Below are 72,089 nucleotides of genomic sequence, written 5' to 3'. Positions count from 1 at the left end.
GTTGGAGCGCAGTAGCATGGGTGACTCGAGGTCCTAAAAAGACCTGTTTCAGAGTGCTCAAAAACCGAGGAGCACTCTGCACCACATGATCATCGCGCTCCCACAGCGGTGTAGCCCACTCCAACGCCCTGTCCGACAGAAGAGAAATTATGAATCCCACCTTTGCCCACTCTGTGGGAAAACGTGCAGCCAGGAGCTCGAGGTGTATACCGCACTGGCTCACGAAACCACTACAGGTTTTACTGTCACCAGAGTATTTCTCTGGCAGCGGGAGGTGGGATAAGGTCGGAACAGAGGTGACAGTGGGTAAAGCTGCTGCAGCCACACTAGCAGCCTGAACAGCTATTGCGGTAAAATCCACAGCTGAGGTTGCACGCTCGAGAGCCGCCATCCTGCCCTCCAGTTGCTGGATGTGCCACTGCAGTCGCTGTTCATTCACCATTACTTAGCCAGATCCTGGAGCTAGTATACTGTTAGGGCTAGCGGAACGCACCGAGTATATATAGGTAGCTACAAGGTGCGTTCGCAGCCCGGGGTCCACCGTGCAGGAACACCTGCTGAAAAGTAATGGTGGATAGACTATAAGATCATACGTGGGTTAAGCTTCACCCCCTGTGAACTGGAAGCGATCTCTGTTACCTCACAGAGTCGCGCCGTAAACAAACTATTACCCTAACTAGGGTTGTGCTTGCTCTGAGACCAGATGCAAAGCCAACGGCTAATTGCTCCCACTGACGCTAGCTACCTGCCAGAGTGTACAGCCCCAGAACTAAACAGACTCACACCATATATGACTGAGTGGTAGAGTATCCACTGGCATTAGCCAAACACATATGATACTAGCGCATAGCCGTGCGGCCATGCAAACCTTTTATAGTTGCAGCTCTTCAGGACCTTCCTGGTGGACCAATAGGAGCTCCTACAGGACCTGAGCATGTGACCCCCGACCTCCAATTAGAGGTCCTCCCGCGGGCATGCTCAGTGTGTGAAAAGCAGGGTTTAGTCCCAGAAAAGCCTGCTCGCCGTTGACCTGTGCTGGTTAGAGAAGCAGAGCCTGGAAAGGCAGCAGTAACCATCGGCACAATATCAGGTCGAGCCAGATGCTGGGACCGACATCTCCGCTGAGAAGGTTCCACTGCAGCTGGAGGAGAATGGGAGACCGCAGCAGACATGGTTCGATATTCCCCCTGTGCAGTGGTGGGAACTCGACACCTAACACACCTATCCTCAAAAAGCCATCCCTTGACCCAAGCACTATGTCCAGCTATCGCCCCATATCTTTGCTCCCATTTGCTTCTAAATTCCTTGAGCATTACGTCCATGCTGAACTTTCCCATCACTTTGCATCTAACTCTCTCTTTGACAACCTACAATATGGCTTCCGTCCCCACTAGTGTTGAGCATTCCGATACCGCAAGTATCGGATATCGGCCGATACTTGCGGTATCGGAATTCCGATACCGAGATCTGATACTTTTGTGGTATCGGGAATCGGAATCGGAAGTTCTCAGTGTATGGTTCCCATTGTCTGAAGGAGAGGAAACTCTCCTTCAGGCCCTGGGATCCATATCCATGTAAAAAATAAAGTATTAAAATAAAAAATAGGGATATACTCACCCTCTGACGCGCCCTGGTAGTAACCGGCAGCCTGCTTTGCTTAAAATGAGCGCGTTCAGCACCTTCCATGACGTCACACCTTCTGATTGGTCGCGTGCCGCTCATGTGACCGCCACGCGACCAATCACAAGCCGTGACGTCATTCTCAGGTCCTAAATTCCTAGAATTAGGAATTTAGGACCTGAGAATGATGTCACGGCTTGTGATTGGTCGCGTGGCGGTCACATGAGCGGCACGCGACTAATCAGAAGCCGTGACGTCATGGAAGGTGCTGAACGCGCTCATTTTAAGCAACGGAAGCTGCTGGTTAACAGCGGTAAGGTGCAGGGGCCTCCGGACAGGTGAGTATATCAATATTTTTTATTTTAATTCTTTATTTTACACATTCATATGGATCCCTGGGCCTGAAGGAGAGTTTCCTCTCCTTCAGACCCTGGGAACCACCAGGATACCGTCCGATACTTGGTGTCCCATTGACTTGCATGGGTATCGGGAATCGGAATCGGCGAGATCCGATACTTTGCCGGTATCGGCCGATACTATCCGATACCGATACTTTCAAGTATCGGACTGTATCGCTCAACATTAGTCCCCACCATTCCACTGAGACTGCCCTAACCAAAATTACGAGCGACTTACTTACAGCAAAAGCTAACAGACAATTCTCTATACTCCTTCTAGACCTATCCTTTCCCTTCGACATAGTTGACCACTGCCTCCTACTACAGATCCTCTCTTCCTTTGGTGTCAAAGATTGCCCTATCTTGGATCTCTTCATACCTTACCATCTGCACATTTAGCGTTTCATCTCGCCCCTCTCTGTTGGTGTCCATCAAGGCTCTGTCCTAGGGCGCTTACTCTTCACAATCTATACACATGGCCTGGGACAAATCATAAGGTCCTATGGTTTCCAGTACCATCTATACACTGATGACACTCAGATCTACCTCTCTGGCCCAGATGTCACCTCTCTGCTCTCCAGAATCCCAGTCTATCAGCCATATCCTCCTTCCTCTTCTCTCGCTTCCTCAAGCTCAATGTGGCCAAATCTGAGCTAATTATCTTTCCTGCATCTCGCATATCTTCCCTACCTGATTTATCTATCAAAATAAATGAAATCACACTTTCCCCTGTCCCCAAAATCCGCTGCCTCGGAGGAACCCTTGACTCTGCCCTGTCCTTCAAACCGCACATCCAAGCTCTCGCTACCTCCTGTCGCCTCCAGCTCAAAAATATTTCCAGAATCCATCCTTTCCTCAACCTTCACTCTACCAAAATGCTTGTGAATGTCCTAATCATCTTCTGCCTCGACTACTGCAACACCCTCCTCTGTGGCCTACCTTCTAACACTCTCGCACCCCTCCAGTCCGTCCTTAACTCTGCTGCCTGACTAATTAATCTCTCTCCTCGCTACACTCCTGCTTCCCCTCTTTGCAAATCCCTTCACTGGCTCCCAATTTCCCAGCGTATCCAGTTTAAACTACTAACACTGACCTACAAAGCTATCCATAACCTTTCTTCTCCATATATTTCCAAACTAATCTCTCAATATCTTCCCTCACGTAATCTCCGGTTCTCCCAAGACCTCCTTCTCTCCTCTATGCTTATTCGCTCCTCACCCATTCGCCTCCAAGACTTCTCCCGAATATCCCCCATCCTCTGGAATTCTGTGCCCCATAACGTCCGGTTATCCACTACATTTGGATCCTTCAAAAGAAACCTGAAAACCCACCTCTTCAAAGAAGCTTACAGCCTGTAATGACTACACGGCCACCTCAACACCATCGGAGCTACGGCAACCCTCAACCTACTGTCTCCTTCCCCATAATTATGTGGAATGTAAGCCCGCAAGGGCAGGGTTCTCTTCCCTCTGTATCAGTCTGTCATTCTTAGTTTATTTACTGTAAGTGACATTTGTATTTTCTTGTACCCCCTTCTCATGTGCAGCACCATGGTATTAATGGTGCTATATAAATAAATAATAATAATAATAATATTTCCTATATTTTTACTACGAGAGATCTTCTTTAAAGTGATCCAAGCCAGCCATTTAAAGTGGGATCTACTTCCAAGTATAATGTGCATATGGGCAGCCCAACAGCCTAGAGTTGAGGACAGAATGTTTGGTCACATTGGAGGTCAACATGCTTCATCCCATTTTTCCCAAAATTAACATGCACACTAGGCCAGTCTGTTTCCATGATTATGCGTGCTCAGTGGAATAATTACTGACCGCTATATACCATCTAGGACTGGCTTAAACCTGTCCATGGAAGTAAAATTTCTACCTTCTTCATAGAGTTATTTTGACCTTTCTTGGCCTCCAATATTTTTCAAAGGGCTTCTTCACTTTGGACCATCATTGTTTTGCTAGATGGGATCCTTGATAAAAATAAAGCAGAATACATAGTTCACCCTTGCTGGAACCCTATCATCAACTATAATATTGGAGCAACGAGGCAGTAGCTATTCAGTTCTTCTGCAACACCACCACAAGGCAATGAAGCATTAGTCAATGCCTGTTATTTATCAATGGTTTGTCTACATATTTCAGAATAGGACAGTTCCTTCATTAAGGGAGATGTAATTTCAATCACTTTCTACTCTGACAAAGACAAGAGGATCCTAAAGAGAGAACCCTTATCTATTAACTGAAAATTGAAAGTGGATATAAGAATATGGGTTTTCCAAACTAGACAAAATAGAAATCTTCCTCCTTAATGTGAGTGACTATGATATATTGGAACATTCCTAGTAGACCCATTATTGACTTGTCATCTCCAGATGCCTCCAGTTCCCAGAAGTTTGAAGGAAACCAGTGAATGAAACCATGAATGATAAATGTAAGTTCTTCCTTGGAAACCTTTGAAAATGATTGACCTGAGAAAAATCCACCTTTTTATACAAGCCTCAGAACAACGGCAGACAATTATCCTTGAGTGACAGTCGCTCCGACCATCAATATAAGGTTCCTTGGCAACTGGTGTCAATATTTAACATGGGTTTTTTTTTCTTGGTCTTTTCATACGACCACTGAAAGTAGACATTGTGGGACATCATTCTAGTTGTCAGCATAAAACATGGTTTAACCGTAGCTGAAGGCTACCTATAGAAGAGTGATCTACAGGGTTTATAGTCCATGGCAGGGGCTTAGTACTTCTTATGTTGGATGACTGTTTTTTGGAATATAAAGCGCTAATTTCTAAATAAAATATAAGTCTATGGTAGATCCTTTTTTAAGGCAAGCCCGAAGTGTCATGCATCAATAAACTCGCCATAGATGTAACATAGCGTACAAGATCTATTGTTCTTCAGTTTAGAAATCCAATCTATTTTTTCTTCTTTATAAGTCAGTGGGATATGTAGCAGTCCCTATAAATTTTATATTGTTAAAAAATGCCAATAAATATCTAAGGCAGCTACACAAGAGTGCATTAAAGTTTGTTATAGACTTCCTCATCCCCGGTCTCTGGTCCGGCAGTTCCATTTCTAGTTTGTGCTCAACAAAGGAAAACACATTCTGTGTCGAAGAGTCACATTTTTCTCTTTCACTTTTATAGCCTATTTGTAGAATTATATTATTCCGGTTATTTACAGACATCACCAAGTGGTGCTCAGGATTTATTATTAAGTGGGTGCTCTGCTCAATTTTTTAATTTCACAGCGGCAAGCCATGGCTATCCACCCTGCAGCCAATCAGCGACTGCAGAGGGTTGAGTCCAAGGTTGGGTAAGCTTTTTTATTTATTTATTTTCACCAAAGTTTGCCACTGTCAAATTTAAAAACTGAGTGGAGAACTCCTCCGTATTCCACAAAAGTGGATAATCAAACAATATTGGAAGACACAGAATGCAAAAAAGGTTCAGCAGAAATGGGGAGAAAAATTTGCAATACATCCATCCACCAACTAGGCTAAAAATATATTGAAAAATACATTTGTTTATTTATTACATTTAAATGCAATTTTAAATTTATGCATAAGTAAAAAATAAATACATGAATGTATTAAATAAAAAACATAACATCATGAAAGAACAACTATATACAGGTGCTTCTCACAAAACTAGAATATCATCAAAAAGTTAATTTATTTCAGTTTTTCAATACAAAAAGTGAAACTCATATATTATATATAGTCATTACAGACAGAGTGATCTATTTCATGTGTTTATTTCTGTTAATGTTGATGATTATGGCTTACAGCCAATGAAATCCCAAAAAGTCATTATCTTCGTAAATTAGATTGATTAAAAAAAAACACCTGCAAAGGCTTCCTAAGTGTTTAAAAAGTTCTGTTAGTCTGTTTCTGTAGCTCCACAATCATGAGGAAGACTGCTGACTTGACAGATGTCCAGAAGGCATCATTGACACACTCCACAAGGAGGGTAAGCCACAAAAGGTAATTGCTAAAGTAGCCGGCTGTTCATAGAGTGCTGTATCCAAGCATATTAATGGAAAGTTGAGTGGAAGCAAAAAGTGTGGTAGAAAAAGGTGCCCAAGCAACCGGAATAACCGCAGCCTTGAAAGGATTGTTAAGAAAAGGCTATTCAAAAATTTGGGGGCGATTCACAAGGAGAGGACTGCTGCTGAAGTCATTGCTTCAAGAGCCACCACACAAAGATTTTCCAGGACATGGGCTACAAATGTTGCATTCCTTGCGTCAATCCACTCATGACCAATAGACAACGCCAGAAGCGTCTTACCTGGGCCCAGGAGAAAAAGAACTGGACTGTTGCTCAGTGGTCCAAGGTGTCGTTTTCAGATGAAAGTAAATTTTGCATTTCATTTGGAAATCAAGGTCCCAGAGTCTGGAGGAAGAGTGGAGAGGCCACAATCCAAGCTGCGTGAGGTCTAGTGTGAAGTTTCCACAATCAGTGATGGTTTGGGGAGCCGTGACATCTGCTGGTGTAGGTCTACAGTGTTTTATCAAGACCAAAGTCATCGCAGCCGTTTACCAGGACATTTTAGAGCACTTCTAGCTTACTTCTGCCAACAAGCTTTTTGGAGATGGAAATTTCATTCTCCAGCAGGACTTGGTACCTGTCCACACTGCCAAAAGTGCCAATACCTGGTTTACAACCAACAGTATCACTGTGCTTGATTGGCCAGCAAACTCGCCTGACCTTATCCCCCCTAGAGAATCTATGGGGTATTGTAAAGAGGAAGTAGAGAGACACCAGACCCAAAAATGCAAACAAGCTGAAGGCTGCTGTTATGACCCCAATGGCAGAGGGTCTCAGGAATAAATACCAAGTCTGCAAACACAAATAAACAGCTCATAGGGCAGTGGTAACTGGGCTGACCATATATCTAATCCTAGCACCACAAATAGCAGTAGCCGGGGAACGTGCCTACGTTGGTTCTAGACGTCTCGCGCCAGCCGGAGAACTAACTAACCCTAGAAGGGAAAAGAAAGACCTTTCTTGCCTCCAGAGAAAAGACCCCAAAAGTTGGATACAAGCCCCCAACAAATAATAACGGTGAGGTAAGAGGAAAAGACAAACATAAGAATGAGCTAGGTATTTAGCAAAGAGAGGCCCACTAGCTAATAGCAGAATATAGTAAGATGACTTATATGGTCAGCAAAAACCCTATTAAAATATCCACGCTGGATATTCAAGAACCCCCGAACCGACTAACGGCCGGGGGGAGAACACCAGCCCCCTAGAGGTTCCAGCAAGGTCAGAACTCACATTTAGTACAAGCTGGACAAAAATAGAAGCAAAGCAAATAACCCAAAAAACAAAGAAGCAAGACTTAGCTTAATTTTGCAAGAACCAGGACCAGCAGACAGGAGCAACAGAAGGATCTGATTACAACGATGCCAGGCACTGGACTAAGGATCCAGGAAGTTTATATAGCGACACCCCTGGACTAACGACCCAGGTGAGTGCCAAACTGAAGAAAGACAATCCCAGAGTCATATCACTAGTGACCACAAGAGGGAGCCAAAAAGTCTAATTCACAACAGTACCCCCCCCTTAAGGAGGGGTCACCGAACCCTCACCAAGACCACCAGGACGATCAGGATGAGCAGCGTGAAAGGCACGAACTAAATCGGCCGCATGCACATCAGAGGCAACCACCCAGGAATTATCCTCCTGACCATAGCCCTTCCACTTGACCAGATACTGAAGCCTCCGCCTGGAGAGACGAGAATCCAAGATCTTCTCCACCACGTACTCCAACTCGCCCTCAACCAACACCGGAGCAGGAGGCTCAACAGAAGGAACCACAGGTACAACGTACCGCCACAACAAAGACCTATGGAACACGTTGTGAATGGCAAACGACACCGGAAGATCCAAGCGAAAGGACACAGGATTAAGGATTTCCAATATCTTGTAAGGACCGATGAAGCGAGGCTTAAATTTAGGAGAGGAGACGTTCATAGGAACAAATCGAGAAGACAGCCATACCAAATCCCCAACACGAAGTCGGGGACCCACACCGCGGCGGCGGTTGGCAAAACGCTGAGCCTTCTCTTGTGACAACTTTAAGTTGTCCACCACATGATTCCAGATCTGCTGCAACCTATCCACCACAGAATCTACCCCAGGACAGTCAGAAGGCTCCACATGTCCCGAGGAAAAACGAGGATGGAAACCAGAGTTGCAGAAAAATGGCGAAACCAATGTAGCGGAACTAGCCCGATTATTAAGGGCAAACTCAGCCAACGGCAAGAAGGTCACCCAATCATCCTGATCCGCAGAAACAAAACACCTCAAATAAGCCTCCAGAGTCTGATTAGTTCGCTCCGTTTGTCCATTAGTCTGAGGATGAAAGGCAGACGAAAACGACAAATCAATGCCCATCCTAGCACAAAAGGATCGCCAGAACCTGGAAACAAACTGGGATCCTCTGTCAGACACAATATTCTCAGGAATGCCGTGTAAACGAACCACATTCTGAAAGAACACAGGAACCAGATCGGAAGAGGAAGGCAGCTTAGGCAAAGGCACCAAATGGACCATCTTAGAAAAGCGATCACATACCACCCAGATGACAGACATGCCCTGAGACACCGGGAGATCTGAAATGAAATCCATGGAAATGTGTGTCCAAGGCCTCTTCGGGACAGGCAAGGGCAAGAGCAACCCGCTGGCACGAGAACAGCAAGGCTTAGCTCGAGCACAAGTCCCACAGGACTGCACAAACGACCGCATATCCCGTGACAAGGAAGGCCACCAAAAGGACCTAGCCACCAGATCTCTGGTGCCAAAAATTCCCGGATGCCCTGCCAACACCGAGGAATGAACGTCGGAAATGACTCTGCTGGTCCACTTATCAGGAACAAACAGTCTGTCAGGTGGACAAGAGTCAGGTCTACCAGCCTGAAATCTCTGCAACACACGTCGCAAATCCGGAGAAATGGCTGACAAGATAACTCCCTCTTTAAGAATACCAACCTGTTATGACCCCAATGGCAGAGGGTCTCAGAAATAATTACTAAGTCTGCAAGCACAAAAAACCAGCTCCTAGGGCAGTGGCAACTGAGCTGACCATATATCTAATCCTAGCACCACAAATAGCAGCAGCCGGGGAATGTGCCTACGTTGGTTCTAGACGTCTCGCGCCAGCCGGAGAACTAACTAACCCTAGAAGGGAAAAGAAAGACCTTTCTTGCCTCCAGAGAAAAGACCCCAAAAGTTGGATACAAGCCCCCAACAAATAATAACGGTGAGGTCAGAGGAAAAGACAAACGTAAGAATGAGCTAGGTATTTAGCAAAGAGAGGCCCACTAGCTAATAGCAGAATATAGTAAGATGACTTATATGGTCAGCAAAAACCCTATCAAAATATCCACGCTGGATATTCAAGAACCCCCGAACCGTCTAACGGCCCGGGGGGAGAACACCAGCCCCCTAGAGCTTCCAGCAAAGTCAGGAATCACATATAGTACAAGCTGGACAAAAATAAGAGCAAAGCAAATAACCAAAAAACAAAGAAGCAGGACTTAGCTTAATTTTGCACGAACCCGGACCAGCAGACAGGAGCAAACAGAAAGGATCTGATTACAATGATGCCAGGCACTGGACTAAGGATCCAGGAAGTTTATATAGCTACACCCCTGGACTAACGACCCAGGTGGGTGCCAAACTGAGGAAAGACAATCCCAGAGTCATATCACTAGTAACCACAAGAGGGAGCCAAAAAGTCTAATTCACAACAGTACCCCCCCCTTAAGGAGGGGCCACCGAACCCTCACCAAGACCACCAGGGCGATCAGGATGAGCAGCGTGAAAGGCACGAACTAAATCGGCCGCATGCACATCAGAAGCAACCACCCAGGAATTATCCTCCTGACCATAGCCCTTCCACTTGACCAGATACTGAAGCCTCCGTCTGGAGAGACGAGAATCCAAGATCTTCTCCACCACGTACTCCAACTCGCCCTCAACCAACACCGGAGCAGGAGGCTCAACAGAAGGAACCACAGGTACAACGTACCGCCGCAACAAAGACCTATGGAACACGTTGTGAATGGCAAACGACACCGGAAGATCCAAGCGAAAGGACACAGGATTAAGGATTTCCAATATCTTGTAAGGACCAATGAAGCGAGGCTTAAATTTAGGAGAGGAGACCTTCATAGGAACAAATCGAGAAGACAGCCATACCAAATCCCCAACACGAAGTCGGGGACCCACACCGCGGCGGCGGTTGGCAAAACGCTGAGCCTTCTCCTGTGACACCTTTAAGTTGTCCATCACATGATTCCAGATCTGCTGCAACCTATCCACCACAGAATCTACCCCAGGACAGTCAGAAGGCTCCACATGTCCCGAGGAAAAACGAGGATGGAAACCAGAGTTGCAGAAAAATGGTGAAACCAAAGTAGCGGAACTAGCCCGATTATTAAGGGCAAACTCAGCCAACGGCAAGAAGGTCACCCAATCATCCTGATCTGCCGAAACAAAACACCTCAAATAAGCCTCCAGAGTCTGATTAGTTCGCTCCGTTTGTCCATTAGTCTGAGGATGAAAGGCAGACGAAAACGACAAATCAATGCCCATCCTAGCACAAAAGGATCGCCAGAACCTGGAAACAAACTGGGATCCTCTGTCAGACACAATATTCTCAGGAATGCCGTGTAAACGAACCACATTCTGAAAGAACACAGGAACCAGATCGGAAGAGGAAGGCAGCTTAGGCAAAGGCACCAAATGGACCATCTTAGAAAAGCGATCACATACCACCCAGATGACAGACATGCCCTGAGACACCGGGAGATCTGAAATGAAATCCATGGAAATGTGTGTCCAAGGCCTCTTCGGGATAGGCAAGGGCAAGAGCAACCCGCTGGCACGAGAACAGCAAGGCTTAGCTCGAGCACAAGTCCCACAGGACTGCACAAATGACCGCACATCCCGTGACAAGGAAGGCCACCAAAAGGACCTAGCCACCAGATCTCTGGTGCCAAAAATTCCCGGATGCCCTGCCAACACCGAGGAATGAACCTCGGAAATGACTCTGCTGGTCCACTTATCAGGAACAAACAGTCTGTCAGGTGGACAAGAGTCAGGTCTACCAGCCTGAAATCTCTGCAACACACGTCGCAAATCAGGAGAAATGGCCAACAAGATAACTCCCTCTTTAAGAATACCAACTGGTTCTGCGACTCCAGGAGAGTCAGGCACAAAGCTCCTTGAAAGAGCATCAGCCTTCACATTCTTTGAACCTGGTAAACACGAGACCACAAAGTCAAATCGGGAGAAAAACAATGACCAGTGGGCCTGTCTAGGATTCAGGCGTTTAGCAGACTCGAGATACATCAAATTTTTGTGATCAGTCAAGACCACCACACGATGCTTAGCACCCTCGAGCCAATGACGCCACTCCTCAAATGCCCACTTCATGGCCAGCAACTCCCGATTGCCAACATCATAATTCCGCTCAGCAGGCGAAAACGTCCTAGAGAAGAAAGCACATGGTCTCATTACCGAGCAATCAGGGCCTCTCTGCGACAAAACGGCCCCTGCCCCAATCTCAGAAGCATCCACTTCGACCTGAAAGGGAAGTGAGACATCAGGCTGGCACAAAACAGGCGCCGAAGTAAACCGGCGCTTCAACTCTTGGAATGCCTCCACGGCTGCAGGAGCCCAGTTAGCAACATCAGAACATTTCTTGGTCATATCCGTCAAAGGTTTAACAACGCTAGAAAAATTAGTGATAAAACGACGGTAGAAGTTAGCAAAACCCAAGAACTTCTGAAGACTCTTAACTGACGTGGGTTGAGTCCAATCATGAATAGCTCGGACCTTGACTGGGTCCATCTCCACAGCAGAAGGGGAAAAAATAAACCCCAAAAAGGGAACCTTCTGTACTCCAAAGAGACACTTTGAGCCCTTAACAAACAAAGCATTCTCATGCAAAACCTGAAACACCATCCTGACCTGCTCCACATGTGAGTCCCAATCTTCAGAGAAAACCAGAATATCATCCAGATAAACAATCATAAATTTATCCAGATACTTCCGGAAAATATCATGCATAAAGGACTGAAACACTGAGGGAGCATTAGAGAGCCCAAAAGGCATCACCAAGTACTCAAAATGACCTTCGGGCGTATTAAATGCTGTCTTCCATTCATCTCCTTGCTTAATGCGCACAAGGTTGTACGCACCACGAAGATCTATCTTGGTGAACCACTTGGCACCTTTAATCCGGGCAAACAAGTCCGACAACAGAGGCAAAGGATACTGAAATTTAACAGTGATTTTATTCAGAAGCCGATAGTCAATACAAGGTCTCAAAGATCCGTCCTTCTTGGCCACAAAAAAGAATCCCGCACCAAGAGGGGAAGAGGATGGACGGATATGCCCCTTCTCCAGAGACTCCTTGATATACAAACGCATTGCGGCATGCTCAGGTACAGACAGATTAAATAGTCTTCCCTTAGGAAATTTACTACCTGGAATCAAATCTATGGCGCAGTCACAGTCCCTATGAGGAGGCAGAGCACTGGACCTGGACTCGCTGAATACATCCTGATAATCAGACAAATACTCAGGAACTTCCGAAGGAGTAGAGGAAGCAATAGACACCGGCGGGGAATCAGCATGAATTCCCTGACAGCCCCAACTTGACACAGACATAGCCTTCCAATCCAAGACTGGATTGTGGGTCTGTAACCATGGCAGACCCAAAACGACCAAATCATGCATTTTATGCAGAACAAGAAAACGAATCACCTCCCGATGTTCAGGAGTCATGCACATGGTTACCTGCGTCCAAAACTGCGGTTTATTTTCCGCCAATGGCGTAGCATCAATACCTCTAAGAGGAATGGGATTTACCAACGGTTCAAGAACAAAACCACAGCGCTTGGCAAATGACAGATCCATAAGACTCAGGGCAGCACCTGAATCCACAAACGCCATAACAGGGTAAGAAGACAATGAGCAAATTAAAGTCACAGACAAAATAAATTTAGGTTGCAAATTACCAATGGCGACAGGACTAACAACCCTTGTTAGGCGTTTAGAGCATGCTGATATAACATGTGTAGAATCACCACAGTAAAAACACAACCCATTCTGACGTCTTTGATTTTTCCACTCATTTCTAGTCTGAATTCTATCACATTGCATTAAATCAGGTGTTTGTTCAGACAACACCACCAGAGGATTAGCGGTTTTGCGCTCCCGCAAACGCCGGTCAATTTGAATAGCCAGCGCCATGGAATCATTCAGACTTGTAGGAATGGGGAAACCCACCATCACATTCTTAATGGCTTCAGAAAGGCCATTTCTGAAATTTGCGGCCAGAGCACACTCATTCCACTGAGTAAGCACGGACCATTTCCGAAATTTTTGGCAATACACTTCAGCTTCATCCTGGCCCTGAGAAATAGCCAGCAAGGCTTTTTCTGCCTGAACTTCAAGATTGGGTTCCTCGTAAAGCAATCCGAGCGCCAGAAAAAACGCATCAATATTTGCCAATGCCGGATCTCCTGGCGCTAGCGAGAAAGCCCAATCCTGAGGGTCGCCCCGTAAAAAAGAGATAACAATTTTAACTTGCTGAGCTGAATCTCCAGATGAACGGGGTCTCAGAGATAGAAACAATTTACAATTATTCCTGAAATTCCTAAACTTAAATCGGTCTCCAGAAAACAGTTCAGGAATAGGTATTTTAGGTTCAGACATTGGACTCCTGGTAACAAAATCTTGTATGCCCTGCACACGAGCAGCAAGCTGGTCTACACTTGTAATCAAGGTCTGGACATTCATGTCTGCAGCAAGCACAAGCCACTCAGAGGTAAAGGGGAGGAAGAGAGGAAAAAAAAAAACAAAAAAAACCTCAGAATTTCCTTTCTTATTATCCCACTTCTGCAATGCATTAAACATTCAATGTTGGCCTGGCATACTGTTATGACCCCAATGGCAGAGGGTCTCAGAAATAATTACTAAGTCTGCAAGCACAAAAAACCAGCTCCTAGGGCAGTGGCAACTGAGCTGACCATAAATCTAATCCTAGCACCACAAATAGCAGCAGCCGGGGAACGTGCCTACGTTGGTTCTAGACGTCTCGCGCCAGCCGGAGAACTAACTAACCCTAGAAGGGAAAAGAAAGACCTTTCTTGCCTCCAGAGAAAAGACCCCAAAAGTTGGATACAAGCCCCCAACAAATAATAACGGTGAGGTCAGAGGAAAAGACAAACGTAAGAATGAGCTAGGTATTTAGCAAAGAGAGGCCCACTAGCTAATAGCAGAATATAGTAAGATGACTTATATGGTCAGCAAAAACCCTATCAAAATATCCACGCTGGATATTCAAGAACCCCCGAACCGTCTAACAGCTCGGGGGGAGAACACCAGCCCCCTAGAGCTTCCAGCAAAGTCAGGAATCACATATAGTACAAGCTGGACAAAAATAAGAGCAAAGCAAATCACCAAAAAACAAAGAAGCAGGACTTAGCTTAATTTTGCACGAACCCGGACCAGCAGACAGGAGCAAACAGAAAGGATCTGATTACAACGATGCCAGGCACTGGACTAAGGATCCAGGAAGTTTATATAGCTACACCCCTGGACTAACGACCCAGGTGGGTGCCAAACTGAGGAAAGACAATCCCAGAGTCATATCACTAGTAACCACAAGAGGGAGCCAAAAAGTCTAATTCACAACACCAACCGGTTCTGCGACTCCCGGAGAGTCAGGCACAAAGCTCCTTGAAAGAGCATCAGCCTTCACATTCTTTGAACCTGGTAAATACGAGACCACAAAGTCAAAACGGGAGAAAAACAATGACCAGCGGGCCTGTCTAGGATTCAGGCGTTTAGCAGACTCGAGATACATCAAATTTTTGTGATCAGTCAAGACCACCAAACGATGCTTAGCACCCTCGAGCCAATGACGCCACTCCTCAAATGCCCACTTCATGGCCAATAACTCCCGATTGCCAACATCATAATTCCGCTCAGCAGGCGAAAACTTCCTCGAGAAAAAGGCACAAGGTCTCATCACAGAGCAACCAGGGCCTCTCTGCGACAAAACGGCCCCTGCCCCAATCTCAGAAGCATCCACTTCAACCTGAAAGGGAAGTGAGACATCAGGCTGGCACAAAACAGGCGCCGAAGTAAACCGGCGCTTCAACTCCTGGAAAGCCTCCACGGCTGCAGGAGCCCAGTTAGCAACATCAGAACCTTTCTTGGTAATATCCGTCAAAGGTTTAACAATGCTAGAAAAATTAGCAATAAAACGACGGTAGAAGTTAGCAAAACCCAAGAACTTCTGAAGACTCTTAACTGACGTGGGTTGAGTCCAATCATGAATAGCTCGGACCTTGACTGGGTCCATCTCCACCGCAGAAGGGGAAAAAATAAACCCCAAAAAGGGAACCTTCTGTACTCCAAAGAGACACTTTGAGCCCTTAACAAATAAAGCATTCTCACGCAAAACCTGAAACACCATCCTGACTTGCTCTACATGCGAGTCCCAGTCATCAGAAAAAAACAGAATATCATCCAGATAAACGATCATAAATTTATCCAGATACTTCCGGAAAATATCATGCATAAAGGACTGAAACACTGAAGGAGCATTAGAGAGCCCAAAAGGCATCACCAAGTACTCAAAATGACCTTCGGGCGTATTAAATGCGGTTTTCCATTCATCTCCTTGCTTAATGCGCACAAGGTTGTACGCACCACGAAGATCTATCTTGGTGAACCACTTGGCACCTTTAATTCGGGCAAACAAGTCTGACAACAGAGGCAAAGGATACTGAAATTTAACAGTGATTTTATTCAAAAGCCGATAGTCAATACAAGGTCTCAAAGGTCTGTCCTTCTTGGCCACAAAAAAGAATCCCGCACCAAGAGGGGAAGAGGAAGGATGGATATGCCCCTTCTCCAGAGATTCCTTGATATACGAACGCATTGCGGTATGCTCAGGTACAGACAGATTAAATAGTCTTCCCTTAGGAAATTTGCTACCTGAAATCAAATCTATGGCACAGTCACAGTCCCTATGAGGAGGCAGAGCACTGGACCTGGACTCGCTGAACACATCCTGATAATCAGACAAATACTCAGGAACTTCCGAAGGAGTAGAGGAAGCAATAGACACCGGCGGGGAATCACCATGAATACCCTGACAGCCCCAACTTGACACAGACATTGCCTTCCAATCCAAGACTGGATTATGAGTCTGTAACCATGGCAAACCCAAAAAGACCAAATCATGCATTTTATGCAGAACAAGAAAACGAATCACCTCCCGATGTTCAGGAGTCATGCACATGGTTACCTGTGTCCAAAACTGCGGTTTATTTTCCGCCAATGGCGTAGCATCAATACCCCTCAGAGGGATAGGATTAACCAACGGCTCAAGAACAAAACCACAGCGCTTGGCAAATGACAGATCCATAAGACTCAGGGCAGCACCTGAATCCACAAACGCCATAACAGGGTAAGAGGACAATGAGCAAATTAAAGTCACAGACAAAATAAATTTAGGTTGCAAATTACCAATGGCGACAGGACTAACAACCCTTGTTAGGCGTTTAGAGCATGCTGATATAACATGTGTAGAATCTCCACAGTAAAAACACAACCCATTCTGACGTCTATGATTTTTCCGCTCATTTCTGGTCTGAATTCTATCACATTGCATCAAATCAGGTGCTTGTTTAGACAACACTACCAGAGGATTAGCGGTTTTGCGCTCCCGCAAACACCGGTCAATTTGAATAGCCAGCGCCATGGAATCATTCAGACTTGTAGGAATGGAGAAACCCACCATCACATTCTTAATGGCTTCAGAAAGGCCATTTCTGAAATTTGCGGCCAGAGCACACTCATTCCACTGAGTAAGCACGGACCATTTCCGAAATTTTTGGCAATACACTTCAGCCTCATCCTGGCCCTGAGAAATAGCCAGCAAGGCTTTTTCTGCCTGAACCTCAAGATTGGGTTCCTCGTAAAGCAATCCGAGCGCCAGAAAAAACGCATCAATATTTGCCAATGCCGGATCTCCTGGCGCTAGCGAGAAAGCCCAATCCTGAGGGTCGCCCCGTAAAAAAGAGACAACAATTTTAACTTGCTGAGCTGAGTCTCCAGATGAACGGGGTCTCAGAGATAGAAACAATTTACAATTATCCCTGAAATTCCTAAACTTAAATCGGTCTCCAGAAAACAGTTCAGGAATAGGTATTTTAGGTTCAGACATAGAACTACTGGTAACAAAATCTTGTATGCTTTGCACACGAGCAGCAAGCTGGTCCACACTTGTAATCAAGGTCTGGACATTCATGTCTGCAGCAAGCTCAAGCCACTCAGAGGTAAAGGGGAGGAAGAGAGGGAAAAAAAAACAACTCAGAATTTCCTTTCTTATTATCCCACTTCTGCAATGCATTAAACATTCAATGTCGGCCTGGCATACTGTTATGACCCCAATGGCAGAGGGTCTCAGGAATAAATACCAAGTCTGCAAACACAAAAAACCAGCTCATAGGGCAGTGGTAACTGGGCTGACCATATATCTAATCCTAGCACCACAAATAGCAGTAGCCGGGGAACGTGCCTACGTTGGTTCTAGACGTCTCGCGCCAGCCGGAGAACTAACTAACCCTAGAAGGGAAAAGAAAGACCTTTCTTGCCTCCAGAGAAAAGACCCCAAAAGTTGGATACAAGCCCCCAACAAATAATAACGGTGAGGTAAGAGGAAAAGACAAACATAAGAATGAGCTAGGTATTTAGCAAAGAGAGGCCCACTAGCTAATAGCAGAATATAGTAAGATGACTTATATGGTCAGCAAAAACCCTATTAAAATATCCACGCTGGATATTCAAGAACCCCCGAACCGACTAACGGCCGGGGGGAGAACACCAGCCCCCTAGAGCTTCCAGCAAGGTCAGAACTCACATTTAGTACAAGCTGGACAAAAATAGAAGCAAAGCAAATAACCCAAAAAACAAAGAAGCAAGACTTAGCTTAATTTTGCAAGAACCAGGACCAGCAGACAGGAGCAACAGAAGGATCTGATTACAACGATGCCAGGCACTGGACTAAGGATCCAGGAAGTTTATATAGCGACACCCCTGGACTAACGACCCAGGTGAGTGCCAAACTGAAGAAAGACAATCCCAGAGTCATATCACTAGTGACCACAAGAGGGAGCCAAAAAGTCTAATTCACAACAGGCTGCTATCAAAGCAACCTGGGCTTCCATAACACCTCAGCAGTGCCACAGGCTGATCACCTCCATGCCATGCTGCATGAGGCAAGTGGGGTAATATTTGTCACCTTTGTATTGTCAGGTGAAATCAAGCCCAGCGGTTAGTAATGATGAGGTGTCTGTAATATGCCTCTCCATTACTAACCTCATAGTCCTTTATTTGAAATATAAATCCACACCCTGTTTCACAAATTTATTTAAAAATAACAAACAGTGTTATACTCACTCATTCCACTGAAGTCATTGTCTCCTGTAAAAAACAGAAAATTATAAGCAACCATGATGCTCAACTTATGCCCATTTCATTGAAACCCATGTCTCCTATAAAAAAAGAAAAATAATAAACAACCATATCCCTCACCTATCCGAACTGAAGCTAATCCAGAATGTCCCACGATGATTCGGATGATTTGGGGAGCAGTCACATCAGTGACCACTCTCCTCGTCATGCGGCTTACACTGACAGGAGTGATTTCACAATGGATGTTCAGACCCCCATTCATCTGAAGACCCATGCACGACCCATTTTTATTGCTCTTACTGAGGGAAGGAGGTTGTTGGGCAAAATCTCGCTATACATGACTCCATCCATCCTCCCTTCAATACAGTGCAGTCGTTCTGTCACCTGTGCAGAAAAGCACCCCCAAAGTATGATATTTCGCTCCCCAATCCTTCATGGTTGGATGGTGTTCTTGGACTTGTACTCATCCTTCTTCTTCCTCCAAACACAGTGAGTGGAGTTGATACCAAGAAGTTCTATTTAGTCTAATCTGACCACATAACCTTCTCCCATGTCTCCTTTGGATCATTCAGATGGTCATTGGCAAACGTCAAATGGGTCTGGACAAGTGCTGGCGTGAGCAGGGGGACCTTGCGTGCCCTGCAGGACGTTAATCCATGACAGCATAGTGTGGTACTAACGGTAATATTTGAGACTCTGGTCCCAGCTCTCTTCAGGTCATTGACTAGGTCCTCCTGTGTAATTCTTGGCTGATTCCCGACCTTTCTCAGAATCATCCTTACCCCACGAGGCGAGATCTTGCATGGAGCCTCAGATCGAGGAAGATTGACAGTAATCTTGTGTTTCTTCTATTTTCTAATAACTGTGCCAAGAGCTCACCAAAAAAGTTTGCCTTCTCACCAATCTTCTTGCCCATTCTCTTGAAGCCTATCCAAGCTTTGTGCAAGTCTACAATTTTATCCTTGGTATCCTTAGACAGCTCTTTGGTCTTGGTCATGGTGGAGAGGTTGGGTTGTGATTGAGTGTGTGGACAGGTGTCTTTTATATAGGTAGCAAGTACAAACAGGTGCAATTAATACAGGTAATGAGCTCAGAGTGGGAGGGCTTATACTTATTTCATGCAATAAAATGCAATTTAATTATGTAATAATCATAAAATGTGATTTTCTATTATTTTTAGATTCCGTCTCTTACAGGTGAAGTGTACCTATGATAAAAATTACAGACCTCTCCATTCTTTGTAGGTGGGAAAACTTGCAAAATCGGCCAACATAACATAGCATCTTTTTTTTCCAGTATATATAGAACAATATATTATTTTTTCTCTAAAATGATTTTCCTGGACAGCTCAGAATTCTTAAGTTCCTTTGAGACTGACAAACTTTACAGCTGTATTTGCTGTAGTGACCAGAGATTGGCCCAAGGGGACACAGAAAATACTGTGAAAGTTTAATTGTTGGTTACTGAACATCTTTACTGGAAATGTCTGGACAAATGTAATCTTCATTTCAGGTTCTTATATTACTGGTATTAGGAATCAGTAAGTTGTCACGTGGAGTCTCCGACACCATAATTAAGGCTCTCATTAGACTGGAGTAGGCCGAACCCACAGATATCGACCGGTTTGGCCGACAGTCTAATGTGTGTGGACACATTGTCAGGTGAGATAAGGATCCAATATGTCTGATTTCGGACTTCCGATCCTTTTATTTTCCCTGAGATAAGCCATTACTGGGGATGTCTGGCATTGGCTTTCTTGTAGAGAACACTTATTTTGGAGATTTAAGCCTCCATTATTAGAGTCCATGCAAAATGGCATTACGGCATACTTTGACCCTACATAACGGCATACTGTGTCTTTATGGGTCCACATTACAAACCCATAGACAATTCATGTTCTGCTATATGGTGCCTCTCTGGTCAGTGCTTTAAGAAAAACATACCTAGCTTGGGGCTCTTAGTTCAGGACAGTAGACCCGTCATTGGGAATTGCAGCCATAACATGACCATGAAATGATGGAGCTATATGATTATGCGAATGCACCCTAATAAGGAGCATGCCACAATTTTTTCCTAAATTCTCTGGTCAAGTGCCTTTAACACTCAAGCTATCCATAACCCAAGGCACATTGGGAAAAATGGAGACACTCGTCTAGAAAACCGACCATCGATGCGGTCTACCAGAAGAGGCCAAACATGCACTATATTTTCAAGCACTGCTCTGACGTTGGCCATGAAAAATTCAATGGTCTCTTAGATCTGGATCTGGCTCACTTCATGCAACTGCAATTCTCTGAAACGCAACGATGTTCCTGGTCTGAAATGTGGATCAAGAAGGAGCAAGCAGAAATCGGGAGGCAGGAAAGTGGTAAGCTCTTTTTGCGGCAAACCCTTAGCAGGCCAGCTTCATAAAAGTCATCCATGATATAGCTTTGTCTATGAGCTTCAATAAAGATGGTTAGTGCAACTTTTTTGGGGGGGGCAAAAATCATTTTTATTTTAGCCGTAATTGAAGAATAGACCCTAAGAGGATGTCGGTATATCCACATAGTAATTAACAACCTGTCATTGAAGCACCTGACACTGCACTTTGCTTGCATGGGGATGAGTTGCAATACCAAGAGCGGCCCATTGACATAAGTGGCGCGGTTTCTGAAAGGAAAACAGACTAGTGATGAGCTAGTGTACTCGTTGCTCGGGTTTTCCTGAGCTCGCTCGGGTGACCACCGAATATTTATGACTGCTCGGAGACTTAGTTTTCATCTCGGCAGCTGAATGATTTACAGCTACTAGCCAGCCTGAGTACATGTGGGGATTCCCTAGCAACCAGGCAACCCCCACATGTACTCAGCTTGACTAGTAGCTGTAAATCATTCAGCTGCCATGATGAAAACTAAATCTCCGAGCAGCCATAAATAGAGGTCGCCCAAGCGAAAACGAGTACACTTGCTCATCACTAAAACAGACCCTTTTGTCCCCATTTTACACAAGTTTACAAAAGAATATGATTAACGATTATTGCTCACAATGAGATGATTCATAAACCATATAAACAAGACAGCAATGACCACTCAAAGCGGAGGCAAATAAAACACAGCTTTAATAAATCATATAAAACCAGAGAACATTGGCACACAGGCGATCACATTATTTATGGAGGAGTAGTCTAATTCTGTGGGATTGTTTCTTTTTTTTTCCACTTGTTATATAAAAGTAATGGAAACCAGACCTTATAAAATTGAAACTTTCCTATTTCGGGATAAGACAATAAAATAACAGGATGTGATTATCATTACCATTTTATAGGCATAATAAATGCTCTTTAATGAGCAAACATTTAATGGATGGATACCGAATTTTCTCACTATCCGGTTGCTAAATTTAGGATGGAAGCTGTCAGCCATGGAATCACGGAATGTGACGTATCTGCACATAATATTGCAGGAAAGCATTAAAAGATATATAAAAAAACAAACTATGGCTACTTTCTTCCAAAAACAGTGCCACCTTTGTCTGCAGGTCATGTGAGGTATTGCAGCTCAGCTCTGATTAAGTGAGTAGGGAAGATGCTTTTTAAGGAAGAAAGTAGCCATGTATTTTTTATAATCCTGGACATTTTTCTATAGATAAAGTATAATAAAAAGTAGTCCAATAGTTCCAGTATTTACCATTCTCTTGGACTACCCTGCTACAAGTGAAGGGACCTACCTGCAACACCTTTAGGAGAGGTTGTGAGATTAAAGGGGTTTACCCAAGTTATATGAAACTTTGCAGAGAGGCAGGTGCAGTGCTAAAACTACTAAATAATACTGTCTCCGTTCCGGCGCTGCCTCCCCGCTGCATCTGCAGCCAATCATTGTCCTGGCGGTATATGGTCCAAGACAGCTAAGTTTAGTGATTGGCTGTAGGCGTCAGGTAGGGTGTACGGGCTATGATGTCCGCAACCAATGTATACAGGACACCGTCTGGGATGTATGTATTATTTAGTTCTTAGCAGTGCAGCTGCATCTATGCAGGGTTTTACCAAACTATGACAACTCCTTTAAGTATTTTCCAGTTCTGAAAAATTGATGCATGAGAGACTGTGAGAGTGGGCACAGGTCTATACCTGGACGGCCATCAAAGTGCTTGACTGGACTCGGGCATGGAGTAACTAAAGCCTTTGTAGTCATAGAGATTTTGAAAACAGAATGTGCACCCCAGAAAGAAGGTTGATGCAGTCCCAATAATTTGGTGTTGTCGGTATTTAAATATTGGTGTCCTATTTGTGGACAGGTCATCAATATGAGATCCAAGAAAATCGGACACCTGGAACCCTCACCGATCAGTTGTTACAGGATCAACTAAGGGGGTAGCAACTGTCGGACCCCTACAGATCTCCTATTGATAACCTTTTTATGGTCATAGAATCATAGAATGTTAGAGTTGTTATGGACCTCCAGGGTCATCGTGTCCAACCCTGTTATGATTTTCCCAATGGCAGGGAAATCAAAATAACAACGGACTAGCTCTCGGGTGATGGGAACTAAAGTGACCGTTACCTGAACCTGACACGACACTGGAAGTAGCCGGGGAGTGTTTCCTACGATGCCCTAGACACCACGCGCCAGCCGGAGATCTAACTACCCCTATCAGCGGAATATACAGGCCTGCCTTACCTCCAGAGATGAACCCCAAAAGGAGATAGCAGGCCCCCCCACAGATATTGACGGTGAGCTAAGAGGAAATGACATACGTAGGATGAACAGCAGATTTAGCACAGTGAGGTCCGCTTACTAGATAGCAGAAGTACAGGAAAGAGTCACTTCACGGTCAACTTCAAAACACTACTCAAAAACACCATCCTGAAATTACTTTAAAACTCCAGTGACAACTCATGCCACTGGAGTGGCAATTTCAGTCCACGAGAGCTTCCAGCTACAGAGAGTCACATTGCAAATAGCTGGACAAAAATAGCATTAACTAGAAACAAAATTCAACTTAGCTGAACAGGATCTTGAGGCAGGAGAATGCAACAGAATGCTACTGATACATTGTTGGCCGGCATCGGACCAGCAGCCAAGCAGCCTTAAATAGGAAACTCCCCTAATGGGTGTCAACAGGTGATCAAGGATAGAAGAAGGCAAATAAGTGGCAATACCATAAAACACCACCGGGGGAGCCCACAAACAGAATTCACAACACAACCCCCTGCCCAATGCAGGATTCACTAAACCATCTCCGACAGATGTCTGTCCAGCCTCTGTTTGAAGACTTCCATTGAAGGAGAACTCACCACCTCTCGTGGCCGCCTGTTCCACTCATTGATCACCCTCACTGTCACAAAGTTTTTTCTAATAAGTATCTAATCTGTATCTTCTCCCTTTCAGTTTCAGCCCATTGCTTTTCATTTTTCCATGTGCAAATGAGAATAATGATGATCCCTCTACACTGTGACAGCCCTTCAGATATTTGTAGACAGCTATTCAATATGGAAGTCCAAGGCAACAATCATAATGTCTAGCTTGCTTATGCTGTGGTACGGAAGAACCTCCTTTAGATTCATATTGGCCCATGGGTTCAGGTAAGAGCTACCAGTCACCTTGCTTGTCTACCAGGCCGTAACTATAGACTGTGAACAATTGCTAAAAATCAGGGGCAGACACACCACTGGTGCAACCCAAAAGGTAAGGGGACCCACTTATATCTCCAAGGAGCAAGGAGCTTGTATCACAGACACAAAGAGGGGCCCATTTAATGTTGCACAGGAACCCTCTTCTGTCTATGTCCTCTCTAAAGCTGCTCAGTCGTTCAAGAGACTGTGCCAAACAAATGTGAGAGCAACCACCAAGCTGTGTAACTCATCAAGTCTGCAACCCTCAGACTTGTGCTCCACTTAAAGTGACAGTAACTACCAAGATGACTGCTTTTGAGAAAAATGAATATTCTTCTTTGCTCAAAAGTGCGTGAATGTGTGCTTTCGGAAAATCCTTGTATAGCATACCGTTCTCAGGTTGTGTTTCATTGGAGAGTGCCCACTTTTTTTAAGCTATATTACAGCTTGTTGCACCTTGAAAACACTGAGTGAGCAGCTTGTAGGAGCAAGGACAGAAAGGCAGCAGAGCTCTTGATCTGAACCCGCAGTCCAAATCCTCTTATGAGGACGGCTAAGAAGAGAGCCAGAAATTACTCAACACTTGTCCAATATTGCTGGATTATCTGGATACAAAATATTCATCCACACTAGGTCTCTTTGACACAAGGTAATTCGTCTCCTCGGAGGATACCTTGCGTCCAGTTATGCGTCTATTATTTTCCCAACAACTTCAAAGCAAAAAGATTATTTTCTGCTGGTTCCTTTAGAAATCACCGTTAATCGCATTACACTCTGGAATTAGGTTGTCCATGATAAGGACATTTGATCTTGCAGGACAGCTGACACGTTGTAGACAGAGGCAAGGTCAGACTGTCCTAGATTCATACAGCTGTCATGCTGGTCGAGGGCGGGGGCGCTGTCATTGAAGGGAAATCATAATGCATTGATTATTTAAAAAAAAAAATGATGATAAATCCTCATGAGTGACTGCGGCTCCCACTGCTATGACCAGATGATAAAATTACCTTAAGTCAAGGCAATGAAGTTCTGCATATAGATACTATGAAATTACCATTGTCAAGGTGATGAAGTTCTGCATACAGATTGTTACGGCTAGCGGAACGCACAGAATAAATAGAGATGTTTTTATTGATATTGGTGCGTTCGCAGCCCGGGGTCCACCGTGCAGGAGTACCTGCTGCTTGCAACGGCGGCACGATATGGCGGTATGGACTAACTCAGTTACTTCACCGAGTAGTCGTGAAAGAAAAGCGCTGTGCCCTGTTAGGCTTCACAGAGGCACAGGCTAACTGCCCACACAGAGAGCAGTCAGTGGTCACGCATGCACACAAAACTCCTCGCCGGAGGTGCCAGCATTCTAGGGGCTTATTTCAGCCGGGTCCCTGAACATATTCAAACACAAACTCCTCGCCGGAAGTGCCAGCATTCTAGGGGCTTATTTCAGCCGGGTCCCTGAACATATTCAAACACAAACTCCTCGCCGGAGGTGCCAGCATTCTAGGGGCTTATTTCAGCCGGGTCCCTGAACACATACTCTCATGACCACACTGGCGCAAAGCACTTAACAAAGAACAATACTAGCGCATGGCCGTGCGGTCATGCGAACCTTAAATAGCTGCAGCACGTACAGGACCTTCCTAGAAGGACCAATGAGAAGCTACACCAGAGCGTGAGCACCTACAGGACCTTCCTGAAGGAGCCAATGACCTTAGCTGCAGTATCAGATCATGTGACCCTCGATCTCCACTGAGAAATCTTACTCTGGGCATGCTCAGAACGAGCAAAGCAGGACTTAGACCCAGAAGCGTCTGCTCGCCGCTGCCCAGCACCGACTTCAATGGCAGAAGCAGGAAAGGCAGCAGTAACTCTTAGCACCACGTCAGACTGAGCGAGACGCTGGGACCGACGTCTCCGCTGAGCAGGTTCCACTGCGGCAGGAGAAGAATGGGAGACGGCAGCGGAGATGGACCGAGATTCCCCCTGTGCAGAGGAGGGAACTCGACCCCTAACACAGATACTATGAAATTACTGTTGTCAAGGTGATGGAGTTCTACATGCAGATACTATAAAATTACTGTTGTCAAGGTTATGGAGTTCTGCATACAGATATTATAAAATTACTGTTGTCAAGGTTATGGAGTTCTGCATACAGATATTATAAAATTACTGTTGTCAAGGTGATGGAGTTCTGCATACAGATATTATGAAATTACAGTTGTCAAGGTGATGGTGTTCTGCATGCAGATATTATGAAATTACAGTTGTCAAGGTGATGGAGTTCTGCATACAGATATTATGAAATTACAGTTGTCAAGGTGATAGTGTTCTGCATACGCATACTATGAAATTACTGTTGTCAAGGTGATGAAGTTCTTCATACAGATACTATGAAATTACCGTTGTCAAGGCGATGGAGTTCTTCATACAGATACTATGAAATTATCGTTGTCAAGGTGATGAAGTTCTGCATGCAGATACTGTGAAATTACCTTTGTCATCAAGGTGATGGAGTTCTGCATGCAGATACTATGAAATTACCGTTGTCAAGGTGATGGAGTTCTGCATACAGATACTATGAAATTACCGTTGTCAAGGTGATGAAGTTCTGCATGCAGATACTATGAAATTACCGTTGTCAAGGCGATGGAGTTCTTCATACAGATACTATGAAATTATCGTTGTCAAGGTGATGAAGTTCTGCATGCAGATACTATGAAATTACCGTTGTCAAGGTGATAAAGTTCTGCTATCACTGAGGTTATTAATCGTCGTCTGAGGAATGTTCTGTTGTGCAGATAGCATTTGGGGATGCAAATCATTAAGATCCGCTGCTGGCAACTGTTGACCAATGATGTTCCAGATGTGCTCGATGGGAGACAAGTCCGGAGACGCTGCAGTCCATGGTTTTGGAGACACAGGCTGCTACTATTTTCACGAACAACATGATGTTGTCGTGATGAAAAACGTCCCCTGGGACACTTTGGAGAAATAGACAGACGGCTTGTTTCCCCACCAAATAAATGTAATGCCGAGTTGTTAGTGTATGTGGAATGAAACTACAGGGTCCGGAAATAATACCGGAAAATACCGCAAAATCTGGACACAAAATTTACTGCATATAAGACTAGTTCACATATCAAGCAAAAATGTGCAAAAAAAAGTCCAGCAAGGGTCGTTAAAATCCAGCTTTTACACATTTTTGCCTGCTTGACCCTTTGCCATATCAATGGATTAATCCAAGCATCGGTGATTCCTCTGTCATGTGGGGAGCTGATTGTTTCTTTCTATTTCACATTTCCTTACAATGTTTAGTAAGTATTACTCCATAGAGATAGATTAAAAGTTGTATTGTCCATTAGTCTTTAGAGTCAGTGCAGGGTGGATCACGGTCCGTGCTAATAGAGACTGTCAAGTTCAGGTCAGGAGAACTGTGGACAGTCCGTGTATATGGTCCATGCTCATAGAGGTTGTCAAGTTTGGGTCAAGAGACTCACAGAAAGTCTGTGCATCAGGAACCATGCTCATAGAGTGTGAGGCAGTGACAGGTGTTATATGCAAAGTTTGCTATGTGTCCTCCATGATGCGCACAGAAGCTTATTGAGGCTGCAGGAGTGCATTGCAGTCACAGGCATAGCTGTGATTGCAGTGCAAAATAAAAGTAAGTTTGATCTTGGACAAGCTATTTGCCCAAGGCACATTTTAGAAAACCCAGCATGGGCTTTTATTTTTGGAGCGGACTACAGGATGGTAGTGGGGCGGTCCGCCTCCTCCAGGCCAGGTCTTACAAGTGGCCCATGGCCACAGATTTCATTTAAAAACCCTGCAGCAAAGGGTTGGGTGGGTCAGTCTTGGTTTGCAAATTGCAGAGCAGGTGGATCTGCAAGCTTCAGCCAGTAAGTAGTAATGTAAGGAGTTAAAAGCACCAGAAGAGTCTGGGGGCGGTTACCTTCTCGGCTCTGTGCCCGGAACCTTTGAGCTGTGCCGCAGGTTCCCTAGGAGAGAGACTTGTAGACTGGGACAGGAGGGAAGCAGCCAGAGGGCGGGAAAGAGACGCATGCAGGAGAGAGAGCAGCTTGCAGAGCAGCGTGCAGAGCCGGGTGCAGCTGCGCTCCAGAAGAGAGAGAGAAAGAGACTGCCCAGAAAGACTGCATCTTGTAGAGACTGCCCAGAAAGACTGCATCCAGTGAGTACTTAAAGCGGACTCTGCTGTGACTTTAGGGGGGCGCTTTGAGACCCATTGAGAGACTACTACACCCAGAGCCCCTGTTTTCCTGGTACAGAGACTTAACAGTGCAGAGCCCCTGTTTTCCTGGTGCAGAGACTTAACAGTGCAGAGCCCCTTGTTTTCCTGGTACAGAGACAACCGTGCGGAGCCCTGATTTTCTGGCTGTGCTATAAAAGTTAAAGACTCAGAGCCTGTTCCGTGGTAACATACTCAGTACCTGCACGTTATTACAGTAACACAGAGCCAAAAGGCCTAGCACCCCTCAGCGTAGCACGGTGGTGCAGTCGTCCATGGCAACAGGTCTTGGATATGGACTGTCTTGATTCCCAGCTGCAATCCGGAGGATTCCATTTATTTTCCATTTCAAGTACATTGGACAATAAAGAGACTTTGTTTTGAACTTTCCTGCAGTCACTGCCTGTTTGTCACAATGCACCAACCCTACGGCACTACAAGGGGTTGTCAAGTTTGGGTCAGAAAAACTCCGGTCAGTCTGTGGGTCCATGCTGATAAAGGTTGTCAAGTTTGGGTCAAAAGACCCACAGAAAGTCCGTGCATCACGATCCATGCTCATAGAGGTTGTCAAGTTCAGGTTAAGTGACCCACGGAAAGCCAGTGCATCACGATCCGTGTTCGGACTTTAACACTTGGATGTGTGAGTACGGCATTACTCTTTTTTGCATGACCACATTCAGATGCTTCAATCAAGCCTTTAATTTACCAGATCCTGTGTCCGAGCAACTGATTATTGAAACTACTATATTTATATGTGCAAAAGTGCTAGACTGCTGCATATGCAAATAAATACTTGATTTGTCCTCAACCTCCTGATTTGGTCCAGTGAATCAGTGATATCCGACCAACTTTGTCAGATGTTGCTCAGTGTCTACATTTGAGGCATCCACCTCCATTGGTGGCAACTAGAGGACCACTATCCAGGTAGGCCTCTTGTCACTAAATTCCCTATTGTACACATGCATAAACAATAGTGCCAATTTCCACATAGGGCAAAGAATCCATAAAAACAAGCAAATATGAAGCAGATGAGCATGCCTGGCTCTAATCCAACACACAGGGATCTCACTCATGTGATGTACACCTGCATGCAGACTGTTACACTAGGACTTGACGAAGTCCCAAGACTTTGTTCAGCATGATTGCTCAGGGTGAGGTGTGGAGGATTGTTTAGAATGTTAACCAGAGGTCATTTAGGTTCGCTTAGGTCTGTGTGCTTTATTGTTAATTACAGTTTTGCACAAACATTTGGGTCCTAAAAGAGAGTTTTCTCAGTTGAGATTTATAGGAGTCTTCTCCTTGCACTAGATGTGTTTCATATACATGAACAATGAACAATGGTTCGGCTGATCATTCGGCCTGCAGCTAGCTTGGTCGTCTCTTCTGAACAAAGGAGGTCTCGCTCTGCCGAGCGCTCATGTGCTCTCTATAGGAGACTCTCTGCCAGATATCTCGGTTGGCAGGTTATCACAGAGACAAGTCCAAAATCGACCATGCTTGATCCTCAACTCCCCTGACAATCATTTGTTCTGGGCCCCCATACATATTAGATCAACATCCATCAAACCCATCAATATTGGTGTTTTCAGCCAACGCTAGTCTAGTATGTATGGAGTGGGTGGTGGCTTTACACATACAGACCCTGACAAAGTGACAGACCCATTGAGCTACAATGAGGTATGTCAGGTGTCTGTCTTGGTTTTATTTTATTATTATATCAAGCACATATAATTAGTAGATATAGACATAAAGTACATTCTTCCATCTGTGTGTGCGTATGGAGAGTTGTGCATTCCAATATTGGCTTGACCAATGACTATTTTACTGAATTGTTGATACGCTAATGTTATTAGGTTTTCAATAGTTTTGAGACTACTTGTACATAACTGTAAAATATGCTGTTGAAACTTGCCATTACTGTTTCTTCTTATTCCATATAGATGCCTTTTACCAAGAAATACAGGTTCTGGTTTTAGACTTATCATTACGATGTAGACTTAGAGACGGGAGAATTGACTCTAGTCTTTTCGGCAGGTCAGTAATTTGTGTCAGGAGATCAGCGAATCTCCTTACCTACCGGCTTTCTTGGCTCTTCTTTTTCTTATCCAGGCTGGCGTAACTTCATCATTGTGGCGTGAGTCACGCCGCGTGACCCACACATGACATAGCTTATCAAAATGAGAACTGAGTTAAGGAGATTCACTGGCCTCTAATCTAGCGGTCACAGACTACTGACCTGGCCAATGGACTTGAGTCCTGCAAATCGATTCTCCCATCACTACCTGTGGTTGAATCCATGAATCCCGTGTAGCCTTTCGGTATGTTCACATTAGGCTGGCAGATGAGTTTTCCCATGATTTTCCCATCGTATTAAAGTAGCAGTAAGGTTTTTTGAGTTTTTACCAAATCAAACTTACATGATATGGGAAAAAAATCAAAGCAAAATTAATGTGGAAGTTAACCTGTGGTGCAAATCTGCAGCATCTCAATTTGTGTTACAGATTTAGCCTATTTCACCCCTTTTAAAGAATTTGGTGAGATAAGAGAAAATCTGCATGTAATAGATGCTACGGATTTTTGCTTATTTCGTTGTACCCTTACTTTGGAATGACAATGGCCTTCTCAACTGTATCTCTGATGCCCACAAGTCTACAAGCAAAATCTGGGTGGAGATACTTGACTACTAATAATAGACTCACCAGAGTATTCTTCACATAATTGATCCCAAAGCCCACCAGAAGGCCGCTTCATTGACATTGAGGTCTTGTTTAAATAACCTTTAAACCTACGAAGTGAACATATTAGATGAAAGCTGCCAATTTCAGCAGGACCCTTCAACCATCTGATGATTTCTCCAGATAGATAATGTCAGAGGACAAATGGATAAGACAGTTTTAAGTTTAAAACCTGATTTATTTTTTTTTCAGGCAGATGAGCCATTGCCAGTTGTGTTTGCCAGCGTCTTTTTCCTTTCTTCCCACTGAAAACATATGAACACTCAGCCGAGACAACTATCTCATGTATATAGCCAATTTTTGACCTTATTAAGGATATGTCTTGTATGTGCAATGATAACAAGATTGCTATAAAGTTAGGATGGGAATCTAACATGTTCTGTATAGTTTGAGGTAGGGCCTCAGAATAATTCAGCCGGTGTGTCTAAGACACTTCAGCCTGGCGTAGATGACTGGAAGCAGTGGTACAAGGGTGTTACATAAATTATATATGCCTATTAGCATTCCAGACAATAATTTCCCTTCTGGAGTAAATCATTCAACAATCATCATGACTTTTTCTAGGCTCGTAAACTGGTAACTTTATTGGCATTTTCTCCTTATTATGTATAAAAGTTTTATTTGCTGACTTTGTTTCCAATAGGCTATTCCTTCCAATGTGGTATTTGCAAAGTCAATCCAAACCCAATACTTGATATATGTCAGCAGTATCGAACTGGTGTACCAAGGGCCTACAGGTTACCATCTCTAGGGCCCCACTTTTAAGCTACATGCAAATGTGACATTATCCTCAATTACAAATTTAAATAACAATGAATTGGGTAGATTGGTAAATGAATAAGATGCGGATGTTGTCTGTTTATAGTGATTCAAGTATATTGTGCCAAGTACTGTTCATATAAGAGCGTGGTGGCCCACCGGAGGATTTTCCTGCTCTCCTTTATTGGATTACGCATTCCAGGGACGAACCTCACCTTCTTTATAGGTATCATACCTGAAGAAGGTGATAGATCATCCCTGAAACAAGTTGTCTAATAAAGTTCCTAAGCCTTCTGTAATCCTGTGCCAATTCATCCACAGAAGTGCCTGAATGATGCAGCATCTTTTCTTCTCCTGGCTCAAATACAGGGAGATGCTTATCCATCATGAAATACCATCAGGGAGGTGTCTGATTGGCTTCAAAATGATTCTGCAGAAGAACAACAAACCCAAACATACAGCCAATGTCAGTAAGAACTATCTTCAACAAAAGGAGAGTAACGAGTCCTGGAAGGGATGATATGGACACACAGTGGCGTGATCTCAGCATCATGGAATCACATGAAGAGACAGAAGGATTTATACAAGCGACATCTATAGAAGATCTGTGGTCAGTTCTCCAAGGTGTTTGTAACAACTTCTCTTCTGAGTTCCTTCAAAAACTGGGTGCAAGTACAAGTACCTAGGACTGTTGAAAGCAAAGGGCGGTTACACCAAATATCGATCTGATTTATAATTCTCTTTGCATTTTGCTCATTTAAAAAAAAAAAAAATACTGACCAAATAATGAACACGTGAACTTGGCTTAACGCCTACGATATATGATCAGATGCCTCTACAAGCTATAATGGAACATTAAGTAACGAGAACCACTAATTGCAGTGATATTTACAGTGAGAATAATGGATTGAAGCTCTGCGATGGTGAGAGGATGATGTAAATTTTGTAATTTGCTGAATATTCTTTTCTTATTTTCAGCATTGTCTTTGATAGTCTAAACGCAGATGAGATTATTTTGAGTGCTTGCGGTCACTACTGGTCCAGGAAGAGTAGTCATTTCAAAACTAATACTTCGAAGTCAATTAAACCTACTTGCCATCATAAAATGCCCAAGAGTTTAATAGCTATTCCATCCAAAATAAACCAAAACAAATGGTTGGAATTTTCGTTTTACATTTGATATTGTTTTCATGAATAGGATCAACGGGTGGTTCGCAATATTGTTACTTCACAGTTGGTTTTATCTTCATTTTTCACATATCAGCACATTTTCCTGCAAACCTAAACACCAGACACACATACACAAGCAATACCAGGGCGTACAGCTAACATAACAATAAACCGTGAACGGATAGGTGCTACTAATCCTACCAAAGTTTGTTTGTCCAACATGGAGGTAGCAAGACAGAGGACAAAAGGCCAAGGCTTAAATAACAATAGGGGGGTTCAAATTGCATTTGTAATGGAGTGAGGTTTTCAGTTCATTTGGCAAACGAGTTTGGAAAATGCTATAAATGAATCAAGACACAGGTTATTCATGTATGTATTGAATACAGGAATGAAATACCCAGAGAAGATTTACTTAACAACTGTTCTCGCGCAGATATTTAACATGGGTTTCGAAGTGGATCATTGAGAAATCCATATTGGTTTTTATGCAGCGAGGATTTTCTGAGTTTAATTCTAACAAGGTTTTCAAAGTCTCTCCAGGGAACATAATGAAGTGAATCCACTTAAAACTTGACACTGTTAAGGCAAAAGACTGCAAAGTGCTGTAGGAAAAAAAATGCTTCAAAAATATCTTAAAAACTTGGAAAAAACCCCTCTTCAAACACCAAGATTTGAAAAGAACGGCAAAAAAACGCATTCATTTCTAAGTGGATTTTTCGTTAAAACCACATTAGATTTATTTCCCTAAAGAAACTCAGTGTGAACATTCAACTTCTATACTAAGAATTAGGCTACTTTCACACCAGGTTTTTGCCGTCAGGCTTTTTTTAGAAAAAAGCGGATCCAGCAAAAGTTACTGCCAGATCCGTTTTTTTCTCATAGACTTGTATTAGCGTCGGATTGTGATGGATGGCCGTTTTTCGCCGGATCCATCGAAAATGTCTTTCTTTTTGTCCAGCGAAAAAACGGACAGCGACGACTCCGCCGGTGTCCGTAATTTGCTATAATGAAATCCTATGGTGCTGGAACCATGGAATGATTAATCCGGCAACGGATTTCATTTTTTGCAATTGAGCATGGCCCATAGCCGCATTTTCCATTCTGGGGCTCTCTCTCTCTCCTCCCTGAACCAGCTAGTGCCCGGATATCAGCTAGTCGGATCCGTCGCATCAGTTTTGCACAATTTGTAACGGATCTGTTTTTTTCAAAAGTAGCTGGAATCAGCCTGATGTGTGAAAGTAGCCTTAACACACAAAAAAACATTGATGCTTTTGGTTACAATCTTTGTGAATATCGTGAACTGCAAGTTAAAGGAAACAAACAGCAATCCTTGACTAAAAACAAAGTAAAGTTAGGGACACACATTTTGTTTGTTCTGCCTGGGGCAGCTGTATGAAGCCCCAAAACACAGGATTCAGATGTGCCCCTGATGGAGCCATTCATTGCGAAACAAAATGGAGTTCAAATGGACACCCTTTGTTCTCCTTGGCGGCGGTGTTCGACTATGTTCTTGTGCGCCTCAGAAAAGATGGACACCATCTTGAAAGAACTCAAATACTTAAATTTTGTTTGTTTCAATTAATTTGCAAAGCTAGGATCTGAATCAGTGTATTGCTGCTAATGTACTTGTGAACTTCCTGAAACAACAGGAAGTGGGAGTCTAGAATCACCTCAGTGACATTATTATTTTTTTTTGCTCCCTAATGACCAGGGCAGAAAGGGCCTTAATGACCTGTCAATTTTTTTTCATTTTTCACTCACCTCTTTTCAACAGTCATAACTTTTTTCTTTTTTTCATTGGTATGGTTGTATAGGACTTTGCTTAATGTGAGACAAATTGTATCTTTTTTTTAGCAGTACATTAGGCTACATTTATATTATATAATTCTTTTGAGACACACATATAGAAAAAAATAATTTTGGGTTTAGTTTTATCTTTATATTTTTTACTGTTCATGTTTCACACAAAATACCCAATTTAATGAATTCTAGAGGTTTTCACAGTCGTGTGGCTCCCTGACAAGTGTAGCAAAATATTTTACATTAAAAAAAAAATTGATGTGAGGAGGACATTTTACTTTTTCTCATTCATTTTTGTTTGCAGATGTTTTATATGTGTATATTTTTTAACATAACATGTCTCCCAAGAAATCATCTCTGTGTAACATTTTTCTTCAATTTATTGATCATTTTTGTTCCACTTTAACTAGGGCATCCATAGGTGCCCCAGTTACAGAGGAAAACAGCTCATTAGAGTGATGCAAGACATTAGCAGAGCTGATCAGGGTCTGTTACCACCCAAAAGTTCTTTTATTCCACCAGAAACCTGGTGATCATGTAATCGCTATGTTCTTAAAAAACTGATACCTCTGTACACTACATAGCACTCATTGAAAAAGCAGTGATATAGAAGACAGAAGCGGTTAAAACACACTTCTGTCTTCTCGTCAGTAAATTTGGGTTTATTTTTTAGCCAGAACGCTCTGTACCATAAAAACATCCAGTTAAAACATGTATGTAAGGAAGCGGATCATATGGAGGACAAGGCTGTTTTGGGTTCAGGTCCAGAGAGTTTCGTGAAGACTTTTCTTACCATATTTTCTATTTCACGGCAGAGGTATTCTATTTTGAATGGTGCTGGATTACTTCTTTTTACTTGTTTTGACATTATCTGACAGTAAGGCACCGTACCTACTATTACTGAATTGCAGGAGCAGGAGACTTAAGTTAACCAAACTCATAAATTAACAACAGTGTGGGACTATTGCACAGAACCAGGCATCGTATATAATTACCACGCTTTGTCATTATCATTATAGGTTTAAAACAATGTGGAGAATGAAAAAAAAAAAAACATTTATATGCTTTTATATGAAAGGGTTTCCATGATCAAGTAAAATGGAGACGTACTCAGCCTTTCCATATTAGGGATTATATATATTCTCCATTGCGTCTCCTCCAGACTTTGTTGGCACAACGTCTTCATCTTCCCAATTGAGACAAGTCTTGCTAAGCAGTTGAGCGACGTCCATACCCTCGGGCAGATTATGGGTAGAAGTACTTAAAATCTCCCTTTGCATTACACTAGTTGGTCTATACCAGGAGCATTAATAGGATTTTACTCTATATTGATTGTGCCCCCTAATTGTAGCCCTATGTTTTTCCCGACCACGGGAGAATGTGAAATGTTAAAAATGAAGAACACGACTGGTAACAGCTGCATGACAGGTTGGTTCCAGTAACACAGTAGTAATCAAGATTTTATGCATAATTGCCATACAAACATGCTACGATACCAATTTGTAGGTTTTTTTTTATTAACTGCTGATTCTTTGCACATTCCTAAAATAACATACATTAACGAAATGTCAGACAGCCGGGACTCTTATAGTCTGTCTATTACATGAACTAATAAATTGCTGTCACTCCATAACACTGTATGTTAACAGTTGTCGCTCAGAATACAAGAAACTACCTTGCAAGTAGTAGTCAATGTCGTAATGAGCCTTGCAATATTACTTGCCTACAACCTGCTCTAGGGCATTTGCCCCTCATCAGTTTAGCGCACGGTCTGGCTGGCTCAGTGACATGCCTTTGAGGCTCCTTGGGGGAGGTACTGGTTCTTGAGCATGGAGATTTATTGGCTGTGTTCCATGGGAGAAAGTATGCAAATTAGTTCTTATCTATCCTTAGTGGTACTTGTGAGATAGTTTCTTTTGTTTAGTGAGAGCTGATTTATGTACTTTTCGCCCATGGATAATTGCCAATAAGACTCCATACTCAGTTGGTCTTTTCAAAGGGAGTCAGTCACCCCCAAGACTCATTTTTAATTACTTATACAGTCCTATAGGGGACTTACCTGCTATAGAATTCTTATATGTGGTATAGATTTTCCATCCCGGTCCGGTTCTGGTCCGATGGGCGTCGCGGTCCGGCCTGGTCCCTCCCATTTTCTTACGATGATGTCCTCTTCCTGTATTCACGCTGCGGCTCCGGTGCAGGCATACTTTGTCTGCCCTGTTGAGGGCAGAGCAAAGTACTGCAGTGCGCAGGCGCCGGGCCTCTCTGACCTTTCCCGACACCTGTGCACTGCAGTACTTTGCTCTGCCGTCAATAGGGCAGACAAAGTATGCTTGCGCCGGAGTCGCAGCATGAATACAAGAAGAGGACATCATCGTAAGAAGATGGGATGCCCCGGACCGGACTGCGATGCCCATCGGACCAGAACCGGACCGGGACCACCCTTGGGTGAGTATAATCTAACCTCTTTTTCTCATCTTTCAGGATACATCGAGGGCTTATCTACAGTATTACAGAATGCTGTAGATAAGCCCCTGATGCTGGTGGACTTAGCTCACCTTCGATTTTGGGGGTGACAGGTTCCCTTTAACTAGTTTTTACTGGGACAAACAGGAAAATGTATACAGCTACAGGTTTCAATTCATCTCTCATTGAGCATCATGGAGAAAATAACATGTATGTCTTTCAGGCGCTTTTTTGGCAGAACCAAAACATGTGGTCAACTATGGTGGCTCAAAATACCCAGCAATGTGACACAAACCAGACAAAACCTAGTCAAATGACTATGTATTGCCCATTTTAGTCCATGAAATATGCTTTTACAGTGGCGGAAATAATTATTTGATCCCTTGCTGATATTGTAAGTTTGCCCACTGAAAAAGACATGAACAGTCTATAATTTTAAGGAAAGGTTAATTTTAACATTGAGAGATAGAATATCAAAAATAAAATCCAGAAAATCACATTGTATAAATAATATAAATGTATTTGCATTTTGCAGTGAGAAATGGCAAACAAGACTTAATACTTGGTGGCAAAACCCTTGTTGGCAAGCACAGCAGTCAGACTTTTTTTTGTAGTTAATGATGAGGTTTGCGCACATGTCAGGAGGAATTTTGGTCCACTCCTCTTTGCAGATCAACTCTTAATCATTAAGACTTTGAGGTTGTTGCTCGGCAACTCGAAGCTTCAACTCCCTCCATAAGCTTTCTATGGGATTAAGGTCTGGAGACTGGCTAGGCCACTCCATGACCTTAATGTGCTTCTTTTTGAGCCACTCCTTTGTTGCTTTGGCTGTATGTTTTGGGTCATTGTCTTGCTGGAAGACCCAGCCACGACCCATTTTTAATGTCCTGGAGGAGGGAAGGAGGTTGTCACTCAGGATTTTATGGTACATGGCTCCATCCATTCTCCCATTGATGCGGTGAAGTAGTCCTGTGCCCTGAGCAGAGAAACACCCCCAAGACATAATGTTTCCACCTCCATGCTGGACAGTGGGGACGGTGTTCTTTGGGTCATAGGCAGCATTTCTCTTCCTCCAAACACGGCGAGTTGAGTTTATGCCAAAGACCTCAATTTTTGTCTCATCTGACCACAACACCTACACCCAATCACTCAGAGAATCATCCAGGTGCTCATTGGCAAATTTCAGAAGGGCCTGCAGATGGGCCTTCTTAAGCAGGGGGACCTTGAGGGCACTGCAGGATTTTAAACCTTTACGGCATAATGTGTTACCAATGGTTTTTTTGGTGACTCTAGTCCCAGCTGCCTTGAGATCATTAACAAGTTCCCCCATGTAGTTTTAGGCTGATCTTTCACCTCCCTCATGATCAAGGATACTCCACGAGGTGAGATTTTGCATGGTGCCCCAGATCGATGTCGATTGACAGTCATTTTGCATTTCTTCCATTTTCTTACTGTTGCCCCAACAGTTGTCTCCTTCTCACCCAGCATCTTACTTATGGCGTTGTAGCCCATTCCAGCTTTGTGCAGGTCTATGATCTTGTCCGTGACATCCTTATAAAGCTCTTTGGTCTTGCCCATGTTGTAGAGGTTAGAGTCTGACTGAAAATAATTGAGTCTGTGGACAGGAGTCTTTTATAAAGGTGACTATGTAAGACAGCTGTCTTTAATGTAGGTAACAAGTAGATTAGAAGCATCTAACTGGTCTGTTGGAGGATCGAATACTTATTTCTCACTGCAAAATGCAAGTAAATTTATATAATTTATACAATGTGATTTTCTGGATTTTATTTTTGATATTCTATCTCAATGTTAAAATTAACCTACCCTTAAAATTATAGACTGTTCATGTCTATCTATCTATCTATCTATCTATCTATCTATCTATCTATCTATCTATCTATCTATCTATATCTATCATCTATCTATCGATTATCTACTATCTCTCTATTATCGATCATCTATCTTTTATCTATCAATTTATCTATATAATATATATATATATATATATATATATATAAATATTTTTCTTTAATACAACATACTTTATAATAATCCATTATATATTGTGTAACCCTTTCACATGTGAAATACTGTATACTTAGCCAGCATGAATCCTTGTTATTACACTTTCCCATGCTTGTCTCTTCTCAGTCTGTATTTTTGCCCTGCTGTGCTTTAGCCTTGAGACATAGCATTTAACCACCATAGATGAATTATTTCGTGGGAATGGCTGGATAGCACTAACCTCTGCCATGTACAATGTGATCCTAATTGGCATAGGGGCGCCTGTATTTTCTTTCACTTCTTTCCTTTAGAACCTCTGAGCAGTGGTCCCCGGTGACTTCCGTGGTATGAAGCCTAAGCCCATACTTTGGTAATTTGCTCCACGCTGATTTAGCAATACTCCCATGACACCCTGGGTTTTCGCGCTATAATTATTGGTTCATCATGGATGGTTGGGGCTGAGTATAATGAGAGCCATTATAAAACCTCGGTTGAGAGATAGAAAAGTGCTGGCTTGTGGTATTATTTTACAGCAACAGATTTTCATGAAAAATGTAGCATGAAAAAGCAAAAACAATTAACATTTTTTAAATGCCCGACCCTGGAACAATGCAATAGACGGCATATTGTGGAATGTGCTGAAATAACAAAAGAGGAATCTATTATCTATCTATCCATAAGAGATTAGAGCTGATCGCTTCACGCAGCCCTGATCCTCGGGTCCAGGTCATTGCTCACTGGCCGTGGACAGGAACTAAACTAATTTCTTTAGGTGCCCAGGATCGCAGGCTCCGTTTATGATTTCCCGAGTGGGCTCATCATCACCTCTGCGCCACACGTTGCACAGAAAACCTCATTTCAGGTCGAGGAATCAAACTTTCCGCAAGGAAACCAGGAAACTTGGGAAATTGGTGCAGCTCCAGTCCATGGCCAAAGAGCAGCGACCTGGACCATGGACCAGGGTTGTGCAAAGTGATCCACTTTTATCTATCATCTCTCATTTACAATAGGACAAAGATAGCTATGTGTGAAAAAAAATCTGTATATTTTTTGCAAATTTTCAGGCATCAACGCCTTGGTGTAATTGCTATCCCTGAACCTTTTCCTTACTCGGCATATGCAGAGTTTAGTTGCTCATCTACAGAGGCTGTTGCTGGGCAGAGAAACAATCCGAGGAAGCAAGGGCTTGTTAAGTGCTCTGTCACTCCCTGAGCACTCAACGCTACATGTTCATGTGAATAAGGCCGGGGTCACACTAGACCGTAATACGGACGAGTGCTATGCGATAAAAAATCGCATAGCACTCGGCCCAATGTTAATATATGGTTCAGCTCCCATCATCCGATATTTTCTCCACCGTATTTCGGATCCGAGGGAACTCGCAGCAGGCTGCGATTGTCAGCGTATCTCGGCCGAGACTCGCCAATACAAGTCTATGGGTGCGAGAAAAAATCGGATTACACACGGACCATGCGTGTGCATTGCGAGAAATACGCAGCGGTGTTCTATAGAAAAGCTGGTAATTCAATTGCCGGCTTTGCATTTCTCCTTCACAAACCCGACAGGATATGAGACATGGTTTACATACAGTAAACCATCTCATATCCCCCTTTTTTTTGCATATTCCACACTACTAATGTTAGTAGTGTGTATGTGCAAAATTTGGCCGCTGTAGCTGCTAAAATAAAGGGTTAAATGGTGGAAAAAATTGGCGTGGGCTCCCGCGCAATTTTCTCCGCCAGAATGGTAAAGCCAGTGACTGAGGGCAGATATTAATAGCCAGGAGAGGGTCCATGGTTATTGGCCCCCCCGTGGCTAAAAACATCTGCCCCCAGCCACCCCAGAAAAGGCACATCTGGAAGATGCGCCTATTCTGGCACTTGGCCACTCTCTTCCCACTCCCTGTAGCGGTGGGCTATGGGGTAATGAAGGGTTAATGCCACCTTGCTATTGGAAGGTGACATTAAGCCAGATTAATAATGGAGAGGCGTCAATTATGTCACCTATCCATTATTAATCCAATTGTTTGAAAGGGTTAAAAAAAACACACACACACATGATTTAAAAGTATTTTAATGAAATAAACACAGCGGTTGTTGTAATAATTTATTGCTCTCTCAATCCATTTTCAGACCCTCGCTTGGCAAAACAATAAACACACAATATACATACCCTCTCTGATGTCCTATCACGTCCCACGAGGTAATCCATCTGGAGGGGTTAACTAATATTACAGGCACGAGCTGCGATAAACCACTCGCTGGTGCCTGTAATCCCCGGGTGCTGAAAGGAAAGCAGTGATCTATACTTACATTCAGTCGCGGTGATGCGCCCCTGCTGGATGTTCTCATGAACTGCAGCCTGGGAACTTTTTCCCACGCTCCAGGTCATATGAGGACATCCACCAGGGGGCGCATCACCGCGACTGACCTACATTTCCTTCAGTGGGAGTGGGAAGAGAGTGGCCAAGTGCCAGAATAGGCGCATCTTCCAGATGTGCCTTTTCTGGGGTGGCTGGGGGCAGATGTTTGTAGCCAGGGGGGGCCAATAACCATGGACCCTCTCCTGGCTATTAACCCCTTCACCCCCAAGGGTGGTTTGCACGTTAATGACCGGGCCAATTTTTACAATTCTGACCACTGTCCCTTTATGAGGCTATAACTCTGGAACGCTTTGACGGATCTTGGCGATTCTGACATTGTTTTCTCGTGACATATTGTACTTCATGTTAGTGGTAAAATTTATTCGATATAACTTGCGTTTATTTGTGAAAAAAATGGAAATTTGGCGAAAATTATGAAAATTTTGCAATTTTCCAACTTTGAATTTTTATGCCCTTAAATCACAGACATATGTCACGCAAAATACTTAATAAGTAACATTTTCCACATGTCTACTTTACATCAGTACAATTTTGGAACCAAAATTTTTTTTTGTGACGGAGTTATAAGGGTTAAAAGTTGACCAGCAATTTCTCATTTTTACAACACCATTTTTTTTTAGGGACCACATCTCATTTGAAGTCATTTTGAGGGGTCTATATGATAGAAAATACTCAAGTGTGACACCATTCTAAAAACTGCACCCCTCAAGGTGCTCAAAACCACATTCAAGAAGTTTATTAACCCTTCAGGTGTTTCACAGGAATTTTTGGAATGTTTAAATAAAAATGAACATTTAACTTTTTTTCACACAAAATTTATTTCAGCTCCAATTTGTTTTATTTTACCAAGGGTAACAGGAGAAAATGGACCCCCAAAGTTGTTGTATAATTTGTCCTGAGTACGCTGATACCCCATATGTGGGGGTAAACCATTGTTTGGGCGCATGGCAGAGCTTGGAAGGGAAGGAGCGCCATTTGACTTTTCAATGCAAAATTGACTGGAATTGAGATGGGACGCCATGTTGCGTTTGGAGAGCCCCTGATGTGCCTAAACATTGAAACTCCCTACAAGTGACACCATTTTGGAAAGTAGACCCCCTAAGGAACTTATCTAGATGTGTGGTGAGCACTTTGACCCACCAAGTGCTTCACAGAAGTTTATAATGCAGAGCCGTAAAAATAAAAAATCATATTTTTTCACAAAAATGATCTTTTCGCCCCCAATTTTTTATTTTCCCAAGGGTAAGAGAAGAAATTGGACCGCAAAAAATGTTGTGCAATTTGTCCTGAGTACGCTGATACCCCATATGTGGGTGTAAACCATTGTTTGGGCGCATGGCAGAGCTTGGAAGGGAAGGAGCGCCATTTGACTTTTCAATGCAAAATTGACTGGAATTGAGATGGGACGCCATGTTGCGTTTGGAGAGCCCCTGATGTGCCTAAACATTGAAACTCCCTACAAGTGACACCATTTTGGAAAGTAGACCCCCTAAGGAACTTATCTAGATGTGTTTTGAGAGCTTTGAACCCCCAAGTGTTTCACTACAGATTATAACGCAGAGCCGTGAAAATAATTATTTTTTTTTTTTCTCAAAAATGATTTTTTAGCCCCCAGCTTTGTATTTTTACAAGGGTAACAGAATAAATTGGACCCCAAAATTTGTTTTCCAATTTGTCCTTAGTACGCTGATACCCCATATGTGGGGGGGAACCACTGTTTGGGCGCATGACAGAGCTCGGAAGGGAAGGAGCGCCATTTGGAATGCAGACTTAAATGGATTGGTCAGCAGCCGTCACGTTGCATTTGCAGAGCCCCTGATGTACCCAAACAGTACAAACCCCCCACAAGTGACCCCATATTGGAAACTAGACCTCCCAAGGAACTTATCTAGATGTGTTTTGAGAACTTTGAACCCCCAAGTGTTTCACTAAAGTTTATAGCGCAAATCCGTGAAAATAAAAATTCTTTTTTTTTTTCACAAAAATGATTTTTTAGCCCCCAGTTTTGTATTTTCACAAGGGTAACAGGATAAATTGGACCCCAAAAGTTGTTGTCCAATTTGTCCTGAGTACGCTGATACCCCATATGTGGGGGGGAACCACTGTTTGGGTGCATGACAGAGCTCGGAAGGGAAGGAGCACCATTTGGAATGCAGCCTTAAATGGATTGGTCTGCAGGCGTCACGTTGCATTTGCAGAGCCCCTGATGTACCCAAACAGTACAAACCCCCCACAAGTGACCCCATATTGGAAACTAGACCTCCCAAGGAACTTATCTAGATGTGTTGTGAGAACTTTGAACCCCCAAGTGTTTCACTACAGTTTATAACGCAGAGCCGTGAAAATAAAACATCTTTTTTTTCCCACAAAAATGATTTTTAGCCCCCCAAATTTTTATTTTCCTAAGGATAACAAGAGAGCTTGGACCCCAGAAATTGTTGTTCAATTTGTCCCGAGTACGCTGATAACACATATGTTGGGGTAAACCCCTTTTTGGGCGCACGGGAGAGCTCGGAAGGGAAGGAGCACTGTTTTACTTTTTCAACGCAGAATTGGCTGGAATTGAGATTGGACGCCATGTCGCGCTTGGAGAGCCCCTGATGTGCCTGGACAGTGGAAACTCCCCAATTCTACCTGAAACCCTAACCCAAACACACCCCTAACCCTAATCCCAACGGTAACCCTAACCACACCCCTAGCCCTGACACACCCATAATTCTAATCCCAACCCTAATCCAAACGTAAATGTAATCCAAACCCTAACCCTAACTTTAGCCCCAACCTTAACTTTAGCCCCAACCCTAACTTTAGCCCCAACCCTAACTTTACCTCCAACCCTAGCCCTAACCCTAACCCTACCCCTACCCCTAACCCTAAACGTGACTGAAATACGTGGCACTGAAATACGTGGCACTGAAATACGTGGCACTGAAATACGTGGCACTGAAATACGTGGCACTTAAATACGTGGCACTTAAATACGTGGCACTTAAATTCGTGGCACTGAAATACGTGGCACTGAAATACGTGGCACTGAAATACGTGGCAATTAAATACGTGGCACTGAAATATGTGATACGTGGCACTTAAATACGTGGCACTGAAACACGTGGCACTGAAACACGTGGCACTGAAATACGTGATACGTGGCACTGAAATACGTGGCACTGAAATACGTGGCACTGAAATACGTGGCACTGAAATACGTGGCACTGAAATATGTGATACGTGGCACTTAAATACGTGGCACTGAAATACGTGGCACTGAAATACGTGGCACTGAAATATGTGATACGTGGCACTTAAATACGTGGCACTGAAACACGTGGCACTGAAATACGTGATACATGGCACTGAAATACGTGGCACTGAAATACGTGGCACTGAAATACGTGGCACTGAAATACGTGGCACTGAAACACGTGCAACTGAAATACGTGGTACTAAAATATGTGGCACTGAAATACGTGATACGTGGCACTGAAATACGTGGCACTGAAACACGTGGCACTGAAATATGTGATACGTTGCCCTGAAATACATGGCACTGAAATACATGGCACTGAAATACGTGGCACTGAAATACGTGGCACTGAAATACGTGGCACTGAAATACGTGGCACTGAAATACGTGGCACTGAAATACGTGGCACTATGACTGTCAGAAAATGTTCATTAAACGGTTAGGGGTGAGGTTAGGGGTAGAGTTAGGGTTAGGGTTTGGATCCCTTTATCACAATGATGGTGGTGGGTGGCTTTTCAGTGTGTTTTCTGTTTTTTTTTCGATAAAAATGCATGCGTTTTTAACGCAAACAAACGCATGTGCTTAAAAACGCAAGAAAATACTGCAGGTTGTATTTCTGAAAATTAACGCATGCAGAAAAAAACCGCATGCGTTTGAAAACGCGACCAAACGTGTACAAAAAAACGCATGCGTTTTCAATGTTAAATATAGGGAAAAAACGCATGCGTTTTTTTGTGCAAAAAACGCTGCAGACAAAAACGCAAGTGTGAAACCAGCGACGCTTTTTATAGCAAAAAAGTTTTTGCGTCTCCACATTTTGAGAGCTATAATTTTTCCACATTTTGCTCCACAGAGTCATGTGAGATCTTGTTTTTTGCGGGACGAGTTGACGTTTTTATTGGTAACATTTTCGGACACGTGACCGTTTTTGATCGCTTTTTATTCCGATTTTTGTGAGGCAGAATGACCAAAAACCAGCAATTCCTGAATTTCTTTTGGGAGAGGCGTTTATACCGTTCCGCGTTTGGTAAAATTGATAAAGCAGTTTTATTCTTCGGGTCAGTACGATTACAGCGATATCTCATTTATATCATTTTTTTATGTTTTGGCGCTTTTATACGATAAAAACTATTTTATAGAAAAAATAATTATTTTGGTATCGCTTTATTCTCAGGACTATAACTTTTTTATTTTTTTGCTGATGATGCTGTGTGGCGGCTTGTTTTTTGCAGGAGAAGATGACGTTTTCAGTGGTACCATGGTTATTTATATATGTCTTTTTGATCGCGTGTTATTCCACTTTTTGTTCGGCGGTATGGTAATAAAGCGTTGTTTTTTGCCTCGTTTTTTTTTTTTTTTTCTTACGGTGTTTACTGAAGGGGTTAACTAGTGGGGCAGTTTTATAGGTGGGGTCGTTACGGACGCGGCGATACTAAACATGTGTACTTTTATTGTTTTTTGTTTTTATTTGGATAAAGAAATGTATTTATGGGAATAATATATTTTTTTTTTTTTTCATTATTTTGGAATATTTTTTTTTATTTTTTTTTACACATTTGGAAATTTTTTTTTTTACTTTTTTACTTTGCCCCAGGGGGGGACAATACAGATCGGTGATCTGTCAGTTTGCATAGCACTCTGACAGATCACCGATCTGAGAGAGGTGCAGGCTGCTTCACAGTGCCTGCTCTGAGCAGGCTTCTGTGAAGCCACCTCCCTCCCTGCAGGACCCGGATCCGCGGCCATCTTGGATCCGGGTCTGGAGCAGGCAGGGAGGGAGGTAAGACCCTCGCAGCAACGCGATCACATCGCGTTGCTGCGGGGGGCTCAGGGAAGCCCGCAGGGAGCCCCCTCCCTGCGCGATGCTTCCCTGCACCGCCGGCACATCGCGATCATGTTTGATCGCGGTGTGCCGGGGGTTAATGTGCCGGGAGCGGTCCGTGACCGCTCCTGGCACATAGTGCCGGATGTCAGCTGCGATATGCAGCCGACACCCGGCCGCGATCGGCTGCGCTCCCCCCGTGAGCGCGGCCGATCGGCTATGACGTACTATCCCGTCGGCGGTCATGGGGGCCCACCCCACCTCGACGGGATAGTACGTCGGATGTCAGGAAGGGGTTAATATCTGCCCTCAGTCACTGGCTTTACCATTCTGGTGGAGAAAATTGCACGGGAGCCCACGCCAATTTTTTCCGCCATATAACCCTTTATTTTAGCAGCTACAGCGGCCAAATTTTGCACATACACACTACTAACATTAGTAGTGTGGAATATGCAAAAAAAAGGGGGATATGAGATGGTTTACTGTATGTAAACCATGTCTCATATCCTGTCGGGTTTGTGAAGGAGAAATGCAAAGCCGGCAATTGAATTACCGGCTTTTCACAGATATCGCGCTGAATGAAATATAAATACAGAATATATATGTGTCTCAATGACATATATATATATATATATATATATATATATATATATATACTGTATATATGTTTTCCCGAACATTTGAGCACATAAATCCATTAGATGTCGGTTTTGCAAGCTTGCGAGAAAATCTCGGCATACGGATGCCATACGGATGTCACACGGATGTCACACGGATCATTTGATGCGAGGAAATCGCATCCTCGCACTGCACACGGATCACTGTTTTTGAAACATTTGTGCGATTCTCGGCCGTGAAAAACGGACCGTTTTTTTATACGTTAAGTGTGTCCCCGGCCTTAAATTGCTAATTTCTCAGGAATGCAACAACAGATAAAAGATATAAAATTGTTGAGGGATTTCCATTTCAAACACCTGCATGTCCATATGTACGGGTTGAGGGGAGGGGATGAATCGAACTGACAGATTCCCCTTTAAATAAAGAACATATGAGAATCTGTATGTTTAGGTCTCAGATACAGGAATGCACTATCTTGTCTTGCTTTGGAAACACTAAGTCATTATATTTGTATTGTTTTATGTTATATTGGAACAAAGAAAAACAGATTTATTGCATTATCACATTCCCAGAGGTTCGGCCGGGCACATTGCTACACTTCAACTTGTTTTTACAGACCAATATTATTTATATGATGCAAAACATATGTTATAAAATATTCTACTATTCTATCTACTTTGCATCATCTAAGTCTCTGAGGACTATAAATATACAACCTCTGTTGAACTCCATGTATCATGGTCCTAGATATTTGTCTTGCCCTAGGACTTAACATTTCCATTCCATTTTGAGGGCGCTAGGGAGGTCGTAACCTTGCAGGTGGGTTGCCCACAGAGTTTCCTAATCATAGGCTATCCATGTTTAAGTGATCCCTGTACTTTCAGACAACTTCACCTGATTTGTTAGATATCGTGGAAAATAGACAAGCTGCAAATAACTTTAATTAATTATGTTATCGTACTCCCATTGATAACCTTCCTTCTATCCAATTTGTCAGCAGTAATGAGCGAATGTGCTGGGGATAAGGTGTGGAGATGGGCGAACCTGAAAAGTAAAGTTCGGCATCCGTACCGAACGCCTACTGTTTGGGCACTGACACCGAACACGTATTTCACCATGAAATCCATGCTACTGTTCGGGTTCGGCCCCCCAAACAACGGGTGTGTGTTGCATTGTCATGTGCATGACAAACACCGCTTCTGATCAGCGGTAAAACCATTACCGCTGGTCAGACAGCCGCAGTTCCCATGCTGTCAAATGACAGCATGAGCCCACAGCTATGATCGGAGGTATAAAGTTAACCTCTGGTCACTGGTGTCAGCTGATGGGACCTCTGCTTTCATCAGTTGACGCCCACTGCCACTAATTACAGTGAGAGCAGAAGCTGCTGATGGGAGTATTAATCAACCAGCTTCTTCGCTGTAAATAAATAATTGAAAAAAAACGGCCTGGGTTCCCTTGTATTTTTGATAGGCAAAACTCACAGCTAGGGGCTGCAAACCGCAGCTGCCAGCTTTAGCAAGGTTGGTTATCAAGAATAGAGGGGCCTCCACACTGTTTTTTTTTATTATTTAAATAAATAGTATGGGGTCCACCACATTTTTGACAACCAGCCTTGCTAAAGCAGACAGCTGGGGGTTGGTATTCTCAGGCTGGTAAGGTGCCATGAATATTGGCCCCCCAGCCTAAAAATAGCTGCATGCAGCTGCCCATAAAAGGCACTTCCATTAGATGCGCCAGTTCTGGAGCTTTGCCTGGCTCTTCCCACTTGACCTGTAGCAGTGGCAAGTGGAATAATATTTGTGGGGCTGATGTCACCTTTGTATTGTCCAATGACATCAAGCCCACAGATTAGTAATAGAGAAGCATCTAAAAGATGATTTTACCGCCGATCAGAAGGGGTGTTTGCTTGCCGCGATGTCATGCACATATGACAGCATGGCAAACACTGGATGTTTGGGCCCCCCATTCAAGTAAATGGGGTCCGAGTACTGTTCTGGTACCCAAACTTTTTTGAACTGTTCACCTGAACCCACTGGACCCGAACATCCAGGGTTCCACCCATCTCAGAGTCCAGGGTTCCGCCCATCTCAGAGTATGCTCGGGTGCTAACCAAGTGTCTTCAGTGTGCTCGAATACTATGTTTGAGTCTCCATGGCTGCATGTTTTGCGGCTGTTAGACAATCCCTGCACGTGTTGCAGCTGTCGAACAGCTGCGAGATATGCAGCTGTGGGGACTCAAACCTATTTTTCGAGCACACCAAAGACACTCGGTTAGCACCCGAGCATGCTCAGATAACAGCTTATCCTGAAAGCACAGAATACGATGCTTAGAGTTCTCATTTGTCTTTATCCAACATATCGGTCTTGATCATATTTGTATTGCAGAACCATTAGCCAGAATCTTTGAAAAATCCTTGAAATCAGAAGTCCCAGAAGATTAGCGAAGGGCAAATGTTGTTCCTATATTCAAAAAGAGCCAAGAAATTGCAGGCCAGTGAGCCTTACTTCTATACTAGGAAAGATATTTGATCAAATTATTAAACAGCATGTATGTAAGTTAGGGTGCCAAGGAAATGCATGGTAAAAAATAAGTAGCGAGTTTTTGAAGGTCTTACCTCCTAATTTTGTTCCTTTTTGGTCATAGATATTTTATCATTTTCTTTTTTTAAGATCACTTATCATTTACTGGTTGCTCAATGGCACATCATATTGCGGTTTTAAATGTTTGTTTAGTATTTATCGTCATGCATATCCCGCGTTATGTATGATATATTATGCCGTTTACCAAGCAGATTAATTGATTTTATATTTTTTTTAACCCTTTATTTTTCAATGGGGCGAAAGGGGGGTGATTTGAACTTTTAGGTTTTTTATAAATAGTATATCCAGTTAAAGATATGATGACAAACTGAGTGGTTATTGTGTGTACAATATTGTGGAAAATGAGAAACATGGAATAATTCACATGCCTTGAGCAAGTGTTAAATTTAATGTCAACATATTTTACATGGTGAATCCTTATGCCAAAAGGAACAAATTTGAGGGGTAAGACTTACCAATTTGCAAAGTTCATTCTTCCTTGGCACCCTAATGTAAGTACTTGGATAAGAATACAGTAATTAACCAGAGCCAGCATGGGTTTGTAGAAAACAAGTCATGCCAGACTAATCTAATTTCCTTGTTTGATGGAATCACTGACTGGGTGGATCAGGAAAATGTGGTACATATAGCATATCTCGACTTCAGCAAAGCATTTGATAAAGTATTTCATACTATCTTTATTGAAAAAATAACCAATTATGGGATTGACAAGGCTACGGTTAGGTGGATTCATAACTGTCTCAGTGATCATACTCATTGTGGTAATAAATGGTTGCACATCCAATTGGAAGAGTATTTCAAGTGGCATACCACAAGGCTCTGTCCTGGCCCCAGTGTTGTTCAACATTTTTATAAATGATCTAAATAAGGAAACTGAAGGTAAGCTAGTCAAATTTGCAGATATTGCAGAGCTAGGAGGGATAGCTAACAATAGAGAAGACAGAAAAAGGATTAAGAAGGCTCCAGATAAGCTTGAACAATGGGCAGCAACTAATAGAATGGTATTTAAGAGGCAGAAATGCAATATTCTACATTTTTATAATGAGAGGAATACAATTAACAACAGCACATGTGAAAAAGACTTGGGTATACTAATAGATCACAGACTGCACGAGTCAACAGTGTGATGCAGCAGCAAAAAAGGCAAACACAGTTCTAGGCAGGGCTGTATTTGCCACTAGGCACTTGAGGGCACGTGCCTAGGGCGGGACGATGCCGGGGGGGCGGCACCTGAGCACGTTTTTTTTCTAGTTTTTTTTTTAAATAAAAGTCCGGGGTCACCGACCGACCGCCCCCCGACACCCGCTCTCCTGCCTGCCTGCCCCCTTGAAGACGTCATACTCACCCTACTCCAGCGATGCCTGGTCTCAGCGCCGGCAGCTCGTCCTGTGTGAGTGGTCACATGGTACCGCTCATTAAGATGATTAATATGGATGCATATTCATGACCTTAATGAGCAGTACCACCTGACCGCTCATGCAGGAAGAAGGTGCTGCGCTGGGACAGAGATGGAGGGATGTTCGGCGCAGTGTGGGAAAGGTGAGTATGACAGCCAGGGAGGACAGGGCGAGGATGAAGGAGGATGGGGAGATGAGCCATGCAAGATGGGAGGGGGAGGGGAGAGGAGCCATGTATACAGGATGGGAGGGGGAGATGAGCCATGCATACAGGATGGGAGGGGGAGGGGGAGATGAGCCATGCATACAAGATGAGAGGGGGGAGATGAGCCATGCAAACAGGATGTGAGGGGGGGGTGAGATGAGCCATGCATACAAGAGGGGAGGGGGGAGATGAGCCATGCATACAGGATGGGAGGGGGGTGAGATGAGCCATGCATACAGGATGGGGGGGTGAGATGAGCCATGCATACAGGATGGGATGGGGGTGAGATGAGCCATGCATACAGGATGGGATGGGATTGGAGGGGGGGTGAGATTAGCCATGCATACAGGATGGGAGGGGGGTGAGATGAGCCATGCATACAGGATGGGAGGGGGGGTGAGATGAGCCATGCATACAGGATGGGAGGGGGTGAGATGAGCAATGCATACAGGAGGGGGGTGAGATGAGCCATGCATACAGGATGGGGGGGTGAGATGAGCCATGAATATAGGATGGGAGGGGGTGAGATGAGCCATGCATACAGGATGGGAGGGGGGAGATGAGCCATGCATACAAGATGGGAGGGGGGAGATGAGCCATGCATACAGGATGGGAGGGGGGAGATGAGCCATGCATACAGAGGGGGAGGGGGAGATGAGCCATGCATACAAGATGGGAGGGGGGAGATGAACCATGCATATAGGATGGGAGGGGGGAGATGAGCCATGCATGCAAGATCGGAGGGGGGGGGGATGAGCCATGCATACAGAATGGGAGGGGGGAGGTGAGCCATGCATACAGGATGGGAGGGGGGAGATGAGCCATGCATACAGGATGGGAGGGGGAAGGGAGCCGAACAATGCATACAGGATGGGAGGGGGGAGATGAGCCATGCATACAAGATGGGAGGGGAGAGATGAGCCATGCATACAGGATGGGAGGGGGGGGGAGATGAGCCATGCATACAGGATTGGAGGGGGAAGATGAGCCATGCATACAGGATGGGGGGGAGATGAGCCATGCATACAAGATGGGAGGGGGGAGCCGAGCCATGCATATAGGATGGGAGGGGGGAGATGAGCCATGCATACAAGATGGGAGGGGTGAGATGAGCGATGAATATAGGATGGGAGGGGGTGAGATGAGCCATGCATACAGGATGGGAGGGGGGAGATGAGCCATGCATACAAGATGGGAGGGGGGAGATGAGCCATGCATACAGAATGGGAGGGGGGAGATGAGCCATGCATACAGAGGGGGAGGGGGAGATGAGCCAAACATACAAGATGGGAGGGGGGAGATGAGCCATGCATATAGGATGGGAGGGGGGAGATGAGCCATGCATACATGATTGGAGTGGGAGATGAGGCATGCATGCAAGATCGGAGGGGGAAGGGAGCCGAACAATGCATACAGGATGGGAGGGGGGAGATGAGCCATGCATACAAGATGGGAGGGGAGAGATGAGCCATGCATACAGGATGGGAGGGGGGGAGATGAGCCATGCATACAGGATTGGAGGGGGAAGATGAGCCATGCATAGAGGATGGGGGGGAGATGAGCCATGCATACAAGATGGGAGGGGGGAGCCGAGCCATGCATATAGGATGGGAGGGGTGAGATGAGCCATGCATACAAGATGGGAGGGGGGAGATGAGCCATGCATACAAGATGGGAGGGGGGAGATGAGCCATGCATACAAGATGGGAGGGGGGAGATGAGCCATGCATACAAGATGGGAGGGAGGGGGCCATTATGCAGTATGGAGCATCATGTGTGGCCATTATACAGTATTGAGCATTATGTGTGGCCATTATCCAGTATGGAGCATCATGTGGGGTCATTATACAGTATGGAGCACTGTGTGGCCATTATACAGTATTGAGCATTATGTGTGGCCATTATCCAGTATGGAGCATCATGTGGGGTCATTATACAGTATGGAGCACTGTGTGGCCATTATACAGTATTGAACATCATGTGGGGTCATTATACAGTATGGAGCATCATGTGTGGCCATTATACAGTACTGAGCATCATGTGGGGCCATTATATAGTATGGAGCACTGTGTGTCCATTATACAGTATGGAGCATCATATGGGGCCATTATACAGTATGGAGCATCATGTGTGGTCATTATACTGTATTGAGCATCATGTGGGGTAGTTATACAGTATGGAGCACTGTGTGGCCATATTTTTTTGTTTATAATTATTGTTTATGAAACAGTGTGAACAGCAGTGCTAAATGGGTGTGGTTGGGGCGTGGATATGGGTGTGACTAGTTGTGAAATGGGTGTGGTCCGAGGCGCGGCCTAAAATTTGCTGCGGTGCGCACCACAAACTTTGTCCCTCTTTCCCTTCTTCAAAAGTTGGGAGGTATGATATCGCATTTGCCGGATCGCGGCAAGTGCCGCAAATGTCCGCAAATCCCATAGGAAATGAATGAGGCCGAACGCAGTGTTGCCGTAAGTGATCCGTTACACGGCAGATGCGGAAAAACTGCCCGATCTGCTGCAAAAGGCTACTTTCACATCAGCGATTTTTGACAAACTAACTGCCAATAGTGTCATACTTATCAAAGGGGGAGGCAGCACTAAAAGTGCCTAGGGCAGCAGAAACTCTAAATATGGCTCTGGTTCTTGGATGTATTAAGAGAAGCATAGAGTCTATATAATGTAAAGTAATTATCATGTCCAGTTCTGGACATTGAAAAACTAGAGCAAGTTCACAGAAGAGTTACCAGGATGGTGAGTGGACTGCAAAGTTTGTCTTACGAGGAACGGCTTGAATGAAAAATGTATAGTCTTGGAACCAGACCAACTCTAGGACCATTATCGTACGAGTTTTCAATGTGAGCCACTGACAAGAACTGTTTGACTTCTATTGGTTAAAAACAGCCAAAAATAGAAATAAAGAAATAAAATATGGAACTTGGATGTTATATTTTTCATAGACCACATAGGGCCTATGGGCTCAATTAAGTAAACAACATTTTAGTGTCTCTCTGCAAACTGAAAATTTCAACATCTACAGCCTCAGACTTCACATCCGTTTCTCCTCCAGACACACTTAATTCTTTTATCAACGCTAGTGAGTAACACATTCTATTTTAATACGCTCTAATACAATCTTCCATTGTCTTCTCAGTTCATTAACTAAAATGTTCCATAATTTGAAAAGTAACAGATTATAGCAGAGTCATTAATTGTACACATACAGTATGTACTTGTTTGTTTTATGCCATTATTAATTTTAAAAAGTTTTATTTTATTTTTTGTTTTGCATTTATGGATAGCATTGATGTGAAACTGCAATAGAAATGACTGCTCCTTTTTCATATCAAGTTCTAAAGAATAAAGGAAAATTACTCCATAAGCTCATCATGTTATAGAGTTTGCATATAATATACCTGTCAATCACCTAGAGTGGCACTGAGAGATGCTGGCTGGGGGAGGTAAAGGACTAGACTCATCTCCGACAATGGTCCCCGGCCGGATCTTTAAACTTTATTGCTTCTGAAGCTCCAGAGCATTTAAGATGAAAATATATCTGGCTACAATCATACACTAAGCTCTGAAACATGCTGGTACGAGAAGTTCATGGGGCCCACTAGGTGAGGTGGATCCTCTAAACCTCAAGGGCCTGGTGGGCATATGGGCCACGGGCGCATGTGCAGCAGGTTGGTAAGTAGAGGGTCTGGAAAACTTAGATAGACATGTGGAATGTGTGACAAAGTCACTGGTAAAGTACTGGAGGAGAGATATGTGTCACCCCTGAGATGGATGAGGGAAAGGAAGGGCAAGATTGCCCGGGTGGCTGAATAGTTTTTAGCCCTCGAGCATTTTAATTTTCATGTCGAGCACGGGCCAGTTAAGCTGCATGGGAACGCAGATGCTATGTCCAGACTCCCCTGTTTAGCGGGTGAAGGTGCCAAACTCCATGCCTTGGGCAGAGGGGGGAAATATGTGACAAAGTCACTGGTAAGAACTGGAGGGGAGATATGTGTCACTGTTCTTGATGGCGTCAGTGGTATAAAACCCAGCATTTTTCCTCCAGCGCACTAAGTGCTGGAGGGGTTAAGCTAATTTGGTGAGAGGATGTCTACCTTATCCACCCCAGGTTGTGGTCTGGGGCTTAATAGCTGGCTTCCAGAGGCAGTCAGCATTCGGTAGGCCTGGAGATTGGAGCTCCAGTGCATTGTGTCCTTTGAGGGAAAGCTAAACCTTTGGATGCTGATTTCTGCTGAGCGGGCAGACTTCCCACACATGAATGGACTGTGTTATACTATTTTGTTTTATTTTCCTATTTTACCCTCAGGGGCCGTGTTTACTTTGTCCTTAATAAACCCGTGAAAGGACTTAAAGAGACAGTGTTCCTGTGCCTACCTCTGTGTCAGCTGGATGCGCCGCTCTTCGACAAATGATAGAAACCAAAAGCAGGCGCAGTATGTAAGGAAACTGCAGGCAAGCCAGAAACAATGGCAGGCAGAGGATGTCAAGAAAACCGCAGGCAAGCATTTGGAGTGCAGGAAACCACAGGCAGGCACGATGTGAAGAAACCATAGACAAGCAGGGGAGGTGCAGGAAAGCAAAGGCAGGCAGAGGACTTCAGGAAACCGCACGAAAGTAAGCAGGACATCAGGAAACCACAGGCAAGCAGAGGAGTGCAGGAAACCTCAGGCAGGTAGCAGAAAATACTCTGTAGCAAGGGGAAAGTCAGCAACCAAGGAAGCCACACACAGCCAGGAAGATGTCCTGAAAACCGCAGGTGGACACAGAGAAGAGGTCAGGAGACCCAGGGACACATAGTCAACAGAACTCCGGAGTCATTAGAAGCTGAAGACAAATAAGTAGAGGCACTAGAAACTGCTAGTCTACAAGAGATGACCTTCAGCCTACAGCCAGGTTTCTGTGAACACACAAACTGCAAGAATGAAACTCAGAGTCAATACCAAGGTCCTGGTGAGTGCTTTAGAAGCACTTAGGCTAAGTTCACACGTTGCAGAATTGCCGCGGAAATTTCCGCGGCAATTCTGCGCCTCCTGCCGCCGGTATATCGCATGCAGAATTAGCACGCATATACCCGCAGAAAACTAGCGTTTTGCAAGCATAATTAGCTTGCAGAATGCTAGAGTTTTCCAAGCGATCTGTAGCATCGCTTGGAAAACTGATTGACAGGTTGGTCACACTTGTCAAACATAGTGTTTGACAAGTGTGACCAACTTTTTACTATAGATGCTGCCTATGCCGCATCTATAATAAAAGATCGAATGTTTAAAAATAATAAAAAAAAACAAAACATGGTTATACTCACCTGCAGACCTCAGCAGCGTACGTTCCTATAGCTGTTGTTCGGTGAAGGGCCTGTGATGACGTCACGGTTTGTGATTGGTCACGTGACCGGTCACATGCGGTCTCGCGACCAATCACAAGACCGTGACGTCATCGCAGGTCCTTCACCGCCCAGCAGCTATAGGAACCGAAGCGGCAGACTGCGGGGGACATCAAAGGTGAGTATATCGCTATTTTTTATTTTAATTCTTTTATTTTTTACCAATTATATGGTGCCCAGTGCGTGGAGGAGAGTCTCCTCTCCTCCACCCTGGGTACCAACCGCACATGATCTGCTTACTTCCCGCATGGTGTGCACAGCCCCGTGCGGGAAGTAAGCAGATCAATGCACTCCTATGGGTGCAGAATCGCCGCGATTCCGCAATTTTAATGAACATGCTGCGTTTTTTTCTGGAATGCGATTCCGCTCAGGAAAAAAATGCAGCATGTGCACAAAAAATGCGGAATGCATTCTGTTACATAGGATGCTTAATGGTAGCGTTTTTTTTGCGGTTTTATAGCGTTTTTATAGCGAAAAACCGCAGAAAAAAACGCGAAAAATATGCTACGTGTGCACACAGCCTTAAAGTGAAGGATACAAAGAAACTGAAACTGATACAAAGGGACTTAAAGGGGAAAATTACGAATGCTCGTGAGGCGTTCCGAATTAATAAATAAATAAATAAATTGTCACACAACAATTTCATGGAGGTGTGGTCGGGCATGAAGCAGATAACTGGGTTTAAGGCAAGGCCGGAGTGTGGGGAAGTGGATCTGCCCATGGCTAATGAAATTAACCAGTTTTTCAACAGATCCACCAACACAAGCACAGCATTATCAGGAATGGGGGATGAAGCTGGGAGACGATCGGCAGCATTGACATTGGGGATAAACTGCCTGCTTTCACTGTCTCCCCAAGCGATGTGAGGAAACAGTTTAGTAAACTAGTCATTGGCAAAGCAGCTGGGCCTGATGGCCTCAGCCCACGTGTCCTCAGAGCGTGCGCAATCCAACTGTGTACTGTCTTCCAGCTCCTGTTTATCTGGAGCCTACAATTGCAGAGAGTACCAATGCTGTGGAAGACCACCTGCCTGGTGCCGATTCCCAAGATCACTTTTCTGACTTCCCTACTCAACTATCATCCAGTGGCCTTAACATTACATGCTATGAAATCGTTGGAGAGAATAGGACTTGCCTATTTGTGTCTGAGGGTGAGGGCCTACACAGACACCCTACAGTTTGCGTACCAGCAGAGATTGGGGGTGGATGATGTGTCTCTGCTACATACAGTACATTCATTCTTGGACAATGATGGATCTGTAGTTTGCGCCATGTTCTTTGACTTCTCAAGTGCTTTCAATACCTTACAGCTGCCCTTACTACGAAATAAGTTGACTGATATGGCGGGAGATGAGGGGATGGTGAACTGGATAAACGACTAAATGATGGACAGGCCGCAGTTTGTAAGGATGAGGGAAGTGGTATCAGGCAGTGGACAGAGCAGTGTTGGAGCCCCTCAGGGTACAGTGTTGTCGCCCTTCCTCTTCACATTGTATACAGCTGACTTTCAGTATAAATCAGATCTCTGTCACCTCCAAAAATTCTCAGATGACTAGTGATTGCTTCTCCCCAGAGTTTCTTTTTTGCTATCTGCTATACATTTCAAGAAATATGGTCATTTTTATTTAATGGCAAGTTTTAAGGTATTTATTAAGAGGGTGTTGCTCACAGAGTAATTATGCAAAGCGGCCTAAATACACGCCCCAGAGGATCCTGCGAGCAATGCTCCCTTGTAAAGAGCAAGAAAAATGGTGCTACCTAAAAGGCCATTATCTCAGGAATCATTGGGTGGATTTAAAAAAACACAAAAACAAACTGCATGCTCAGGACAATAGAGGGTATAAAATAAGAAGAAAAACTGTCCACTCTTGACCTGGTGAAAGGTTCTTTTTAACCTTTCAGTGGTCAATATGTTTGATATTGCCCCACTGTGGTCAATCAGATTCCACTTTGCACATTTCTTTTGTTGCTATTTGCTAAAATATTTAATCCTGGAGCATCAACTTATTCATAGTTGAAGCAAACGTGAGTAATCATACAGGCATGCACCCTAATGACTGAACTTAAACAACAGACCTTGTGGGAAATGTCAATGCAGGGTTTTATATATGATGAGCTATGCGTTTGCCTCACGCACCAAGAACAGCAGAAGGGTCACATCACGTTTAACTTTCCAAGAAACTAGAGATGATTTTAGTTTTTAATTCCGCAAATACAGACACAAGGGTTTATAAGGAGGTTGTGACTATTCCCTAGAGTCCTAGAGTTTGTGAAGAGCACATCACGGAATATACAGTAAAAAGAAAACCCAGATTGAAGAAGACGGCACAGCTGTCCAACAGATACAGCATGGAAAAGCTATCGTTCGAGGCACTAGTAAAAATCTCATCCTCAGATTGGCAGGAAAAGTGGGTCCCAATACTAGCGCTTCCAGTAGTAGATTATGTAACTGTTCTTCTTGTAAATAATCAATAAAAGTTAATTTTGCTGCTTAAAGGAGGCCTGTTTTGGGTTTTTTCTATCGCTGCTGCTCCCCTGAGTAATGTGATTTAATTTTTTTTCAAATCCTCCATACAGTTCCAGAGATATAGGCCTTTTATTTAGTGCTAATTTTATGTCAGTTTTTGTTAAACCCATAGAGTTTAATGCAGCCCCCATAAGGCATAATGCAGCCCCCCCATAAAGCATAATGCAGACCCCATAGAATATAATGCAGCCTCATAGAGCATAATGCAGCTTCAAATAATATATTGCATCTCCCATAGAGCATAATGCAGCCCTCATAGAATATAATGAAACCCTCAAACAGTATAATCCACACCCAACATAGCTCCAGTTTATGGCCACCACGTAATTACCGATTTAAAAATAAATGAATGCATACTCACTTTTCCTCATTCCCCCACTGCTGTGGTGTCTGTAGCATGTCTACTCAGCAGGTCCACTGCTTGGTCACAGCATGGCGCACGATGAAGTGATGTCATTACGCCCGCTGCATCAGGGGCGGGGGGCTTTTGGAGTTGTGGGGGCCCTAGGAAAATGCCTAGCTTGCCTGCCCCTAACACTGGCCCTGTACCTTTCACAAAGTTAAGGCACCCAATGCAAAAACAACCCCAAAACATCTTTGAACCTCCACCATATTTGACTGTAGCTACTGTGTTCTTTTCTTTGTATGCCTCATTCTGTTTTTAGTAAATAGTAGAATGATGTGCTTTACCAAAAATCTCTATGTTGGTCTCATCTGTCCACAAGACACATTCCCAGAAGCATTTTGGCTTACTCATGTACATTTTGGCAGTCTAGATTTTTATATTTCTGTGTGAGCAGTGGGGTTCACCTCGGTCTCCTGTCATCGTGTTTCACTTAATTCAAATGTTGATGGATAGTTCGCCCTGTTACTGGTACACACTGAGCCTGCAGAACAGCTTGAATTTCTTTGGAACTTGATTGGGGCTGCTTATCCACCATCCAGACTATCCTGTGTTACAACATTTCATCAAATTTTCTCTGCCGTCCACATCTATGGAGATTACCTGCAGTGCCATGGGTTGTAAACTTCTTGATTATGTTGCCAAATGTTTACAAAGGAACATCAAGATCTCTGGAGATGGATTTGTAACCTTGAGATTGTTGATATTTTTCAACAAGTTTGACTCTCAAGTCCTCAGACAGTTCTCGTCTCCTCTTTCTGTTCTCCATACTTAGTGTGTCACACACACAGACAGACAATGCAAAGATTGAGTCAACTTCTCCCTTTTTATCAGGTTTCAGGTGTGATTTCCATATTGCCCACACCTGTTACTTGCCACATGTGTGTTTGAATGAGCATCACATGCTTGAAACAAAGTTATTACCCCTCAATTTTGGAAAAGTGCCAACAATTTTGTCCTCCCTATTTTTGGGATTTTTGTGAAATTATGCCCAATTTATATTTTTTTTTCTCTGTTTTTTTTTCTGCTGTGATAATACACACAAAGGAAATAAACATGTGCACAACAAAATATGTGTAATTGCAAGAATTTTGGGGGAGAAATACTTCATTTTCTGGAATAATTTCAAGGGTGCCAACACTCGGCCATGACTGTATATAAGGCGCACATATCTGGAGCCATATGGTGGGTTTAAAAAAAGCAAACAAATCCCTCTCCCCCACGAATGATTGATTACTTTGATGATCAGTGCCAATAAAATAGGAGCAAAACTGGGACCTATTTTAACTGATGACTTGTTCTCTTTAAATGTTTATTGCCATAACTATTTTTCACAAAGCACAGTAAATATATACCTATTGTTGATATACAGACTAGTCAAACATCATCCCTCTCCTGTGTCCTCTTGTCTAGCCCCAACTATCTTCGTTGTTATTATTACGCTAATCTAAGTCTATAATTCACCTTCTTCTTCTGTGCTCTCTCTGCTCCTTTACTTTTACAGTACCCCACTTGAGCGATTTTATCTTCTGATCTCTTGCCATCTACATCACTATAGTTGCCTGTGTTTTTACATCATTGTAAGAAGGTTTCTCTCAGAGTTCAACCCTCCTGCCCTCCTCCAAACTGAACTTATAATTATTAGGTAGTGCATAGCTGAGCTGTTTTTCTTGCTTGCTGCTGACAGATCAGTGATGAAAAGCTTAAAATGCTGCTCTATTGATGCAAATGGCAAAGAATGACTTTCTGCCATATGGATCAGCGGAGCAGCATTTGCAGTTTCACATCAATGATCTGTCAGCAGCAGGCAACAAACACAGCTCAGCTCTGTACAGTCTAGCTATTACAATCTCCATTATGGAGGAGTGCAGGAACATTGAACTCTGCTATAAACCAGTTAGCATTCATGTAAAAACTCACTATATTGATATAGATGACGGAAAAAAAAATCAGCCATGCAGTGTACTGCACAGGAGCAGAGAGTGTACAGATGTATAGATTGTATACAAAAGGTAGTACTTAACCATATGTCAGAAGTGGAGGCACAGCAGAGCTATGCTGGCAGGAAGCCAGCTGAGAGATTGCACTGTGCTTGATCGACCTGAAGCACAGGAACTAAAGCAGAAGGATCCAATGGCAACTACAGGGTAAATAGAATCTTGAGGGGTATCATCTAGGTGGTGATGTGTCCAAAATGGGGCAGATTTCAAATTAGTAATATTGCCACAAGTTAATAAATATATGTGAACATTATTTTAAGACCTCATTGTGATTTTAGGAATAAACCTTTAAAGGAAATTGACCTGTTTTCTGGTTTTGGAAACCAAAGATGAGTGAAAGTGGATAGCTTAAAAGGGTATCGAAAAGTGAGTGGGGCTGGTGACGTCACAAATACCTGCTGGGACTTGTGCACGATCAGCAGGTATCATACACCTGTTCTATTCATTAAAATAGGATAAGACATCAGAATAGGACCTACTGATCAGCAGGTACCAGTAGACGTGACCTCCAGATAGAGAAGTGAGCTGAGCAGAAATTCCCCATAAAACCATGGGTGGTTTATTAGTTGGGTTGGAAGAATCCCTGGGAGCTATGCGAGACTTTAGTGAGACCTAGTAGCCCAGTTGGCCTAGGATGTAGATTTACAGCATAGTCTTGGGCTGTAGTGGACTCCACACTGGATTTTGTGGAGTAGACAATGGGAAGGGTGTCATAGCCTTTTGTTGGTTGATATGGGTTAACATTGACACTACCTAGATGCCTAAGATATGCTTTATGTGATATAAAAAGGCATTAATGATGAGGCTACACTATGATACTCATCACTTCTAGCTGTAAAAGGTTCTGGCAGATCTGGCTGCTTTAAGTCATTTTATATTGGGTTGGCCCACTGGCAATGCCAATGGATGTTGCATCAAGTGGCAGCTCCGTGACTCTCTGCAATCAAAGTGCTGCAGTTCAGTAATTTGGGTGTAGTACTACTTGTTCAACACTTTTCAGATTGTAAGTGGAACATTTGTTTACTGCATACCAAACACTTAGTGCGTTTCCTTTCATCCAGATTCAGCTGTCATGTACAAAGACATATCTAAAGTTCCTGGACAGTGCATTAATGTATGAATCTGGTGGACAATCAAAGAACTGTGCAAGGGTTTCCGTAAGCGAGAGGATCTAGACATAGATACTAATGCCATAGACAACTGTTATGACAATGCTTAGCAAATCCTTTACCATATATATATTGTGATATATGTGATGCAGTAACCCCTGTAACAGGTAGGGGGCGCTGCATGAACTCCCCAGTATGCGCTTGGAGGCGTGATGGTGAAGAGAGAAAGTTTGGCAGGATTGTAAATGGCCAATATGTGTGTTGCAGAGGAGGTTACTCTGCACTGTCAATCTGATTGTAAGTTGGTCTGCTGGGACCTGTAGTCCCTCAAGAGTTTGTGTTATGTGTATAGTTCTCATGGGAGATTGGCAGGGCTAGTCATGAGAGATGGGAGGGTCAGACTAGCCACACACACACTCCCACCCAGGGGAGTGGTTACCAGTATGTAACGTGACCAGGGTGTGGGTCAGTGTTGGTTGTGAGCTCCCTGTGTGTGGAGCTGAGAGGTGTGTCCGGTAGGTCCTGTGTGGTTCCTGTGTATGGACCTGACCGGTGAAGGTGCTGGATCGTCCTAGGAATGACTAGGGTCCTGTGAGCACCTGGAACCGAGGAACCTGATGTATGGACGGTGCTGGAGTGTCCTAGGAATGACTAGGGTCCTGCAAGCACCTGAGACCGTGAGACTTGGCTTCGGGTGGCCTGGGTATTGGACGTTCCCGGCTGGGGAAGGACGTCCTGAAGAATACCCGGACTAGGCCACCAGGCAGGGTCCTGGCTACCTGGGTGTTGGGAGGTCCTGCGACGAGGACCGGATCCCTGAATAGCACGAGGTGAGGACCGGGATCTGCGGAGCCAGGGACAGTTACTGTGTGGGGAAGCTGGAGTCCTTCGGTGAGGTCTGGACTGACTACTGGGTGCCGACCAGGCAAGTTGGGGATCCCCGTTAGGCAGCTTACCCAGAAGAGTGTTAACGGAGTGTGGGGAAGCTGGAGTCCTTCGGTGAGGTCTGGACTGACTACTGTGTATTGACCAGGCAAGTTGGTGATCCCCGTTAGGCAGCTTACCCAGAAGAGGTTAACGGAGTCGGCATGAGGAGCAGGAGCTCCCGTCAGGTACCAAAGAGACTGTTGGTGCCTGTTGTGTTTTATGTGATATAAGTAATGAACTTTGCATAACCCGGTTTATGGCATATTCAATAAACCGCACGGACTGTTTTGTTAGAAAATTGTGCCTGGCTACATTAATCCCGCGCCAAGTGAGTGTCCCCCAATACACTCAGTAAGAGAAATCTTACATTGTCTTACAATATATACAGGTCCTTCTCAAAAAATTAGCATATAGTGTTAAATTTCATTATTTACCATAATGTAATGATTACAATTAAACTTTCATATACTATAGATTCATTATCCACCAACTGAAATTTGTCAGGTCTTTTATTGTTTTAATACTGATGATTTTGGCATACAACTCCTGATAACCCAAAAAACCTGTCTCAATAAATTAGCATATCAAGAAAAGGTTCTCTAAATGACCTATTACCCTAATCTTCTGAATCAACTAATTAACTCTAAACACATGCAAAAGATACCTGAGGCTTTTAAAAACTCCCTGCCTGGTTCATTACTCAAAACCCCCATCATGGGTAAGACTAGCGACCTGACAGATGTCAAGAAGGCCATCATTCAAACCCTCAAGCAAGAGGGTAAGACCCAGAAAGAAATTTATCAACAAATAGGCTGTTCCCAGAGTGCTGTATCAAGGCACCTCAATGGTAAGTCTGTTGGAAGGAAACAATGTGGCAGAAAACGCTGTACAACGAGAAGAGGTGACCGGAACCTGAGGAAGCAGTGGACTGAGTCTGGTGTGGAAACATCCAGAGCCACCATGCACAGGCGTGTGCAGGAAATGGGCTACAGGTGCCGCATTCCCCAGGTAAAGCCACTTTTGAACCATAAACAGCGGCAGAAGCGCCTGACCTGGGCTACAGAGAAGCAGCACTGGACTGTTGCTAAGTGGTCCCAAGTACTTTTTTCTGATGAAAGCAAATTTTGCATGTCATTCGGAAATCAAGGTGCCAGAGTCTGGAGGAAGACTGGGGAGAAGGAAATGCCAAAATGCCTGAAGTCCAGTGTCAAGTACCCACAGTCAGTGATGGTGTGGGGTGCCATGTCAGCTGCTGGTGTTGGTCCACTGTGTTTCATCAAGGGCAGGGTCAATGCAGCTAGCTATCAGGAGATTTTGGAGCACTTCATGCTTCCATCGGCTGAAATGCTTTATGGAGATGAAGATTTCATTTTTCAGCACGACCTGGCACCTGCTCACAGTGCCAAAACCACTGGTAAATGGTTTACTGACCATGGTATTACTGTGCTCAATTGGCCTGCCAACTTTCCTGACCTGAACCCCATAGAGAATCTGTGGGATATTGTGAAGAGAAAGTTGAGAGACGCAAGACCCAACACTCTGGATGAGCTTAAGGCCGCTATTGAAGCATCCTGGGCCTCCATAACATCTCAGCAGTGTCACAGGCTGATTGCCTCCATGCCACGCCGCATTGAAGCAGTCATTTCTGCCAAAGGATTCCCGACCAAGTATTGAGTGCATAACTGAACATTATTATTTGATGGTTTTTTTGTTTGGTATTAAAAAACACTTTTATTTGATTGGTCGGGTGAAATATGCTAATTTATTGAGACAGGTTTTTTGGGTTATCAGGAGTTGTATGCCAAAATCATCAGTATTAAAACAATAAAAGACCTGACAAATTTCAGTTGGTGGATAATGAATCTATAGTATATGAAAGTTTAATTGTAATCATTACATTATGGTAAATAATGAAATTTAACACTATATGCTAATTTTTTGAGAAGGACCTGTATATATAGAGCTACATGTATATGTAAAATGGCCATGGATCTGACCATTTTTAGGGCCCAAGAACTCTTTATATTATATACAATACATTTACAACATATATATATATATATATATTGCAGTTTCAGTGAGTGTCACAGATGGAAAAAACTGAAATACTATTAAACAGTGCACCAAAATGATAACTACTACTAGTGATGAGCAAATATACTCGTTACTCAAGATTTCTGTGGGGGTTGCCTGGTTGCTAGGGAATCCCCACATGTACGTATGCTGGCTAACTGATGTAAATCATTCAGCTGCGGCAAGAAAATTAAATCTCCGAGCACTAAAAAATACTCGGAGGACCCCCGAGCGTGCTCGAAAAATCTCGAGTAACGAGTATATTTGCTCATCACTAATTACTACTCATGCAGCTTCACACCACGCAAGCCACACTTTTCTCTGTCAATATTAGGCTCTGTTCACATCTTTGTTAGAGCATTAGGAGACGCTTTCTCCAATTCCATCGCTTTTACGAATAGGGAACCTGAAAGACCCCGTCATAATGAATACTATGTGGAAAAAAAAGAGATTAGTATGTGTTCCCAGGTGTGATATTTTCTAAAGTGGATTTGAAAACGTGTGAGCCGTGGATTCTCACCTTGTTGAGGGCACAACACTAATTAATCACATGTAACACAATGTGCCGTTGCGCTCCCACTATGGACCATGGATAGAGTGTCAAAAATAAAAAAAACTTACACTGGGTCCAAATCACCAGACACACTTGGAATTTGCAAGGAGAGTCTATCCAATGTTCACTCAGCACAGTTTCTCCTCAGTACTGCGAGCCCTCCTGGTATCTGACCTTGGACCTCCTGACTACCCAGTCTCAAGACTTGTTGGTGAACAGTGACTCAACATCACATTTAAGAGTATTTTAGGTGCTTGTCACGGGACTAATCATGCCAAGACTACAGATTTTACTCAAGGGGTAATTTAACACAATTTGTCAGTCCGAAACCATGAATAAATAAATAACACCCAACCTACCGGGCAGAATAATTATTCTCGTACATGATGCCAGGCTGACAAATGGAAATACAATAAGAGTCAACTATGACCAGCAAATATGAAAATAAACCAGCCTGCCCACCTACAATGCCAGACAATTGTTTTCTTCACCTCGTTATAATATATAATATGGTTATAATTATCCTCAGCTTTATTTATCCCTGTTTTTACTCTTTCCACAAATTGTAAAACTTCTTACAGTTAGCAGTGGGTCGCCAACCACAGAGGGTAACTTTCGCTCATTTAATGAGTAAAACAATTTGATTTCCCAACATAGTTCCATAATAAAATTTTAAGGGATATTATATAATCACACATAGATTACATCTTGGCATTGACATTTATAAGCTATAAAGTTTTTTCCTAGCATCTACAGGGTAGCGATGTTTTATAACAGCCTATGATTCAATTTTAAATTTTGCAATTTTTTATCAATTCGATTAATGCAGTTGACTTTTTTGGTAGCCTAAGAGGTTTGGGGATTAATTACCATCTTTAAATATGACGTGAACACCCGTCTAGAGGGGTCTGAGCTTGGCATTGTGTCACCATGAAGGCATGCCATCTAAATCACGATCTTTAGTGCTAAAGGTTAATTTGCTGTAGGCCTACAATATAAAGAACTTCCTTCATATCTTCATCAACCAAGACACGAGCTAGAGGCGACTTACGCCGTGTAGTATGACACATTGTCTGGTTTTCCGTCCATTTCTCCCATGTTGTCATTTCTGGTGCAGCTAGATTGATTGTCTTCAGTTCTGAGCTCGGTGGCCGGATAGAGACAGTGTTTCTGCCTTGGTTTGTAGACACTATACATTCCTGCAAAAGACGCAAAACTTTTTTTTTTTTTTCTAGCAATACCTTCACTTCTTCATATATCCTGATTGTAGGAATACAAATATCTACAGGGGGGTTATGGACGTAACTATTTAGTATTATTAAAAGTTGAACAAACTTTGGATTTTTAATTTGGTCAAGAAACGTATTTTTAGTCAATGCATCTTAATATTTGGAATGGAGGGAGTTTTTGATCGCAAGAAAACTTTTATTAAAAAGGTTGCAGAGCTGATTTGAACACACGGATCTCCTGATATTTATTAGATAACATATTTCCCCCCCTTTCATTCCCTTTTTGTCCTCGTTCATCAGTTCATGTGAGGTTTTCCCGTCTTTGCATAGTTTATGTTTAACTTATTTGCCCCCTCTCATTAGAATATTTCCTTTCAAATCTGCACACATGCCATCACTTCCTGATCTCAGTGATCTGACAGATGAGATCAAAGAATAAAAGGGGGATGCTGTAATAGTAAAAAGCTGCAGATTGTTCACAGTTTCCCACCACTCCTGCGCAGTAGTGCTCCTAGCTACCCCTTTGTTCTTGGGATAAACCGGGGGGAGGGGGTCTCAGAGCTTGGATCCCTATCAATCATGAAGTTATAGCATATCCTTATAAAATATCTTCATATTCTAAAAAGTTAATATCCCTTTAAACAAGTCTGTTTTCTATACATTTTTTGCAAAGTTGAAAGTAATTTATTGATTGCCTGTAAAAAATAATTTCAGACTGTGGAAAGACTGAAAGTAACATTCTTTAAAGGTAATACACTGCCAAACCATGACTTTATGTCTTATCGTGAATTCTGAAAATGACCCCAAAAATGTATTTACTGTAGGTAAATTATAATATTAGGTTTTTTTAGGCCATTCTTATATTAACATATGGAATTACTTTAAAAAATGTAAGATTAAAAACAAAACCAACAACAGAGAGGGGTAGCTAATGCCTTAAAATAAAAAAATGAGCAATTATAGTGGTTCAGCTCTCTGGTAGTTGCTTGAATACGCACAGGCACAGGATTTATTCTCAGAACAAAATAAAGTTTATTGTCTTACAGCTCCAATAATGCACACGGCCTTTCCACAGCACAAATGAATGACCATATAGTCATTTCTTCTGCACGAATGAATAACGATACAGTCCTTTGTTCAGTAAATACGAGCAGACATACAGTCCTTTCTTCAGCACAAATGTATAACTATACAGTCCTTTCTACAGCAAATATGAATAACCATACAGTCTTTTCTTCAGCAAATATGAATAACCATAGTCCTTTCTTTGGGTAAGGCAAAGTAAATCAAAATGTTCTCACCAACTTGGTAATACAGGAACCTCTCAGGCTTTTTACAGACTATCCACCAGCTCTATCTTTCTCCAGTGTCAAAAAACACACTCTGCTAAACTAACCCAGCTTCCTGCTATCATGACTGTAAATCCTGGGCTGGATTATGGGAATGACCTTTCTCACCCAGGCTCTTTTGGTCACTCTTAAATCCTGGACCCAAAATCCAGTAAATAAAAACCCTCTCAGTAACCTAGTGCTATTAACACAGACTTCTTGGGACTTACATCACCGAGGCCAGCCACCTCGGTGACACATACCTGGCATCCAGGACTTCCTGCTTTCTTACACATTATATACTCACTGAAGCCAGTGCCACTTTCCCTCTCGACTGCTTCATGCCACTCTACAAGACTGCAGATGTGGTGTCTCATATACAACCTTTGACCACTACAGTTGACCCATCTACCTTGGCATAATTACGGAGACCAGTTATTGACTGCAGCAGTCACTTGTGGACTTGTTCTGGGCACATTAACCCATTGAATTAAGGGGGAATAAAGTATTTCATTATATAATATTTTTCCAATGTGACTACAAATGAGAAAACGTTTAGCCCCAAACAGCAGTCCAACATTTTTGGAAAGTGTTTTACTGTTAGAGAACTTGGCTGATTTTACCATTTTTTGCAGGCGCAATTTACAGTACTGCACAGGGTGAGATGGAGCAGAAGTAACAGCTCATCACATTGTGAATCACAAAGCATCATGTTTGTAACTTTTTGCTTTTTTTTTCGAGCTGTACAAATTTTGGAAAATTGTCACGGGTAATTCCTCGCAAAGCATTTAAAAGGGTTATACATCTACTTTTTATTGTTTTAAAACTAGACTCATAGTGGTTATAAAATAAAAAAGACATATAGTCGCTCTTCTGACAGGGGACATTACGCGACCATGGCTGCAGCAGTCACGTATGTACCAATCAGAAAAAACAGGCCCAGAATCATCAAAGTCATTACGATTCTGGCTTTTGAAAAGTCACAAAATTTTTGCGCAACGTAGAGTTGAGCAAAAATTTGCCAACTTTTGTCATTTTCACAGAAGTTTCATCCAGGTCCACCATGGTGGGAGGAAAGGTGGCATGACGCTACAGCCTGCCTAATTCATTTCAAGCTATGACGTTCCTTACACGAGAAATCTTACTCCAGACACCGATTGGAGGTGCATGTCACTTTTAAGACGCTTCTGATTTATTAAGAGGCGTGTACTCCTTAAGGAATGAGGTGTGTCTGATTCCAACACACCCCTTCTTCAAGACAGGCATGAAAATTGACAGTCTTGATGAACTGGGGACACAGTCTTCTAGTGCTCTCTTCCGAGTTAGATGGTAGATGTCCAATACAGCCAATCAATGGGACTAACAGAGGTCACAAGCGGCAGTATCGTGGAATGATGGGGGCCCAGTACATGAGGATATTTTTCCTTATTTTTTAAGACTAGTTTTGGCCAATTTTTTAAATATTTAAATTGGTCCAAAACCCCTTAAAGTTACATTTGCATTGGACCGTTACTCTAGGGTAAACTATCTTGTGAAATGATTCCGTTCCGAATTGTAGGACTTTGTGTTATATTTATATATTTTCCTTGAGCTTACATGGATGCTCTTCTTCACCTCATTTAAGCATGTGTGTATGTTGGGAAAATTGTAGACCACTTATGATTGTCTTAGGGACTGCCTGATATATCAGCACTATATAAACATAAGATAATGAAGATATTTCTAGATCAGGACAAGTCATGTTCATCTTCAGAAATGTTTATTTCCAATGCACTGACTATAAAAAACATGTTCTTACAAATGGAATCTAAAATGATAACGTGGGATTTGCAGTTTTTGAGAGACATTGGAAAAAGGCTGATCCTGTGAAATTCTGTCCAGAGTCACAGTATTTTTAAACTGTTTTTTTAGGGATTAGCACCCGTGTAGATTTACAGTTTTGCTGGGTGCTTTCCAGAGAGGGAGATGTTGGTGTCAACACCGTATGACCCTATAGTAAGTCACTGTATCCGCTTATGGTCACAAAAGAGACACGTGCCGCTGACATTTTGGCATACAGTATTGGAGATGGCAGGTTAGTAAACGCAAATTGTAAAAATACCTAGAGGTTCGGTTTTTCATCTCATCTTTGAAAGCTATGTGTTCAGTCTCCTTCAGTCAAGGTGAGAAAATACTTGAGGTGCAACATTCAGATGAGACATGTAGAGGTCTTCAGATTCAGGAGACCAAGAATTATTCTATGTGGTTTATTTGTCAATGCGTTTCAAAGGAAGAACTTTGAAATGCGTTGACAAATATCCTCATAGAATAATCCTCGGCCTCGTGGATCCTTTCCTTGTATATCATAAGCAGTTAAGCCGCTATCTTCCATTTCCTGCCTGTCATCGTATCTCCCTTTTTGGCTTTCAGCAGCTGATTTTTTCGAGCTATTGTAGTGGTTGTGACCCTATCAGGTGAGTACATTCTTCCCCCATTCATTTGATCCTTATAGGATAAGGTCGTATTGCACTTTATATTGTCTCTCCAGCCTTTTCTGAAAAATAGAGGTCTCCAATAGTGTTGAGCATTCCGATACTACAAATATCGGGTATCGGCCGATATTCGCTGTATCGGAATTCCGATAACGAGTTCCGATACTTTTGCGATATCGGATACCGGAATTGGAAGTTCCACTAGTGCAATTATGCACTATAATGGAGTGTGAGGGCGGTGCATGGGCAATGCGTGGGCAGAGACTGCGCATGTGTGTGTGCGGGCGGGGTCTGTGCGTGACCATGGGGGTCTGTGTGGGCCTGCTGGGGATCTGTACGGGCCTCTCAGGGGTCTGTGCGTGCCTGCTGGGGGTCTGTGCGGGCTGTCGGGGGTCTGTGCGAGCTTCCTGGGGTCTGTGCGTGCCTGCCGGGGGTCTGTGCGTGCCTGCCGGGGCTCAGTGCGGGCTGCTGGGGGTCTGTGTGGGCTGCCG

This window comes from Ranitomeya variabilis, chromosome 2 (genome assembly GCF_051348905.1).
Source record: "Ranitomeya variabilis isolate aRanVar5 chromosome 2, aRanVar5.hap1, whole genome shotgun sequence".
Lineage (NCBI taxonomy): Eukaryota > Metazoa > Chordata > Amphibia > Anura > Dendrobatidae > Ranitomeya > Ranitomeya variabilis.
The sequence above is the reverse complement of the archived record's forward strand: the minus strand, read 5'-3'. Positions refer to the sequence as shown.